This window comes from Mya arenaria, chromosome 2, assembly GCF_026914265.1.
Source record: "Mya arenaria isolate MELC-2E11 chromosome 2, ASM2691426v1".
Classification (NCBI taxonomy): domain Eukaryota; kingdom Metazoa; phylum Mollusca; class Bivalvia; order Myida; family Myidae; genus Mya; species Mya arenaria.
The window spans coordinates 50,750,459-50,822,547 of NC_069123.1; the positions used below are offsets into that span (position 1 = coordinate 50,750,459).

Consider the following 72,089-nt stretch of genomic DNA (forward strand, 5'->3'; position numbering starts at 1 on the left):
AATAAATGTCTCGTGATCTAAGACTTTAGTTCATATATACGAGAAGATCGTAAAAATATGATCAAGGATAAAGTTTAAACGAAACAAGTTTGCCATTCTCAGCTATCATTTCAAGTTATATCTTTCAATATGTCTTTTGTCTTTCAACTTCCAACCATTATGATTATCACAACAAATTAAATGTCCTTTTTATGGACGTCATTTATGGCTGTTAACATCAAGCCATAAATCGAGGATATATTAATGTTTCTGTGGTAACGCTTTATTGAATGGTTAGGCAACTGGATATTTAAGACTGAGATCAATTCGCAGGTCCGTGACATTCGCAGTTCTCGGTCGCGGTACCTTGGTAAGCTTTTGCTCATTAGACTTTATTGATTCTCGAGAATATACATGCATTTATCCTATCTCCCACAGAGATGTTCGCGATCTCGGTGTCTCTTGATCCCTAGTGAGACACAATTATTCCCTCCGTTGGTCTAAAACTGCTAAATATGATTAGTATACTGGTTCAAGCTGCACCTTTTTTGTATACATGTTTAATTGTTAAACTTTTAATATCTCGCCATACTCGAATGTTGATGTTCGAGGGCTGTTTAAGAATGTCTCATTAATAACTTCGATATTGTATGAACTATTTACATATATTGAAAGGGAAAACAACGAGATGTCCTTTATCACCAACAAAGAACCGAACGCTAAAAGAGCACTGGTTATTGGATAAGGCGTATACCTACATAATTATGTTATAAATCATACATGGATGATCATTTCTCTTCCAAATGTTGTTCCCTAAAACCATGCATGGGGTCAAATGTAATTTATTTTAGCGGTAAATTAAGTTTTTTAAAAATCATTTCCCGCCATTTTGTTCCGCATCTAACATTTCCCTCACTTTAATTTCCGCAAAAATAAATTATGTTTCCCCCCCCCCCCCCCTGACCATGGTGATATACCAGTAAAATGACAGAAGGACAGTTATACCTGATGAAAACTTTCTAAGAATAAGTGATTGACGTGTTTATTTATGCTACGAAACTAATGCCGTCAAAATAACCATTTGAATTCAAGTGTTGCGTCTATTTTCTAACAATATCTTATTTCTGCATATAGTTATAATATCTTAAATAAGAAGCATTAATATGCAAGTAGTATTCCAAACGAATTAATTTCATATGAAAAACAAAACAAAACCAGTTACAACATTAAGGGATACCAGTCAGTGGGCCAGGTTATATACTTGCTTTACGACTTTTGTTACAGTGTTTTATCTGTGTGGAGCGGATATGGATTTTTTTCTAAAACCTGAAAGAATTGATGAATTTATTTTTTTTATTAAATATTGATGTTTCAGTTGAACCATAGTCTTTTTTATTCGAAAAAAACACACACAGAAAACGAAAGACACTAACATTACTTAAAAGATCCAAAACTTGTTTTTAAAGTCATCAAACAAATATTATCGCTTGCTACAGCATTTTTGTAAATTGGTAGATATGAAGTTAAACCCATACCACAGGGATGAGAAGAAAATTGCGTACTTCATCAAAAGCTAGATTGAGATTTCTGGTATCCATGGCAACTCACCTTACTTAGGTAAATTGATCACAACGTTTGCGAAAAAGGTGAAGTTTAAATATGATATCACCATAATTATTAAAGACAATTTAGCGTCTATTTTGAAGTATTTGCCATTAGAAGTATCTTAAACACCTCTCATGGTTTCCAGGGTTAGGCAATTCAGAATGTTTTATAGGTGTGATACTACTTATGTTGTATGAGCATATTATACAAAGACCTACCGGATATGACTCGTTTTCTAGCGCTTTGATGATGGAGGCTAATTCCCGGGCTGCCGGCTGGCCGCTCCAGTAGACGGGCGCCTAGCTCTTGGCCTGCATGAGCGACAGCTGCCGCGATGACTCCCCTTCCGGTAGGCAGTGGTCCCGCACCAACACATACTCCCCCTGCGTACATGTGAATAACATAGATCAATGAGTTGCGTTGTTTACTACATATTTTTTATGTTCGTGCCGTTATGCGGAAAATTATGCGTTTCGAGGGAACTGCTTTTTATTTTCGCAGAATCGTGATTGCATTATCAACTTCACAAATATAATTCCCTCAAGCACAAGGGACCTATTCTATAAAGGTTAAATGTGCCATAAGAAAACAAAACAATTTCAACTTCTTTGAAGGAAATGGTAAATATTATTTTGGAGTGCTACTGTATAGATCTTCTTTAAAATACTTTTTTCTCAATTTTCTACGTTTAAAAAGAGTTTTTTCATGCTTCTTTTATGTACAGTACCGTTATGATTTTTAAGACGGCAAAATGTCCTTTGGTCCACACAACCAAATTGTCAGGGGATTGTTATTTGTTCGACAAAATCGTTAACGATACGCTCATGCCACATAGTTTAAACAGCTACTGTGTGGGCTGTCTACAGTAAGACTTTATCCCCAAATGGCTAACTGTCACTTCCTCTCAGGCTTATTAGTTTGTACTAGAGATATGAGGCTTCTTAGATTTGTTCAACCCTGTATGATCAAAGAATGAGGCGAAAGTGTATTTACTTTCTGTTGTTGTTGTTGTTGTTTTTTTGCTTTAAAATAAACAAATAAATAAGGGTTTGAAGATTCTGAGATTAATCTATGATTGGCAGTGGGAAAACGGATGATACTCTAAGGGCTTTTCGATTTTTTTGTTCAATAAATGTCGTTGAATTGATAGAATTAACAAGTTTGTTTTAACCTAAAGTTGTTGTTTGAGGGTATCATCTTTTGATTTTTTTCCTAAAGCAATATATCGTTTATGGACTAGAACATGGTTTGGACCTCATCTGTTATAAATTTGCTGAAATATTGATAGAACATACTCTTAAATAATAAGTTTTTATTGAAAATTAAGTCTTCTTTCGAGTTTGACCAAGGTTAACAATACCAGTTTAACTATGACTTTTTTTAAATAAGACGTCTTAGCAGTAACACACTCAACACCTTTCAAAGAACATTTTCGAACTGTTCTAATTTATACTGATTTAAAAAAGTTCCAAGCGTTACTAAAACAGGGAAACCTCGTACCATAAAGCAGAAGAAGATGGAAGACATGTAGTGAACCTATGCGGTAAAGTTTCGCGCGCTAAACTATTGCCCCCCTGGGCCCCGATTAAATAAAGATCGGAAGGATTAAGATCGTAAATTTTCAGGCGTTAACCTGTTTCTGGAGTGAATTACATTTCAACAAAAAACATATCGTCGTTAGAAAATTTATGCAAAGACTCTGTTCGTAACTCAAAGGATGTCCCCGAGAACTCTTAGCAGAGTAAGGTCTATGAATAAGATATTTTGTCGAATCAGGGCCCTGACCTGTATGAGGAGATGTTTGGGTTGTTTGTCACCAACGCTACCATACACGAGCGGCTCGTTGAAGTCTGGCACGTGCTGGTACTCCTCCATGCACTTCTTGATGATCACCGGACCCACGTGGTCGTCCGAGCGCGTCACATTTGTACCTTCGTAAATGAGGTCCACCTCGTCATCTGCAAAGGGCAGGGAGAACGTTAATTTACTTTATGCATATAGTGCAGACGTTTTCGAGACATGCTTCCTGAAATTAAATATGTTTTTTTTTATAAAAATGGCGCCAGAAATAATCTTAAAGCATTTTTCCCAGACGAAAAACAAACCCAGAATAAATAAACTCGACTGCAGGAAAAGGTCAAGAAAAGCTGTAAACTATACAAAATGACACTAATTGACAAGAGCAGTATTAGTTCGAATTGCAACACACCTGAATGGTAACCTAAGCCTTTACATAACGACACTCCAGCTAGCAGGATTGAGAGCGAACACATGTTCTATCAAAACAAGCAAATCAAGATGACCCTTTTCAACAACTCCCTAATGGTATCCTTGAGGTTACCACACCTCATATAGAGAAAGGTACATGTCTGGAGTTGAACTCCACGTGTACAGAATTGGGATCATATAATGTCCAGAGGCCGTATTCGATTAACATCTTAAATTTAACTTAATCAGTGTGTGCATATCACTTAAACAACTACGTCATAGCTGCATAGGAAGGCATCATTTTGATTCGAAAAATGACTTGAAACAAAGACAACATTTCTTTTTATTCACCATTTTTACTAAAACAAAGGACAGTCTATGTCGCTTAAAAAGCCCCGCCTTCGTTTTATTACCGGAGTTCGATTACGTGATTTGTTTCCTCAAACATTTCGACAAACTGTTTCCAAAAAAATAATTGACAGTGCTCCATCAGGCGGCGGTTTTGTGAAAAGGACTGTCGAAACAACTAATCTTTAAATCAAACTCTAGCAAAATATCAATGGTGTAGCTTTGTTAGCGGCGCAGACTGCGCCATGTTTCATTTCAAGTGGTGAATAAATAGTTAAGTTATCTTTGTTTAAAGTCATCATTTAAAGAAAAATATTGCCTCTCGAAAATTGCATTTATGACGTAAATTATCACGTGGTATACATACACTGTTAATTATCAAATCGAAGTCAGGCTGTTTTGATTGAATTAATTTATCAATGCTTAGACTTTGCTGTTTAGATTAAGAGTAATCTAAAATGCTAATTGAATATGGATAAATGCCGGCTGGAAGAAAGGGGTGATACGGTGGATAGAGACACCACCTAGAAGAAAAGGCGTTCGATGTGGTGGATAGAAACACCGACTTGAAGACCATTGGGCACAGTGACATCCTAAACAAAGCTATTATCATTAGTCGTTGTCATTTTAGCAGCAATACATGCAAAGTATCTATCTGCGGCCAGAACCTCTTAAAATTTATCTGATCTTGATAGTAATTGGCCGGATACTGAAGAACCCCCCCCCCCCACCCCGCCAAGTAGACCAGGAGGAAAATGTTGTGCTTAAAAAAAACAGCTAGAAGATCTCGACTATCCAGTTGACATAGGAATCATGACCACAACTACTCTTACATTCAATAAAGTTTGACTAAGCATTTATATATATTTACACCTCCATTACTTACTTCCACTCCTTAAATGAGCTGCCTTTGGGCAATTGTGGTAATCATCCGATGAACGCAATATCTTCGGATATTTTCAGATCGCAATCCATCGCAAAACAATATACATGCAAATGGTTTATCTTGCTATTGTTTGCTTTGTGTCAGCAGGTCCAGTAAAATATAAATCAAAATTTTAGGAAGTCTTAATTTATGATATGTTATATGTATTGTTGTCATAAGTGTTTCAATATTACGTTTAAAAGTGATTTCAAGTGGCTTATCTTTTTCTGCGTTATTGTGACGTCGTTTGATAAAATGTTTCCGGTTACAGTCGGGTCGTTCTTTTTACAGAGAAAGGATGACTAAAAGGTGTTCTCAAATGATTTTTTTTTAACATTTCTTGAATGAAATAATAATGAACTATTGGTATAAATATAAGTTATGAATTGCGGGATTAATGTCATCATTGGGGATATGAACGCAATTGTGCTGGTCAAAGTACGGGTAGAGTCCTTCGGACTCCACACACTAAGACCAGCACAAATGCGCTCATACCTCGATAATGACATCAATCCCGCAATTCATTCATTAAGACAAAATAACTAAAAACCATTTAGGAAAGGCCCGTTCCTACTGCAATTATGGAAAGCATACACATCCATCAGACCGTTATGTACGCAATTTCGTACTTGGAAACGATTTCTTCATACAAACCAAGAGTTGGAGTGTAAAGCAAAGTATCAACTTATCACAGAGTCTACAGTGCAAAATTGTATATGGATAATCCAAGACTTTGCGAAGAAACCAACCCAACACAGCGGCAGGAGTCCATAGGGAACAGTGAATACAAAGGAACACAAACGGCATCGGTCGGCTGAAAAAATGAGGAAGCAAACCTCATACAATGGAAAGCTGAAAAGGCTGTATATGCTCCAAGAGGAATGAAGATAATTGAGGTAAGGTAAAGATCAGGATGTAAACATTGGTACTATACGTGTAGATGAATTTATGTTGTTAAGAACATTACAACGTGGTCACTCTGGCTGCCTACTAGATCTGTACGGCCTGCGACATTTTGCTTCGCGCCAGTGTAATTTAACTAACTAAACAATGTTAAGTGGGACTTGGTTCTTGTTTGTTGTCTATTTACCAAAGTATCTGTTCGGCCTCATAATTATTTTGTTGCAGTTGTCGTCTGGCTTTTCCCGCTGGCTGAACTTGAACAAAGGTGATGACGCATGCACTGTGACGTCGACAGAGCTGGTTTCTCTCGGGCACTTTGCCTGAGGAGCAGCGAATGCTCATATATCTGTCATGTCCAGTACGGTGTTCAGGTATACCTGTCAGTCTATTTCAAAGAACTTTTTATTTCCCTGTCGCCCTGTTTATGATTCAAAACAAATGAACAAACATATCTCATTAATTACGGCAACACGTCGTCAAACATCGTTGAGCTTACGAGCTGTGACGAGATTCAAATGACGGCCGCCACTAACCAGGCCATTACAGCTTTCGACGCCCTCTCTACATGGGACGATCCTGTAATTTCCACTGTTGGCAACATGATCGGCGGCCTCTCCGACAGTGAGCTGTCAACCCTCACTGATGCCAAATTGCGACTATGTCACCGGAAGCTGTTTCACTTATCCCCGCATCTTCGTTTGTCGGTTTCACATCGGATCAGCTGTCGGGATTCAGCGTCGCACAGGCACAGTCGACGACAAGCGCCCAGCATGCGGGGCTTTCACAGGCTCAGCTCAGACAGTCTCCCTAATTACTCGGGTTGTTTTTCATTGCATGTTCCCTTTAGTGAAGTTTTGTTATAAAGCAGGTATTTCAGACCTTTGGTATGGAATGCTGATGTTGCAACTCGTTCCTTTAAAATAGAACAGTGAGCATTGCATATTAATCACTGGCAGCAGGTATTAGCATCTTTGATAATAGACACACAAGATGGCTTAATGAGTCTTTAACAAGAGAGGTAATTGCAATGTGACGACCATTAAAAAGGAGTTCCATACGGGCATTTTATCTTCGCCCATGGGCAAGATAAGAATTTCTAGCATGGTTAAATTTTTGGATCTACTTATCTGAGGTGGGAGAAATTGACTTCAGCTTGAGTTTACAGTATCAAAAACGCTAAAAATGCTTGCCTTGTGATTGAAATAGCATGACCACATACGTGAAATCGCTCCCGTGTACACCAATATATTTTATTTTATGTCGATTGCACGAAAAAAGAGCTGATAGTTTCACTAATTTAATAATAAAATACACTGAATAAACCCCGTAAAATTTTACAATACATCCGAAACTCTGAACAAAATACAAAATAAGACATAATTATAACTTTCAAAAAGAAAATACAAATTTCTTAGAATCAAACGTGACGATATGCCACTCCAGTATGTCCTTTCATTTGTCAAAATGGCAAATTAGAAATCAATATTAGTTCTGGAAATAGCAAGACACGACTTGATGGTAAACATAATATACATATGCGATTTAATGTTTCAGAATAAACAAATAACTGTTCTCGCGTGGAACTCTTTTGCTCCTTTGATGTTGAAAACATTACGTCAGACGATCGGACATACACTCGTATATCTGGGAAAACACCGGGTCGATTAGCGGAACTCTCCCTGCCATGTCACGTTTGGCACAGGGTATCGCCAGCGGACCGACATCTTACGGTAGGCTGTCAACGTCACATCGAAGTCGTAAAATCCAAGGTTGTCCAACACGTCATACACTCCTGCTCTGGCCCCCACCTGCAAAAGCGATATTTACAAATAGAAGAAAAGGAAGTATGTGAATGAAAGATAAATATTAGTTACTTATGTAGAGGTCTTGCTATATTGCATTTTTCTTGGAGACATTTTTCTAATATTTGATGAATATTGGGTAGAAGTTGTGGATACTAGAGTGCTATCAAAGATCTTCAAATATTTGACCAAAAAAAACATTTCTGACCAAGTTTAATTGAATTTGGACGAAGCACTTGAGTTTTATCGTAAACTGTATTTAGCTTATTTGCCATACATAATGGTATGTGAAACTTAACGCTGTTGACTTTGACATTAGTTAAACAAGAGTCTTAATTTTGTATTATTTGACCTAGTTGTCTATTGAATTCACATGACCAAGTTTCGAAGATGCGCTAGATTTTATGGAGAAAATCATTGGGACCATGATTCATTGATTTTGAACCAACATCGTGGCGGGTAGAGTGTTGACAAAGCCTCTATTCTAGTTGGCCCTGTGACATTGTTTTGACTCCACATAAAGTATTATTAAACATAACCTAGATTAAATAGAGACAAACATTCAGACCAATTAAACTAATTTGGACAAAACAGTTTTTGAACTAAGAGTGTTTCCCTTAATTTGACCTTGTACCTATTTTTTGACTACACATGTAAAAATTACAAACATTCTGACAAAGTTTCATATTTGTTTTGGACTAACTTTATTGCCTTCAGAGTTTGGAAAAAGTTGATGGCCTCATTCAAAAATGCAAAAGCTACAAAATCATATTTTTGTAACAACTTTTTTTGTAACTTAAAATGACGAAGTTACATTTTTTAGGAAACAATTTCTGAAGGTCTGTCATTTCACTTTCTCTGAAAGATGTCCAATCAGTTTTCGACACTATGATAATTAAATACAACACCATATTGTAATTTGACTATGTATTTGGCATTTTGCAACTACAAGCAGCTCGGTTTTATAATATGTTACGTCAAAATTCCGAAATCAGAAAAAGTGCAGCTTCTGTACTTTGAAACGAGGCCATCGCAATGTTTTTCTTTGATGTGACCTTATGATCTGGGCTTTGAACGCACATAACCCAGTATCGAACTTAACCTTAACTTAATGAAGACAAACTTTCTGACCAAGTTATAATGATTTTGAGACAAAATTATGACCTTTATATCATTAACCAGATTTTTCTTTTATTTGAAATAGTGTCAAATTCTTTTAACACACAAGACTGCTAAACTTACCTTTATTTTACAGAGACAAACATTAAGATCAAGTTTCATTGATTTAATTACTAAATATGTGCCTTTTAAAGTGTTAAAATGTTTTTTTTTTCATTTTATCTTGTGACCTAGTTTTCGAGCACAGATAACCCAGTATAAAACTTGACCTAGATTATATTTAGCCAAAGATTCTGACCAAGTTTCATTGAAATTGGGCAAACTGTTGCCATCTAGAATATAAGCAAAATGTTTCCTTGTTACCTAATGACCAACAGTTTGACCTCACTTGACGCTGAATCGAATACTATCTATATAATTAAGGGGCAAACGTTCAAACTAAATTCATGGCCCGTAATGGTAGCAAACCGATTCTGAATTACAGACGACGGACAGACGACGTACATCTAAAGTTTACCCTCAACACTTAATGCTCACGTTGGTGACGCGTTTTAATAGAATTTATATGCAAGAGAACATTGCAGTTACATGTAAGTCGTACCTCTTTCATCCATGTGGAGAACGGCCTCTTCCATCCCGCCTGGCGATCGTGATACAGGTACGCGTTAAACAGTATCAGATGGACGTACCGCTCCAAGTATAGGATCGACTGGCACAGCAGGGTCTCACGTAACTCTGCATCTCTGCCAACCTTCCGCGACTGCAGGGGAACAAAACGTTAATAACATGAAATATTTCAACAGAATCACGTGTACTAACAGCTCAATGTACTGCATCGAGGGAGACGGACTCATTTTGACCGGTATACACCGAACGAATCGTGGAGCAGATCGCCGACCACCGACAACCCCCACCTCTCGAAACGCAAGTCAACATGTTCCGTCAACAAACCAAGGCGAAAATAGCATAATACGGAAGGTTGGAATAAACACACAGGCCGGGAAACCGTCACATGATATTGAAATAGGGCAAAATATCACTTGTAACAAAACAAGATCGTTAAAGTGACATTTATAACCATATTCATAATTAAATGTCTTTTACAAGTCATATTTTCCGGAATTTTCACGCAAACGTATTATTTTTTCAGCAATACTGCGATAACTATTTCAAATCAACTTGGGTAGGTCGGACGTGGCTCTAAAATCATGCACGAAAATTAGAAATGACAACAATATGATAAAACACATCTCAAAAGTTACGCCTTGCATGTCGAGAAAGAAGAGGAGGTCGTTCCCCGTATGGAACATCGTGTGAATAAAGTCATTATGAAAACGGCAGTGTCACGATACATATTGTTCGGTCTGGCAAGCTGTTTTTGAGAAGACATCACACAGACTGTAATTGGTATTTGGAAATTTGCATGTTAAGTTCTACATTCGACACGAATGAACATGAAGTTGTTTGGAAATGATCCGATATATTTTACATACAATGGTTCACTTTATTTATCTGAACTTTACATAGCATTTATTAATTTTATCCATGTAGCATTGTTCTTATTAATTTTAGTATTGCTTGAGTGAGAAATGATGTATGATACAGAGACTTATAGTTATATATGACGGTGCCTGTACCTTATTATAGGTGACGAATATGATTTCTCGCATGTGAAACATGGTCGGCGTCATTGTGTTGAAGATCTCATCGAGGATGAAGTCCACTTCTCGCTTCACCTGGTGACCGTTAGGCAGCATCCGCACAAGTTTCTGCACGATCTGGGAACAAAAGGCACATCACAGATATCATACCTAGATAACATTTAATTCTTTGGTGACAACACATTTGTGATTGCGCAAAACAGGTATACCCTGCTTGGCCTCGAGCCTTACTCCATAAGCTTATTATATCTGTAAGAAGCTTTGCCATACTCGTACTACTTATAATTGAGTTCTGTTCTTTATAAACATGTTATCAATAATATATTTGGATTTTATTACGTATCTTAATATAATCATTTCCCATTAGCAATGCTTCTTTGATTCTAATACAGTATTATGTTATATTCTTGTTAAAGATAGCAAGCCATGATTTATTTTTTCTCATCACAGAAAGACATCAAAGTCTCCTTAAGTCACCATGGTAAGTTGAACCTACTATAAATTCTCCTTTTGTGTATTGAGCATTTGGTAAGCTTATTCTTTCTTGTTCTCCCTTGAGGGACCCTTTTGGAAAACCCTGTAAGAGAAAATGTATGGCAAGAGGTCAAATATGGTGACGTAAATGGATGTAATATACTTGTACAACTAAATATCATATACAGCAATCAGTAGGGAAATTGCAATCAATAGGGATCCTCATGTTTTTGCACAGCTTTTCGTCGTTATGAATAATGCCTTTGATAATTGTCTTATTAAAATACTCCTTATCGTGATGCACAGACAACTAATTACCTACAAAGGTCTTATAACCTAGATAATATCTCATTAATCCTGAACTTATTTTATTGCGTAATTTGATCCCCACCCCTCACCCCAATGTAAAATGTCATTTTACTTGAAGGTGAAGTATAACTGTATGCACAGGAACGATAAAAGACGGACTGAAACCTTATTGCCGACTTATAGTTATAATTATAGCAAAAGACAGTTATGAAAACATTAAATTGGCGCGGTACTTACCTTCATGTGACACATGATTAGGCCGGCGACGGCCATTGCGAAAGTTGAGCGGCTCTTTCCGGTGCGGCAGAAGAAGACGAACGCCGTATCCGTGTGGTTTTGCAGCTTCTCCAGGCGGCAGTGACTACACACCACGGACATCAGGCAGTCGATGTCCTGCAAATAGGGTGATATTGCTTTTACAGTCAATCTATTATACATGGTTCAATATGATATGTTCGCTAACTTGTGCATCCCCGATGTAAGTGTTACACATCCCAGATTTAAGTGTTACACATCCCTAATGTAACCTGAATACAACCCCGGTAACTGAGGCATACCCAATTTAAGTGAAACACATTCCCGATAACTTGATTATACCCGATGTAAGTTGTACACATCTCCGATAACTTAAGCAAACATGTGTAAGTGATACATATTCCCTGCATGTCTAGCTATCGGATTAGCCACAATAATGTGCGTATAGGGAACCTTTTTTACCATTTGGATATTCATTTTGTTCCCTTAACGTAAAGTCGCCAAAACATAAATCATCAAAGACTCTGAAGCGGCTGTTTATATGTACTAGCGTCCGAATGTAAGTGGTACACATCCCGTTTAACTAAGAGGTATCACTGCGCGAAGTTATGCATACATGTATAATTATGCCTTTTCTACATATTTTATTTTTTCATTCAAGTTAATCAATGGCGATTTTTAACCTTAATTACAACAACAACAACAACAACAACAACAACAACAACAGACATTATCTGTGCTTTTATCTGTCAGTTGTACAAAATAAGAACATGGTTACATACTAACCGTTTCTGTAGGTGACTCCTCGCACAAAAGAGGCACGCGCTGGTAGGTCATGTCAAGCGTCTGGAGTCGCTGATTTTCCGCCAGATCCAGGATCGTGTAGGCGCTGTACACCTCCCGCTGTAGGGGCGGGTCTGACAACTCGTTGTACAACTGATAATAAAAACACATATACACCGACATGTACAGTCAAGGTCGTTTAGATTGTTGTATCTACTAAGCAATGGGCCGATTGTTCAGAATTGATTCTCTATTCAAATCAAAACACACACATGTATAACAAATATACATTTTGAGTGATAAACCCTTAACTACATTGTACGTCCTAAATAATGCATTTATGGAAAATGTTAATTTCTGATAACAAAATTGAAAACGTTTTAATTGCTGAAAAAGTAAATATATAAATAAATTGGTGAGTGCTAAAAGATTTACTGTGATCTACTATCGTCTCAAAAGGTAGATTTCCGTGTTTTCTGCACATTTCATTCAAACTAAACTCTATTTCCTTCATAAGAACCATTGTTTTTTACTTTTATTCATCCTATTTGGTATATTAAAACAATTGTATTAATTGTGATACATCTTATTTGGGAGTAAGAGTGTATCTGTAAGTTAACAACGTTGTTAACGTCACCAATCTGTAATGCTCTTGAAATTTTACAAATGCTCATTGAATTTTGATTGAATGTTGAGTATTCCTAACACAATTTCAGAATACTGTTTTATCTTCACTTGTTTTATTTACATATATGAACACACCATCAACTATTTTGCTTTTAAAGTTAACAAAGATTTCGTAAAACACATTGTTAACTTTAACGTCGCGATAATGTATGTAAACTACTATGTACGATTCTTTAAAGTTAAGTTTACGCGAATTTGATGGACACATGTTACTTAAGGTTTCCAACTTATTTTACTTACTTGGAATGTTTTGTGCTTTCGAATCGTTCTTTTTAATTCTTCTTCTTTATCCTAAAATATGTGGGAAATAAAAAAAAACTAACTTATTTTCGTACGTTACCTGTGACATGTTTTAGATATTCGTCTCATAACACTGTATCAGTCATGTATGGTAAAAACAGTTCTTGACATGATAATAATCATATTAACAAGAAGTAATCAAAGACAGTGTTCTACCCTTGCTATTGCCCAATAAACCTTCTGCATAACAACATTTATTTAAAAAACAATGCTCTTTCTCTAAACAGCCTTTTATCGTGTTCATTTTCACAAGTAGTTTATCAGTATTTATTAATTACATGACACTTAAATGCACAATCCTACCTAAAACTATCTGGAACTATATAATTATGAATTATCAAAGATGAAACTTGCATTATGTATCCACACACATATATATAGTCCACAGTACAAAGCTTGTCTTATTGTAAAGTTACAAAAAACTCGTATCTCTCAAACTCAAATAATGGTAGCTAAGCTGGAAAAAACAAGGTGGAAGACATTTTACTATACCTTTTTATGATAATTAAATTGGATCCGAGAAAAAATTGCAAAAGAAATATGATTTAAAAAATGAGATGATTTAAAAAATACAACTTAATTAATTGAGAACAGGGTATACTGGCACCGGATTTTCAAATCATTTTTCAATAAAATCAAAACTATCTTATAATTTTCAGCTAAATATTATAAAACCGAAAATGTGTATAAATATGCACTTTGTACTGTATTGTACTGTATGTACAGTACAGAGTGCATATTTATAAAACAAACTGTTTTTTAATATTAATGTCTATGCGCCTATTTGCGAAACAAATTGAATGAAGTTCAATTATTGATCTAATATACTGTATCCAACCTCCATAAAAATAATTTTTCATTTGCATCAGTACTATATTACTACTAGTATAACATTACACATAGCTGAATCAAAATTTAACAAACAAACTGAAGCAGTGTAAAGTAAATAACTTACCTCTAAATCTGTTTTGCTATACCCGGGAAATATAATGGGTTCGTCCACCTTCCCAGAATCTCGTACACTGTATGTGGCGTCATCAAGTTCTACCATGACGTCATTTCGAAGGTTTACAACAACCACGTGAGTGTGACGTACTTTCAGGTTAAGCAAATGGTTGACAACTTTGGACAAACCCTGACAAACGACAAGAGATAGACATACATGTATATTATCTATATTTAAAACAATACAGAATCCGCTCGAAATCCGGTGTACATACTTAATAAGAAATAAACAAATGCTGGTCAAGATTACGTTCACGCGTCTAGGTGGTACCAGCGTCTTGTTGTTGGTGATTCTCCCAATGTACAGACAGCACGGTTGGTTAGTACAAATGTTTAGCAAAACTATTCACAAGGTATTCAGATCTAAATAGTAATTATCACTTTAAGCTTAAATTCAAACAGATGGATATTTATCCAGCACAACGCTATGTTTGGACTCACATCGCTGGTAGGTTGAGCCATGCCGTACACGGGGATTGCCTTGATGTTGATCTTGCGAAAGTTGGCGACGCGGACATCAAGCTGGGATCCCAGCAGGTCAAGCCCAACATAGTTGTCCGACACCTGTAATACGGGCATGGTTTTAAGCAATGCACACATTGTAATATCAAATGTAGACAATGTACAAACAAAACTAATCTTTAAACAGGAATACATTTTTGCATTCTCTCTGTCTTCCTCTCTCCCCCTCTCTCTCTCTCTCTCACTGTATATAGACTTGATATCACAAAGAAGAGATTCATTTAACTATTCAATATGTTTGAATCCACACGCTCATGCTAGGTACGTTTACAATTACCAGACAGTGTTTGGCTTGTTTGAGCAGGGATATGGATGTGTTGTAGACGGGCAGACACATAGTACAGCGGATGTGGTTCAGCTCCGGGTGCCGATTCATCCACTTTGTGAAGCCAACCTTGAACTGGTTCTCGTACTGGAAAAATAAACAAAAATATCCATATGAACTATGATCAATGATAAAATGCAAACTACATGGACAAGCCCAAAAGTCAAAATTTAAAAACAAAGGCAATGGTTCAACCGACAATGAACTAGAGACACAGACGTAAAAATACCACATACACAAAAACAAAGACCACAACCAGAACCAAGTCAATGTATTTTCCATATGTTCAGCCGATAACAAACTGACATATGTGTTTTTAAACCATATACGACATAAAATTAATCAAGAATACATTAGACTACGTATGGTGGACAAGTTCTCATACATGATTTATTAGCCTAAATGACAACCGAATTCATACGTCATAATTTCCATTTTGTACGCATCAAAAGCCTATTAACTCTCCATAATCTGCTATACACATTTTCACTAAAAGCTCAGCAATTTCGGTCGGATTTAGTTTCAGGGAAAATCGGCGCTTCGGGAAAAGAAAGATGTAAGCATATTATCTCGACTGATGCTCCTGGTAATGGTTTTCTGACTCAGGGTTGAATTTGTAAGTGACTGGTATAAATATGGCAGAACAATAAGTCAATGGCATTATTGTAGACGCGGATGGTAATAGTGTGGCTTTGGTACATTGATGTAGTACACGAGCAGCATACAGAAAGTATGACAGAACACTATCAAGCAAGACTGTCATCTAAGAAGCTCACAACTAGTGGTTTTGTTAAACCAGAAAGTGAATGCGTTAAAAAACGCATAAGTATCAAGAAATTCTTTTTCGGGACGGCTTCATCCTGTTTCAAGGTCGTTCAGCTATTTGGTTCGATATTTACATTATTTCATGTTGGAGCAACACACTCAAGACCTGTTCTATGGTAATAGATAGATGAACAAGCTAGTGTAAGCTCACCTCATCTGAGACGTACGAGTAGAAGCAGATGAGAAAGAAGTAGCGAGCCAGGTAGTCTCTGCACCGCCCATACTGACTCGCAATGTCAGCTGGCCTCTGGAAAAAAGATACACCTGTTAATGTATTCTTGTCATACAAAAAGCATCATCGAAAAAGCAAATTGTGTAGTATATTTAAAAAGTGCAATTTTTCAATTAAATCCGTTAAGGTGAATGCGTCGGGACCTCCGGAAGAACTTCGAAACTACGAATATTCGACATTACCGAAATACAAAACATGCTGCACCAAACCCCAAACATTCTGTTCTGGCTGAAATTTACATTCGTTCTTGAACCTGTCTTGCGCTCTTGTTCAGTCGTGAAAACTATGTAAATGGTATTGAAGCTTTATTCAATTTAATTAAATCACGCTATCTATCTTCAGGGACAACCAGTGAAAAACGCCAAAATTTATACATCATATATACTTTAAAAACATAAAATTGCTTTGGTTTGATGTTGGATTATACTGCTTGTGAAATCAGATGGTATTCTGAATGCTCATTGCTTACTGTGGCGTGGTCGGCTTGCATATCGCGGAGTGTTTTCTTTGCATTGTAGATTTCTGTGCGCAGGTTGTGGGTCGTGCAGCAGTTGTCTATCGCCATGTCAACCTGGTATTCAGAAATAAATAAACACAGGGAGTGCCCTACAGATATTGCAGAATAATAATAATATTTAAGAAATATGACGTTCTGTTAATATTACTGGAGAACAAAATCATTAACTGTATCACAATACAAAGAGAAAACATTCAAAGGAGTTTCGGTAGAGTTAAATTGGACATTCGAATTGCGAATTCGTTATGATAATTCATTGTTGTATATGTAGTAACGAGTTTCAATTTATCCATGGTTCATCCAACAGGTAGACAAAGCCTATGTATAAGCCCTTCATGCAAAGTGAAGGCCCTTACTGCAAGGTGGAGGCGCTAACTGCAAGGTGAAGGCTCTTACTACAAGGTGAAGGCTCTTACTTCAAGGTGAAGGCTCTTACTACACGGTGAAGGCTCTTACTGTAAGGTGTAGGCCCTTACTGCAAGGTGTAGGCCCTTACTGCAAGGTGGAGGCCCTTACTGCAAGGTGAAAGCTCTTACTGCAAGGTGAAGGCTCTTACTACTAGGTGAAGGCTCTTACTGCAAGGTTTAGGCTCTTACTACAAGGTTGAGGCTATTCCTGCAAGGTGGAGGCCCTTACTGCAAGGTGGAGGCCCTTACTGCAATGTGAAGGCGCTTACTGCGAGGTGAAGGCTCTTACTGCAAGGTGAAGGCTCTTACTGCAAGGCGAAGGCTCTTACTGCAAGGTGTAGGCCCTTACTGCAAGGTGGAGGCTGTTACTGCAAGGTGAAGGCTCTTACTGCAGGGTGAAGGCTCTTACTGCAAGGTGTAGGCTCTTACTGCTAGGTTGAAGCTATTCCTGCAAGGTGTAGGCCCCTACTGCAAGTTGGAGGCCCTTACTGCAAGGTGTAGGCTGTTAGTGCAATGTGAAGGCGCTTACTACTGCGCGGTGAAGGCTCTTACTGCAAGGTGAAGGCTCTTACTGCAAGGCGAAGGCTCTTACTGAAAGATGTAGGCCCTTACTGCAAGGTGGAGGCTGTTACTGCAAGGTGAAGGCTCTTACTGCAGGGTGAAGGCTCTTACTGCAAGGTGTAGGCTCTTACTGCTAGGTTGAAGCTATTCCTGCAAGGTGTAGGCCCCTACTGCAAGTTGGAGGCCCTTACTGCAAGGTGTAGGCTGTTAGTGCAATGTGAAGGCGCTTACTACTGCGCGGTGAAGGCTCTTACTGCAAGGTGTAGGCTATTACTGCAGAGTGTAGGCCCTTATTGCAAGGTATAGGCGCTTACTGCAATGTGAAGACCCTTACGACAAGGTGAAGGCTCTTACTGTAAGATTGAGGCTATACCTGCAAGTAAAGGCTCTTACTGCAAGGTTTAGGCCCTTACTGCAAGGTGTAGGCGCTTACTGCAAGGTGAAGGCTCTTACTGTAATATGAAGACTCTTCCTGCAAGGTGAAGGCTTTTATTGCAAGATGAAGGCTCTTACGAAATGCAACAGGCTATTCCTGTAAGGTGATGGTCCTTACTGCAAGGTGTAGGCGCTTACTGCAATATATAGGCGCTAACTGCAAGTTGAAGGCTCTTACTGCATGATGAAGGCCCTTACTGCAAGGTGTAGGCGCTTCATGCAAGGTGAAGGCTGTTACTGCAAGGTGAAGGCGTTTCCTGCAACGTGAAGGCCCTTACTGCAAGGTGAAGGCTCTTACTGTAAGGTGAAGGCGCTTCCTGCAAGGTAAAGGCTCTTTCTACAAGTTGAAGGCCCTTACTGCAATATGAAGACTCTTCCTGCAAGGTGAAGGCTTTTATTGCAAGATGAAGGCTCTTACGTAATGCAAGGTGAAGGCGCTTCCTGCAAGGTGAAGGCTCTTACTGCAAGATAAAGGCTCGTCCTGCAACTTGAAGGCTCGCCCTCCAAGGTGTAGGGGCTTCGTGAAAGGCGAAGGCCTAGCGCAAGGTGTAGGCTGTTACTGCAAAGTGAAGGATCTTACTGCAAGGTGAAGAAGCGCAATGAAAGGTGTAGGCGTTTTATGCAAGGTTAAGGCTGTTACTGCAAAGTGAAGGCTCTATCTGCAAGATGTAGGCTCTTTGTGAAAGGTGAAGGCCCTTCGATCCGGAGTCATGCTCGGAATATTTTATTAAATAACGCGAACTATTTCCGGGATACGTCTAATATAAGCGTGGATTTAAAGACAATTTTCTTCTCACCCGAGCCTCCATGCCTTTATGGAGCATGAACTTTGACCAATTCCGTACTATTCACAAAGGAACAAAAGGCACACATTTAAATTTCATTACACCTCTCTAAATCAGAGTGCTTCTCCCACATTTCCAGCTTCATCAGCAATGGTAAACACAAATATAACTCAATACACATTAATTTTATGACCTCTGTGGTGTATTGATTAAGCCATCATTTTTCCATAATCCAAGAATTTGTAGGAATGTGAGCTATAATCACTCACTTGTATAGTATTATTGCCGATGCAGAATAAAGAGGTTTGATTTCCCACGAGGAATATTGCTTTCAAAGAAATCAAATAAAGAATGGCGATATTGGGTTTCCGAGAAATTATTATTTTTGCATAGGACACATTTATTATATTCGTAATTTTCATTATAATCATGATTTCTTTGAGCCGCAGGGTAATCAACGGTCTGAAGTCTGGTAAATTTAGTGTGACGTACAGGCAAATCGAAGCTCTTACCCTACGTCTGCCAATGTTAATTTAATTAACACCGCACACGCGACGATATTTAACATATTGCTATTTTTTATCACCGATGTTTTATTATAATACTTTACCAATTGTGTGGCATTGTATACCTTTTTTCATACAAGAAACATTTATCGCGTAATCAATGATTGTATTTTTATGTATTGTTCAAAATTTAATAACATATTCAGGCGTATTTTGCTCTCAAGGAATATAGCGAGAAGCATCAGTGAAAGGCTATATAAAGGTATTTTGATATCCTCATAACTCACCTGGTGTTTAGCGTTAAGTCCCTCGCTGAGGGCGGCCACGAGGCGGTTAATGGCGCAGAAGAAGCCCTGCTCCTGTAGCTGTTCGCTGTCCATCCGGTTGAGACGACACGCTGCCGAACTCGGGCTGCAATCACGAACATACATAATATTACCGTGGAAACTACGATAAATGCGACAAGCAATACTTTGACATACTGTAAGTACATGGATCAAATCATCAAGAAATCTACAGAGCAACAACATAATACATACATACATTAAACAGTAATGTGAACAAGTGCTTTTTTGTTTTACAGTCTGACCTAGTGACCTACCTTCGGTGACCAACTATAAACCTGACATATCGTGTTTATGCGTCAGTGCTTGCGTGCGTGTGTGTGTGCATTTAAAATAATATCAAATGGTGCAAAAACTGATAAAAAAAAATGCCATATTTGCCTTATGCTCCTTGTTACTATCGCCCCCAGTGTATTGTCAATACTCCTTGCTCCTGTCGTTCTCACTCCTAACACTATGTCGATAGGATGATTTTCAACGATGAGGGAGAAGCGGGTGAAAAATGATCCGGTAATGATTCGATGGCAGAGAAAATCAATGTAAACAAAAAAAAACATGCCATCATTTGTCAAAACCATTGTTACTTGTACGGGCATAATTGCCATTGTATTTTTAAAATATCTGAATAATGATTATAAGTAGTTAAGTCATCAATAGCGAATGCCTGACATGATTACAAACATATCTTGTGGACATGAGTGTAAAATGTATCGTTTTGTTTGCACAATTTGATTTCCTGTTCTTACCAGCATAGCATGCACGTAGATCACAGTGCTTCGTATTGTATCTCAACTTGATTCACTTCAAGGTCAACATTGTTACTAAGATGCTGTTTTGGGCTGTATTAAATATGGGTTTAGATTGCAGTTAACAAAAAATGTCGCAAAAAATATTTTGAATGCATTAAAATTTAAGGTATGAAAATAGGATGGATATGAAATGTAATTATTTGTATAAAATAGCAAGGAACAATATTTAAATTTCATCTGACATATATTTTTATTGCTTTAACTTATTAATATGTTCTTTATTGCAACGGTTTCACATACAAGGACGATGTCGATCATTGTAAAAATATGGTGGTAGTTTCTGTGTTAGTCAACGTTCAGAATATCGATAAATTCCGTTTGCTTTAATAACGTCCACATTCAGAAACCGAAAACTTGTTCATGAAAACCAGTACACAAATGATCAGCTCAGGGCATCATTACAGCAGCGACGCGCCTGTTCCACTTAATGCATTTTTTATTCATAAACTGAATAGCTAAATGACATGAAAGTGTGATGACAGTGTACCACTAAAATGCAATATATGTATTTAATTAATCAGTAGGCCTTGAAATATTTGACGAGTGATTAATTTTGTTACTAGACTTGCAAATGAGCACTCAGTTAGAGTGTTAGGAAGCGATTGCAAGATTGCGCTCGCGGGGATCTACAATATCTACTGGAGGCGCTTTACGAACGTATTATTTTTATTCTGCATATTCCAAGAGCAACCACGTTCTGTCAACTGATGATGCGCCCTCCAATTACAATGTCCGAGTTTATATTATCTTTGTTTATCCTGAAACAGAAACCGTGACAACATGATTTTCAGTGTTCAATTGTGTCATTATAGCATTATTGGATTTCTAGACCAGAAAAACAACTATTATCCATCGTTTATATGTATATGATACTTTATATTAGAAAGATGCAAAATGCATTGTTTTAAATGGACTCAAACCGTAAGCAATGTGGCGCCACAGAAACGAATTATCAGGCTCAGCACTTCATCCTTTTAATGGTATTACGTTCATATACTCTTCCTGTTAACTGTTATAATTTGAGGTAACGTAGTTAAATTAAATTTCAACATCAACATCAGCATTCAATGTGAGCTCGGACTTCAGATGAATTGTGGTTGTGAGTTAGAGTTTCGCGCACGAGGTGCTCCGAACAGAGTATTTTCACAGACCCATCTTCTTCTGAAAATTATAAGGGCAGACACCAGCCAATCACGTGCTTTCCATTCATGATTGTCCGGTTTTGTGTTATCTTTGTTCACAGAATACGAAATAAACTTTTTTTCTGTTCTGTTCTGTTCTGTTCTGTTCTATGTGATTCTTGTCTAGTATTGGTACTGATTTCCTTACACAAAGCCGGTTACTCCAGAAATCGTGACGACAATGTATTCGGTATTTAAAAAACAAAAACAATTTTGTTTGAACGATCGCATCAACAAAACAGGAAATGCATTCTATTTCGATCTATCATAGCTTCTATTGGTACTTTTATCTCCTTTTTATAGGAAACGCTACAACACAACTAGGACTTTAAGTGTCAGTGATGTGATATCATCTAAGAGCTTTGCAAAGTTAAGCTTGATTTAAGTAATCTTCTCAACACCACCACTTTAAATGGAACACGTTTATACACGTCTGCTGTATTTAAGGGAAACACGTTCATAAACGTCTGCTGTATCTAAAGGGAGCACGTAAATGTACGTCTTCTGTATTAAAAGGGTACACGTTCATACACGTATGCTGTATCTAAAGGGAGCACGTATATTTACGTCTGTTGTATTAAAAGGGTACACGTTCATATACTCGATGACAGTTATTGTTGCCAATCGTTAAAATATTTGTTTTCTGCTTGTACGAGCATAATTGCTAGTCTCATAAGTCTGTATGAATATTAATCAGATATGCCATTGCACCATAAATGAATTGGAATAAATGTAATTGTTGATGTTGATAGACTATTGTGAAGACTTTAATCTATGAAGAGAACGTGCATTTTGGTCACTCGTGCAAAGAAATAACTATCTTGTATGCATTCAAGATTTTACTAACTTGTTTTAAATACCACAAATACATAAGGTCAGCAACGCCACTTCCATAGCTTACCGGAAATACCCATTTAGTAAGGCTTTAAAATGCAACTATTGACAACACGTCTTGTCCAAGAACTATTGTACATGAATATGGTATGATTAAAGGCATACGCAGATGTTTGCTATAATTTAAAACCATTTATCAATAGAACCAAACGACTGACACGTATTAATTAAATTTGGAGGTTTTCAGTCTAGCGGTCGACTATTTGCCATGAAGTCTTATATTCTGTATTTCATACTTTCATATTTTGGCAACATTCGCTTTATTTGTCAACGAACTATCAGACTAGGCCAAAATAGCCCGCAGTCGTATTCTACATGGCGGAAGGGGATACTGCCCTATACCAAATTCTAAACATCATTCTCGGTATGCCCTTTCTTATCGTATTTACAGTTACATTGTCAACTAGTTTTATTCTAAAAATATATTCAAAGAACTTGTTACTCTAAGTTCCTCAGGGCATCCAAGAAATGATTTGAATATCAGAATATCTTGGTGGCAGCGAGAATTACTGTTAACATAGTTGACCTGCCATCAATTGTTAAATTGCTAGTGCTATGAATAGTAGTGAAACCATAACTTATATATCAGTTTGAAAAACACAAGTGTGGGGGGGGAGGGTACAATGATATCTAAACTTTGATCTTAGTAGTTTCAGAGTGATATTCAAAAGAAAATCAAAGGCCATAACCCGGCAGCAATGAGTCAATGAGTTATAGTTCTTGTGAAGTTCATTCTTCAATAATGTCATCTATTAATATCCTAGTTTCATTGAATTGCATTTAGCAGTTTTTAAATTAGACTTTCAAGTTTCATTCAATTCCTTCCAGAAGTTTCTAAGATATGCTTTAACAAACCATGTTTGAAGGACAAGTGCAGATCATGATCTAACATGTTCATGGTTGCAACTAATTCCTTTGAATTGTTTTCAAATTATCCTCGAGACAAATATTGTTTTCAAAATTTAGCAAGGTTTTATTACTTTGCAACAACTTTGCAGTCGGGAATAATTCCTTCCAGAACTTTCGGATTTAGTTGAAAGAGATGAAAAACAAATAAATACAAATTTTAATAAGAAGAAAAACAAGAAGTTCACATTAACAGTATGTCTCAATTCAATAATCGGAGACACAATTTACCTTACCTAATTGAGATGACTATAAGATAAACCTTAAAAACAGAAACAAGAGCTTTGTGATAGGTTCAACGTGCAAGATGTGTATAATTAAGTTTTTTGAGTTGCCGTGTATTTATTTTTACATACAAGATGGGGATACAAGCTGACATATTCGGTTTGTGACAACATATTACCAGAATATCACAACACTTACTTTCCTTAAGATTCACATTAAGATACAGAAAAGTTGAGAGAAGCAATGACCATTTATATCAATTCAGAGCATTTATTAAAGTACAAGCGCGTCATATCAACGTTATATATTTTCATTAATAAACTGGATCGCTGAATATTTTGACAAAGACGAAATTGTACGGCTACAGTTGCATTAAATAGTAATAAATATTGAAGTATGTGATTGAATTTAGAGGACGAGAAATGAATTTGTAAATAACAAGAACAACAAATGAGCACTCAATGTGCAGCGAATTGCGCTCTGGCAACGTGATAGGACTGCAGATAGAGTGTGATTGATAACGCGCACAGGGAGCTAAGGATTCAACCGATTGGGGCCCTCTCAAATTACCAAGGCAACGCTCATAAGCTCTTCAAGCACATTGTCAACTAGTTTTATTTGAAGAATATTCAAAGGACTCGTTACTCGATGTTTCTCAGAAACGATTCCAGAGATAAAGTTCTCGGTGGCAAGAGTAGTAACTATAAACGTGCCCGACATGCCATCATTTGTTAATACCATTTACTACTTTTACGGCATAATTGCCCGTCCAATATTGCTATCTGATGATATAATTAGATCAAAAGTAGTGGTGCCATTATTGAAGTAGGACATAATGTAAGGGTTGAATCTCTCCGCTCTGAGATGAATGTCTGCCATAAAAACAACTTGCCTAGAGGTCATGAGTATAAACATTGCTTTGCTCGCATTCACTGACTTCCTAAAGTGCAGAATCTCAACTTGATTCACCTTAAGGTCAGCGATGCTACTAAAATGTTGTATGGGAATATATTGACCAGGGCTTTAAGTAGCATCGACGGTTAACAAACGTCTTTCAAAGAAAATACATTTAAAACATTGTGATTGGACTCATTAAAATATGTACTTGAACCATTTAACTTTAGAGCCAGGTTATATATATATATCAAAAGTGTTATTGTTGTTAGTTTTCATTCAAATGTGAACTTGTCATCTTCTGTATTACATGTTGTTCATATAAATGAGCATTGTCGATCCTTGGTGATATGTGAAAGTTCCTGTGTTTGTCATTATATTGTCAGAATATTGAATCTAGAAACGGAAAACTTGTCCAAGGAAACCATTAGCAGTTATATCAGCTCAGGATATTTATTGGAACAGTACGACGCGTCAGTTCTGCGTTATGTATTTTCATTAATAAAAGGAATAATTTGACAAAAAGACGGAATTGTACGGTTACAAATGCATAATATAGTAATAAACATTGTATGATTAAATTTGAAATACGAGAGCTGTAAAGTATGTAACAAGAAGAGCAAATGAGCACTTAATGTGCTGGGTTACGTGAGGGAACTTGAGATATATTGTGATTGATGTCCCCAGCGGGAAGTCCGAGTTTCTAGTACCACTCGAGGCTCCCACCGCCATGTATTTACTCGTCTACCAACCTCCTCCAGCAAATTACCAGAGCAAACACGTTCTGTCAGCTGACGATGCGCCCTCCAATCACAATCAACCGGTTTTATGTTTTCTTTGTTTAGCTTTATTAAGACTGAGTTCCTCAAACAAAGCAGATTAATCGAGAAATCGTGACGTCAATGAATTCGGTTTCATCGTTGTCATTAAAGCTTTATGGTTTCCAGGAAGAAACGCTTTTAGTGAAACAGATTGCATCAAAAATGCAGTACGGAAATGCATTTAGCTTCACTTTCTTTTAGTTTCCTTCGTTTAATGACCGAGTTTTTAGTTTCCATGGTCCTTTAGCTTGAGTGTTTTGAATTCTTGCTTGTCTCTGTCATTTGTTGTGGCTTGTTTAAGGTAACATTCCGGGGGGGGGGGGAGCTGTCGGGTAAGTGGGTCGGACGAATTTGTTTGTAAACTGATATTATCTTCGTGTTATATTTGTTTTTATTTGGCTACATATTTAAGTGAGTTGAACTTTGGCCAATATTAAATATATAAAAGACAAGGTAAATACAAAACATGGGGCTTTTTTGTTGAGATCAAACTGATTTATGTTTTGGTTGTTTATTGGTTTCGGCGGTTTGAAAACCTGTTTCGATGGTAACAAACGCATGATTTTGTGTGTAGTTTCAACAACAAGGTGTAGCTGCTGCATGTAGCTACTACCTCTAAATTTATACAAAACAATGATACCGCATAAGGTCGTTTGCCTATTTGAACTATGTGTTGGATCAATGTCCCTCGTGTTGTTTTTTCAAAGTGCACTTAAGTTTCCGGTGGAACGAACCGACAAACAAACGATAAAACTGGTTTTCGTTTATAATAAACTGTTACAACAAATACACAGTTCTTGAAACCGATTTTAAACCAAAACTAGTTTATTACCAACAAAAACGCCCTCAGTGTGTAACCATTTGTGACATTTATACATATTTAAGTTGATTCAAGTTACGACTAAAATGTTTGTTGAAATGATCCAGAGCTTAACACGGGCCATATACTCTAAGTTGGAAAACCGTTTGTCTGGAAATTGCGAGTAATTTGATTTCAACTCATTCAAATTCGCTTCTCAGCAATGTAATGAGGTGTGCAAAGTGAATTAAAGATGTAATTTGAAATAACAATCATTTTTATTTCACCGAACAATGTGCACTGATAGTTATGCCGTTTAAGGTGTTCGCTTTTAGATAGGTTTTCTATATTATTTCTGGAAGACCTACCGTCTTTGCTTGGCGTCACATTCTTTGTGAGTGAGCAGGAGATAACCCATTACTGCGCCCACGTTGGACCGCCCACTTCCGGTCTGGCATATAAACAACATGGCCGGCTGGCTCCCATCTGCTGACATCAGTGGGGAATCCTGCAAATAATACAGACTTACTGAATAAAGTACTATTAAGACAATGTTATTACATAAAGTACATGTGTTTGCAATAGAATAGATGACGCGACAAATTGTGTATGCTTCATGACAAAGTAATAAACAGAGTTTGCTTTTCTTTGGAATTATTGCTGATTTTCAACAATTAATATTATCATAATATGAATATGCATTGCTCAATAAGTATGAAGTATTCGAATGCACTCTATTTCCATTTCCGTTGTGCGAAAGCATGTTGATTATCGTGTGTTAACCTGTGCTATAGATATGAAGTGGTCCACCTCCAGGTCTGAAGGTGCGGAGTGCAGCGGAAAACACAGGCGGCGGTATCTGTGAATACACGTTATATAAATACGGTTAGTGTAAGTTAACGTTATACAAGTCTGCTACTCGTAACAGACAACGCACGTTATAGGTCTGTGTCATACCAATATATGACATCTATTTTTAATTTTATTTTGATACTCTAAGAGATATAACCTCGGGATGCTGGCAATTTTCGTTGAAGACGCATACATTTGTTTTTGAAATACTTGCCGCTGATGCCTAGAAACGCTGGATCGTTTCCAGCATTTTACATATCTTATATCTATCAGAATAGGAAATCGAACCTTACAAACTACATGACGCTAGTTTAGAGAGTCGTTATTCCCCACTACCTAAGTTTGGGGTTGGAGAATGCGAGTCTGGAGTACACTTCTTCTGCCACAAGCAAGTTGTCCTCGAATTGAACAGGATACACGTGCGGCTCTCCGACCATACCCTCAATGTCGTTGTAGAAGGAAAATGAATTATCATCGTTCCTTATCGCCATGTCGATAACCTGCACGGACAACGATCATTAATTATATATTTTTATTGAATTTCAAACGTCACCAGCATCAAGTTAACAAATTTATTATGCCTTTTCTGACAAAACAAGTCTGTGCATCTGGTTATTGATTGCTCTATTATGTGAAGGTATCATCCAGAATATATACTAGAATTAACCTGTCATGTTTTCATAAAAGGCTCGTTAATGACAGAAGAAATCGTTCTCAAGTTCGCATTTTATACGCATTGTTTTTAAGTCTCTTGTGTCTTCACTTCTCAGAACACTGACTGTTAGCATCCGCCAGAGGACAATGATTGAACCACTGCACCGTGAACACAGTTGATGTTTGCCTTTATCACATACACAGAAAAGAGTGTTATTGACTGAGCGCCAAATATGAACTGTTCCATGTCACAACCTGTGTTCGCGACGTCAAATAGTAATTGTTGTTGTTTTTTAAAGATAAAAGAACTATTACATTTCGGCATGATCTTGTTTACCATTGAACTGTGTAATAGTTACCTCTTTTTTGATAAAGCTATAACTGAGAACGTTTCTTCATATACCGTATGTTTGTTGCATTGGCTAATGACATGGCAAAGTGGGGTCTCTAGGAAGAGAGGGTTCTATGGTGTTGAGGTCAATGTTAATTAAAAACAACGATTTAAATATTTTAAAAGAGGCAATGACCACCAGTAAACAACCATAATAATGCAATTGATAAATGAATGTGTCTGTTTCGAATAGTATTTGCATTATGTCTCGTATAGGACGATGTCAGTAGAAATCAATAAAAATGGCGACGTATATGGTCTTAATTCGGTTGTACTGTTTTGCTGGAATTACAACTTCTCAAAACCCTGATGGTGTATTCTACTCAAATTAAAATATTGAAGTGTATTCAAGTGGTCTTCTTGATAATTACATTTTTCATGGAATCGAAATATATTCAGATCAAGCCCAACACGAACCCTTTTCCGAATGCTTGCTTCGTACAGGTCCGCCTCCTTGACGAGTTTTCCCGTGACAACACACTCTCGCAGTGTCTTGCGGGACTTGATCGTGTACGGGATAAAGTCGTCTGCTATGTTTACAAACAACACGGGCTCTTCTCGCATGCTGAACATTAAAATTTCCTGCAACAAGCCAACAATGAATAATAATTTAATTAAATGGTATCTAAGGGCCTTCCACAGTGCAAACGTCGTTTGAAGGACAAAAACTAAGTTTTATTTAAGATTTGAGATTCAATATTTAGCAAGCATAATTCATCCGTTGCAACATGTGAAGCTGTATTTAGGAGTTGAGCCATTTCTACGAAAGAAGATTTTTTCAGATTTCCAATTAAAAAACATTTTTTTCCGGAAAGGTCTTAATACAAAATAAAAAAAATTGTGTCAAAATTGCCAGAACTACCCAATCAACAAAATCCTGAGGCTTTGTTCTAATAATAGCTATTTCGAAAAAGATATTTGCATTTTCGTAGCCAGAAAATGAAATGCATCCACTATTTCCTTATTTTATTGAATAACTTTCTTATTTGAAAAGTTATCACCAAGAACTCTCAAGACATTGTCGATTAGGTAGGTCTGGGGCATTTTGACACAAATTCAAAGTTATAATGTCGACAGACTTTTACGAAATAAAATGCTTCACGTTTATAGAAATGGAAACACAAACGTTATATAGAAGGAATACACTGAGGAGAAAGCATTCCCAGTCATAATTGAACCATAGACTGTCAACTTAATTTAATTGTCTGTAAAATATTTTCTTTAGAGTTCCTTTATATTTACATGTCGACAATGAATAATTATTTAATTAAATGGTATTTAAGGGCCTCCCACCGTGCAAACGTCTTTTGAAGGACAAAAACTAATCATGTTTAAAAAGATCAGTTTTTATTAAGTTTTGAGGTTAAATATTTAGCAAGCATAATTCGTAAATCCGTTGCAACATGTGAAGCTGTAGTTATTAGGAGCTGAGCCATTTTAACGAAAGCAGATTTTATTAGATAATCTCCAATAAAAAAGCATGACAAGTAACATCTTTCCGGAAAGGTCTTAATACAAAATAAATATGTTTTTGAGTCAAAATTGCCAGAGCTTCCCAATTAACAAAGGTTTGAAGCTATGTGGTAATTGCAGCTATTTTAAAAAGGATATCTGCATTTTTATCAACAGAAAATGAATTTTATCCTCTATATTTTCTTATTTTATTGAATAACTTTCTTATTTGAAAATATGCCATCAAGAACTCTCAAGACTTTGTTGATTAGGAAGTCTGGGGCATTTTGACACAACAACAAAGTTGTAATGTTGACAGATTTTTCCGAAAAAAATGCTTCACGTTTACAGAAATGGAAACGCAAATGTTATATAGAAGGAACACACTGCGGAGATAGCATCCCTAGTCATAATTGAACCGTAGACTGTTTACTTAATGAAATTGTCTGAAAATACTTTCTTTAGAGTTCCATTGTAATCAAAAGAAAAGAAAACATATAATGCAATAAATGTCTCGTGAGCTTAGACTTTAGTTCATATTTACGAGAAGATCGTAGATATATGATCAAGGATAAAGTTTAAACGAAACTAGTTTGCCATTCTCAGCTATCATTTCAAATTATATCGTTCAATAAGTCTTCTATCTTTTAACTTCCAACCATTATGATTATCACCACAAATTAAATGTCCCTTTCTTTATGGTCGTCATATATGGTTTTTCACATCAAGCCATAAATGTGATCGAGGATATATTAATGTTTCTGTGGTAACGCTTTATTGAATGGTTAGGCAACTGGTTATGTAAGACTGAGATCAATTCGCAGGTCCGTGACATTCGCAGGTCCGTGACATTCGCAGGTCCGTGACATTCGCAGTTCTCGGTCGCGGTACCTTGGCAAGCTTTTGCTCATTAGACTTTATTGATTCTCGAGAATATACATGCATTTATCCTATCTCCCACAGAGATGTTCGCGATCTCGGCGTCTCTTGATCCCTAATGAGACACAGTTATTTTCTCCGTTGGTCTTAAAGTGCTAAATATGGTTATTATACTGGTTCAAGCTGCGCTTTTTTGTATACATGTTTAATTGTTAAGCTTTTGATATCTCGCCATACTCGAATGTTCATGTTCGAGGGTTGTTTAAGAATGTCTCATTTATCACTTCAATATTATATGAAATATTTACATGTTTTTGAAAGGGAAACAACGAGATGTCCTTTATCACCTGAAAAAAAACGAATGCTAAAAGAGTACTTATTATGGGATTAGGAGTATACCTACATAATTATGTTATAAATCATACATGGATGATTTATTCTCTTCAATATTTTATCCCCTAATACCATGCAGGGGGGGGGGTCCAACGTAATTTATTTTTTCGGATATTTAAGTGAGGGAAATGTTCGATGCGGAACAAAATGGCTTTCACAACCCGTCATTTTGTTCCGCATCTTTCATTTCCCTCACTTAAATTTCCGAAAAAATAAATTACGTTGGACCCCCTGACCATGGTGATGTACCAGTAAAATGACAGAAGAACAGTTATACCTGTTGAAATCTTTCAAAGAATACGTGATTGACATGTTATCTATGCTACGAAACTAATGACGTCAGAATGAACATTTGAAATCCAGTGTTGCATCTATTTGTTATTGGCAAACTTGTATATATATGGAAGATCGATGTTACTCTCAAAATGATATTACAAATTTGAAGAGCAGATTACCGGATAAATATCACGATACCGGTATTTCGTTCAAATTCCATGTAATGTTATACTAAATATATCCACAAAGTCTTTGAACTACCCTCATACGTGTACGTGAGGGACAGCGTCACCCAGTTGTCCGTGTATTGTACAAGTTAAGAATGCCATGTAGGATAACATGGGGAAATTGATTTGTACGAGCACAAGTTTAAAGATGCACTCTTACTAACAAATAAGATTTACCACAATTAATTCATTTTTAATATACCAAAAAGGATGGATAGATGTCGAAAACAATGGTTCTTATGAAGGATACCCAGTTTAATTGGAAAGAAATGTGCAAAAACACGGTTTTTCTACCTTATGAGACGATGGTATATCCTAGTAAATCTTTAAGCACTCAACAATTATTTAATATTGTTGCGTTTTCAGTTATTAAAAACACGATTACAATCTTGTTATCAGTAATTAATATTTTCCATAAATGTTTTATTCATTAAGTAGTTAGAGGTTTATCACTCAAAATTAATGTGTTTATACATGTGTATGTATTATGTTTTATAAGACTGTCACTTTAAAGTAAAATATCAAATGACTTTTCATGTACGAGGGTTGTTCGGGAATTTCGCTGAGTTTTAACATCAAATTAACATAAAGAGTTGAAAATGTTTGTAAATTGGTAGTAAGATATGAAACCCTTACCTCAGGGATGGGAAGAAATTGGCGTATTTCATCAAACGCTAGATTGAGATTTCTGGTATCCATGGCAACTCACCTTACTTAGGTAAATTGATCACAACGTTTGCGAAAAAAGGCGAAGTTTATATATGATATCACCATAATTATTAAAGACAATTTAGCGTCTATTTTGAAGTATTTACCATTAGAAGTATCTTAAACACCTCTCATGGTTTTCAGGGTTAGGCAATTCAGAATGTTTTATAGGTGTGATACTACTTATGTTGTATGAGCATATTATACAAAGACCTACCGGATATGACTCGTTTTCTAGCGCCTTGATAATGGAGGCTAACTCTCGGGCGGTCGGCTGGCCGCTCCAGTAGACGGGCGCCCAGCTCTTGGCCTGCATGAGCGACAGCTGCCGCGATGACTCCCCTTCCGGTAGGCAGTGGTCCCGCACCAACACATACTCCCCCTGCGTACATGTGCATAACATAAATCAATGACTTGCTTTGTTTACTTTATATTTTTATGTTCGTGCCGTAAACGATGAGAAAATTATACGTTTCGAGGGAACTGCTTTTTATTTTCGCAGAATCGTGATTGCATTATCAACTTCACAAATATAATTCCCTCCAGCACAAGGGACCTATTCTATAAAGGTTAAATGTGCCATAAGAAAAACAAAACAACTTCAACTGCTTTGAAGGACATGGTAAATATTGTTTTCGAGTGAAACTGATCTTCTTTAAAATACGTTGTTTCATCTTTTTCTTCAGTTAAAAAGAGTTCTTTAATGTACAGTACCGTAATGATTTTTAAGACGGCAAAACGTCCTTTGGTCCACACAACCGAATTGTCAGACGATTGTTATTTGTTTGACAAAATCGTTAACGATACGCTCATGTCACATGTTTTATAAAACTACTGCGGGGGCTGTCTAAAGTAAGACTTTATCCCCAAATGGCTTACTGTCACATCATCTCAGACTTTAAAGTTTGTCAAAAGGCACTAGTGATATAAGAGAATTTTTAGATTTGTTCAACCCTGCATGGTCAAAGAATGAGGCGAAAGTGTTTTTAGTTCCTGTTGTTGTTGAGTTTAACTTCCTAAAAAATAAACAAACAAATCAGGGTTTGACGAAATCTGAAAATAATCTATGATTGATAGTGGTAAAACGGGTGATACGCCAGGGGCTTTTCGATTTTCTTAAAAAAAGCAGTTAAATTGATAGAATTTGTTTAAATCTTAAGTTGTGCGTTTTGGTTATCACCTTTTGAGTTTTGTCTTAAAGCATTTTTGTTTATGGTGCCAAAACATGGTTTGGATCGGATCAGATATAAGGTTGCTAAAATATTTATTTATAAACCATATAACGTTTTTTATTGAAAAGTTGGTTTTCTTTCTAGTTTGATCAAGTTTCACTTTCCGTTATTAAACAATACAGGTATAACTATGACTTTTTAACTAAAATGACAGAGCAGTGACACACTAAACGTTTCAAAGTACATTTTCGAACTGTTCTAATTTCTACTGATTACAAAAGTTCCAAGCGTTACCAAAAAGGTAAACCTCGTACCAATATTGAACACATAAAGCAGAAGCAGATGGAAGACGTGTAGTGAACCTATGCGGTAAAGTTCAGCGCGCTAAACTATTGCCCCCCTGGGCCCCGATTACATAAAGATCGGAAGGATTAAGATCGTAAATTTCCAGGCGTTAACCTGTTTCTGGAGTGAATTGCGTTTTAACAAAAAATATATCGTCGTAAGAGAATTGATGCATAGACTCTGCCCGTAACTTTACGGATGTCCCCGAGCACTCTTAAGCAGTGTAAGATTTACGACTTTTGATTATCGAAGCAGGGCCCTGACCTGTATGAGGAGATGTTTGGGTTGTTTGTCACCAACGCTACCATACACGAGCGGCTCGTTGAAGTCTGGCACGTGCTGGTACTCCTCCATGCAGTTCTTGATGATCACCGGACCAACGTGGTTGTCCGTGCGCGTCACATTTGTACCTTCGAAAATGAGGTCCACCTCGTCATCTGCAAAGGGCAAGAAGAACGTTCATTTACTTAAAATGAGATTTATTAGATACCAGAAATGCACTTTTGGATCAGTCACGATTACCAGTTAAACTAGATACTTCATATCCTTCAAAAATGAACTCTAAATGGAAATATTGCACACGTTTTCGAGAAATACTTTCTGAAATTAAATGCTTCTTTGTAACATGGCGCCACAAATAATATTAAAGCATTCTTACATTGAACGCCATTAGCCTCAAAAGAAGCTTGAATTATTATGTTTTAAATGAAGTATTCTGATTTCTTAATGACAATAAGGGACTGTTCGATGTGTCATACGAATAAACGATGGCTGAGTGCTAAAATGGGTAGGCATAAACCATTTCTAGAGTCGATGAAATTGTCTCGGACAATACAATTCTGGTTATAATAGCATTATGTGTCCATAAGAATGTGTACACTAGACCCCATATTTTACCATTACCTGCAGGGCTGCAGTCAAATAGCTATACAAGATATCTTCATCAATTTTGGAAACTCTGAAGATGACACCCTTGAGAAAAAGTGGAACAGAAATGGAAGTAAATTCACATACATCATAGATATCACCAAGAGGACTGACAGCAGAAAAAAATCCCTAAAGAAACTGCTTTAAACTAGAATCATATTCCAGACAAAAGAAGTCCAGACTGAATATACTCGAATGGAGAAAAAAGTCAAGAATAGCTGTAAATTATACAAAATTACACTGATTGACAACAGCAATATTGGCTCAAATTGCAACACACCAGAATGATAACTTAAGCCTTTACATAACAACACGCCATCTAGCGAGACGCAGAGTAAACAAATGTTCTGTGTAAACAAGCAAATCAAGGTCGGCCTTTCATCAAGATTTCCTTAATGGTAACCTGAAGTTAGCCCACCTCCTATAGGAAAAGGTACAGGTCTAAATGTGAACTCCACATGTACAGAATGGGGTAGTCCAAATTAGTCCACAGGATGGGGATCCTACAGTGTCCAGAGGACATATTCGATAATCATCATTAATTTTACTTAAATATGAAATTGAAATCAGGGTGTTTTTATTGAATTATTGATAAATGAAGACACTAAGACTTTGCTCTTAAGATTAAGAGTAATCTAAGATAGATGCTTATTGAATACGGTACAACACCGGCTGAAAGAAAGGGGTGGTATGGTGGATAGAGTCACCACCTAGAAAAAAGGCGCTCAATATTGCTTATAGTAACACCGACTTGTAGACCATGTGGCACAATGGCATCCTAAACAAAGCTATCACCATCGTCTGTGTCATTTTAGCATCAATAAAGGCAAAGATTCTATATGCGACAAGAACCTCTCAAAAGCTGTCTGCTGTTGGTAGTAATTGATCGGATCATGAAGACCACCCGAGATAGACCAGAAGGAAAATGTTGACTTTTAAAAATCAGCCCGAAGATCTCGACTTTCCAGATGACAGTCAGATGAATCCTGTCCCACAACTACTCTAAAATTCAACAAAGGTTAACTCAACACTATTGAGACAAAATAGCTCAAAACATTTCAGGCAATGGATATAACATTTGGAAGACAGAAAACAACAGAGGACGATATGGAAGCACGACTTGGAAAAACCCGTTCCTACCACAAGCACGGAAAAACATACACATCCATTAGACCGTTATGTACGCAATTTCGTACTTGGAAACGATAACTTGAAACAGACCAGACCAAGAATTCTGAACCAAGAGTTAAAGTGTAAAGCAAAGCAACAACTAAACACAGAGTCTATACTGCAGAGTTGTATATGAATTGGCCAAAACTTTGCGAAGAAACCAACGCAACACAGAAAGAAAATCCATCTGCAGTGAAAAGAAGAAATCTCAAAATCGATCTAATGAACAAAATTGGCATTGTCCGGCGCCAAACAAGAAAGGGCAAACCTAATACAATGGAAAGCTGGAAAGGCCGTATGCTCCAAGATGAATGAAGTTGTTTGAGATAAGGTAAAGACCAAGAGATGTATACATGGTAACTACGCGTTTAGATGCATTTATGTTGTTTAGAACATAACAACGTGGTCACCCTGGCTGCCTACTAAATTCGTTCGGCCTGCGACATTTTGCTAGCCGCCGTTGATATTTAATTAACAAAACAATGTTAAGAGAGGCTTGTTTCTCGTTTATTGTCTGTTTGCCTAACGCCTTTAAACAGGATATTGATTACATTTTAGTCTGCTGGGCAGCAGCAGCTTGTGAAGGTCAGTGTGTTATAACTACTTTGGCAACCAAACTTACATCGAATTTGGCATCAGTCATGTATGATCAGATAATTCAAAGTACGAAATCGAAATCATGGTCGTTTGTACATTTCTTCCGGAAATATTACAATGCACTTATGAATGATCTCGCCGTTGGCTGCCATTTGAATTACCAAACACAAATAATTTTTGTATATAAAAGCTTTACTCCGGTATTTCTTTAATACGTAGGCGTTTGACGGTAGCTTCAATTGACATCTTGTTTCTTTTTATAGACATTTTATTGCAGTCATTTTTTCGCATCGTTCTTGCGCCAGTTTCTTGTTTCTTAAGTGCCCATTCAACAAACCGGTCCCCGGGAAATGTCATACAATTAAGATCTCAATATATATGCATAATTTACGACAGATACTATATCAACATGGCAGTATAAATAAATGAATGCTTAATTTTACAGTTATCTCATAGAAATGGGAACGAGGCAATACCAAATGAATTGAGTTTATGTGGAATTTAAATGAAGAAGCAACACCAGAAACTGGAGGGAAAATCACAATTGTACGAAATGTTGAGAAGAATTTTGTTTCAATTGCTTAAGAAGACTCATCCTGGTAGTTTTTTACTACAAGACATGCGTATATTTCACACAAATAGTGTTGATCTGAATTGAGAGTTTTTCTATGTTGGCATTTACACACAATTAAAACGACCACGTACAAGAGTATAACTACCAATACAAAAGTACAATATTGTCGCGGAGAGTCGTAGAAAGTAAAGTTTAATGAATTGAACTGTGCTTTTTCCAAGGGAAAGAGGCAATAATGGTTCATAATGCTTTCTCTCGATTTCTGTGAACACCAGTTTGATCACTCTTGGTGGGGGTTATACCATCTTGTAATGGATCGATTAACACTGATGCGCTTAATTAATAATGGTATCTAATGTTCCTGTGGATGTTTAATTTCATCTTATACATAAGGGACTTGTACCGTGCTGCAATGGAGGCTTGTTGCTTGCAACAATATGTGCTTGTTCCATGCTAGAATAGAGGCTTGTTCCATGCTTCAATATAAACTTGTTCGATGCTACATTAGGGACTTGTACCGTGCTACAATAGATATTTGTTGCTTGCTATAGTATGGGCTTCTTCTTACAAGGTTGGTTCCGTGCTTCAATAGGGGCTTGGTCCATGCTACAATAGGTGCTTGTTCCTTGCTACAATAGGGGCTTGGTCCATGCTACAATGGGTGCTTGTTCCATGCTTCAATAGGGGCTTGGTCCATGCTACAATAGGTGCTTGTTCCTTGCTACAATAGGGGCTTGGTCCATGCTACAATGGGTGCTTGTTCCATGCTTCAATAGGGGCTTGGTCCATGCTACAATAGGTGCTTGTTCCGTGCTTCAATAGGGGCTTGGTCCATGCTACAATAGGTGCTTGTTCCTTGCTACAATAGGGGCTTGGTCCATGCTACAATGGGTGCTTGTTCCATGCTTCAGTAATAGGTGCTTGTTCCATGCTAAAATAGGTGCTTGTTCCATGCTACAGTAATAGGTACTTGTTCCATGTTACAATAGGTGCTTGATCCATGCTACAATAGAGGCTTGTGCCATGCTACAATAGAGGCTTGTTCCATGCTACAATAAAGGCTTGTTCCATGCTGCAATAGAGACTTGTTCCATGCTACAATAGGTGCTTGTTCCATGCTGCAATTGAGGCTTTTTCCATACTACAATAGGTGCTTGTTCCATGCTACAATTGAGGCTTGTTCCATGCTTCAATAGAGGTTTGCCCCATGCTACATTATGGGTTTATTCCGTGCTACAATAGGGGTTGCTCAATAAGGTAATAAGGGCTTGTCCCGTGCATCAATATGGGGTTGTTCCGTGCTACAATAGGGACGTTTTCCATGCTACAAAAGAAGTTTGTTTCCCGTGCTTTAATATGGGGCTTGACCGTTCTACAATAGGGGTTTGACCGTGCTACAATAGGGTCTTGATCGTCATACAATAGGGTCTTGACCGTGCTACAATAGGGGTGTGTTCCGGGCTACAAGTGGGGCTTCCTGTGCTTCAATATGGGGTTTGACCGTGCTACAATAAAGGCGTGTTCCGGGCTACAAGTGGGGCTTCCAGTGCTTCAATAGGGGTTTAACCGTGCTACAATAGGGGTTTGACCGTGCTACAATAGGGGTTTGACCGTGCTACAATAGGGGTTTGACTGTGCTTCATTAGGGGTCTGACCGTGCTACAATAGGGGTTTGACTGTGCTTCATTAGGGTCTTGACCGTGCTACAATAGGGGTGTGTTCCGGGCTACAAGTGGGGCTTCCTGTGCTTCAATAGGGGTTTGACCGTGCTACAATAAAGGCGTGTTCCGGGCTACAAGTGGGGCTTCCAGTGCTTCAATAGGGGTTTAACCGTGCTACAATAGGGGTTTGACCGTGCTACAATAGGGGTTTGACCGTGCTACAATAGGGGTTTGACTGTGCTTCATTAGGGGTCTGACCGTGCTACAATAGGGGTTTGACTGTGCTTCATTAGGGGTTTGACCGTGCTACAATAGGGGCGTGTTCCGGGCTACAAGTGGGGCTTCCCGTGCTTCAATAGGGGTTTGACCGTGCTACAATAGGGGTTTGACTGTGCTTCAATAGGGGTTTGACTGTGCTACAATAGGGGTTTGACCGTGCTACAATAGGGGTTTGACCGTGCTACAATAGGGGTTTGACTGTGCTACAATAGGGGTTTGACTGTGCTTCATTAGGGGTTTGACCGTGCTACAATAGGGGTTTGACTGTGCTTCATTAGGGGTTTGACTGTGCTTCAATAGGGGTTTGACTGTGCTACAATAGGGGTTTGACCGTGCTACAATAGGGGTTTGACCGTGCTACAATAGGGGTTTGACTGTGCTTCATTAGGGGTTTGACCGTGCTACAATAGGGGTTTGACTGTGCTTCAATAGGGGTTTGACTGTGCTACAATAGGGGTTTGACTGTGCTTCAATAGGGGTTTGACTGTGCTACAATAGGGGTTTGACTGTGCTTCAATAGGGGTTTGACTGTGCTTCAATAGGGGTTTGACCGTGCTACAATAGGGGTTTGACCGTGCTACAATAGGGGTTTGACTGTGCTTCAATAGGGGTTTGACTGTGCTTCAATAGGGGTTTGACCGTGCTACAATAGGGGTTTGACCGTGCTACAATAGGGGCGTGTTCCGGGCTACAAGTGGGGCTTCCCGTGCTTCAATAGGAGCTTGACCGTGCTGCAATAGGGTGGTGTTCCAGGCTGCCAGTGGGGCATCCCGTGCTTCAATATGAGCTTGACCGTGCTGTAATAGGGTCGTGTTCCAGGCTGCCAGTGGGGCTTCCCGTGCTTCAATATGGGCTTGACCGTGCTGCAATAGGGTGGTGTTCCAGGCTGCCAGTGGGGCATCCCGTGCTTCAATATTGGCTTGACCGTGCTGCAATAGGGTCGTGTTCCGGGCTACAAGTGGGGCTTCCTGTGCTTCAATATGGGGCTTGACCGGGTTTAAATTTGGCCTTGTTCTGTGCTACAATTGGGACTTGTCTCGCGCTACAATGGATGCTTGTTCCGTGCAACAATAAAAGTTTTTTCTCGAGCTACATTCGTATATGCTTATTCGTGCTATTTTAGGGGTTTATTCCGTATCTACAACAGGGATTGTTCCATGCGACAACGGGCTGAAGAATGTTGATTTGCTAACCTTGTAACAAAAACGTTCAATGCGTTAGCAACGAAAACAGTGTTATTGGTTTTTTTTTCAATTACTGTATAGCATTGTCCATCTATTCCCTGATTAATCAAAGCTTAAATATTCTTGTTTAAGAAATTTCTAGGTTACAGCTGTTTCAAAATGAAAAGAATGGCCTAATAACCTAAAGTAACTGTTTCTTACTTTAAATAGAACCACCATAAACGCTATGCAATGCACTATGTAACAGTCGTTTGTTGTTTTGAAACATTGGATAATGAAGGAGTAGTCATTCAATGCGAATTAAGAAAAGAAGATCATTAAAGGGCCTCGGTCACTGTCCGTATGCATAGGCCTATCTTAAAAATATTTAAAACTTGCGTGTGATCTGCGTCTGTTGTCTTGTGGCGTGTGTTTCTCGTTGTTGTATGTTGGTATATGGACCCCTGAACCTTTCAACTAGGTACCAATGAATTAAGACTGGGTTGGTAACAATGCCACTTTTTCAAGATTTTACAAGATTTTTTTTTTAAATAATCAAACATGACAAATTTTGCTGTTATTTCTGATTGATGTAATTTGGTGTTCATTAATCGTCGTTATTATGCCATGTGGCCATACGTTGAAAAAAATAGACTTGAAAAAAACACAACAGGCATGGGCAAGGTATAGCTTAGGCATAATCTATGAATATAGGGAAATAAAGTCACATACTTTAGTTGTTGATTCGAAATGTCAGACAAGGTTATGTGAAATTCTGGAAAAAAAACAAGATAACTCTTCGGTATAAATCTGCGGGGGGCAATCTATCTTTTTCATGTTTTTGCCTCGCATTAGCTCTTTCATGCGTACACTATGAGTGATAATTTGAAAATATGTTTTTCTTAGGAGAAATTATGAAGCGACAAGAAAACTCTGAAGCAATAATTAAGAAATTATGTCTCCTAGATAACAATAAATTTCAGTTTAGTTTGCATGGGCGATAATAGGCCCCTCCCCGAAACCCGAGAAAGAAAAATAAGAAAAAGGAAAGCAAAAACAACTTTTGCGAAAATCCATGGAAACCTCTTCTATAACTACTGCTGACAAAAATTAGATCGCCGATTTTGTATATTTAAGTTCTAAAAAGGTTGTTTTATGCAATTCTTAAACCGTTAGTAACGGTTTATGCCATAAAACATTAATTTTCGAAAGTAAATACGAAAATGTACGATCTGATTTTTTGTCAGCAATCTTAAATCATTGGTTTGCAGAAATTTATGCAAAAAATTGCTCTTTTCAAGGCAAAAAATTTAAAAAAAGTTGTAAAAATTGTATAACTGTGAGAGTACAGCTTTAAAGCCCAGCAATCAAGCTTTTGTATACAGCCATAATTTCACTAGTTATACATAGGGACAAGTCGTCGATTAATTGTATTAAACCATAACATATTTTTATGAAACTTCACTTAAAGTACAATAAGGATTAAGAAAAGTGCATCTCTAAATTGTAACCTTAGGTATAAAATTCTCAAATATATCAGACCACTTAAATGCAGACACACAAATTCAAAACGTTGCAAGTACCTTTTACAAAATACAAAAATATACATTTTGCTTGATTTCAAAATTAGCTATAAACCTTACACTAGTATTATTAAGATTTCTATATGACAGTATTGTGTGTATGAACATATTAATATGTATATGGTAACTGTGTATACAAAAATAAATGACAAAAAAGTAATTGCTTTCATAAAGCGTTGTTCCTCAAGTAAGTCATATGACGTTTTCAACTGAGACATGATCTAGATAAAAACAGTTCATCATGCGAAACCTGTTTTCATATTCCTTGTTTAAGCATACATACGACTCGCTTATGGTGGCCGCAACACTGAACGCAATGATGTATCCCGCTAATCAACTTTACATCATTTTCAAGCAATTAACATTTCTAAGAAACATCATAAATTGATTCCCTTAACATGATGTTCATTTTTTGTGGAGTACACATCACGCCTCCACGCTCACCATGCACCAACACATAGAGTATCATCCCCGTTCTCCATACCATATATTGTGATAATGTGTAGGTTGTGACATTCAAATAAAACATTTTCCATTACCGTTACACATTTTTGAAATTTTCTACTTAAGGACGTCAGTTTGAAGCCTTCCGTCTAGAAGATGGTCTCGTGCTAATATCTCATTAGACATTTTAGAATTGCAAAACTGAAACTCATTAATAAGACAATCTGAGCATTTCGGATAACGAACACTTTATTTTATTGAACAAAAAGACGACATATGAGACACTGCAGACAACAAGGCCTCAATAATTTTAGGAAAATCACGTTCACATTTTTTAAAAGGAAGTGAAAAGCGCAGTGTTTATTGTTACTCGAAGAAAAAACATTGGCATTTTAGCACATGTTTACAACAAAGACGTCATTATATTGTATAATAAATATCCCAAGTCATTGAAGTACCTTAGTTGCAAAGCAATGGTTCTTCTTTTGTGTTAAATTTAGAGTTTTGTCTAAGTGATACTTCTCCTAGCAGATGTAGTTACCTCGGTACTTATACAAGATTCTTGATAGTAATGACTTTTGTTGTCATTTGTTGATCATAATGTTTAGTACTAAAACTGTATAGGTCTGTTACTGATATTCTCCAGTTTAAATTGTATCAGATCCAGCTGCACTATCAGCTAAGAATGTAAGGCAAAGTATGTGAGTTAAATAGCGTGTTCAATACATGAATTCAAAGAACGCATTCATATTTAACAACACCCATTTCTATAAATTATCATTAAATAACCCGAGGTTATGCATTAACAATCCCATACTTATTCACACATATATGGAAACAGTAAAACTACATGACAATGCGTATATTACGTATAGCAGCAAGAAGCAAATACGATAACGTCCGAAGACCCTATTGTGCGAAAAAAAACGCCAGTTAATCGCAACGCCCAAAGGCCCTAACACCCAAACACCTTAACATTCAGTTGCCAACACCAGATTACAGCAACGAGACACCAACAACCTGACACTATCAACTAGACTTCAAGAACAAGACACCAACAGCCAGATACCAAAATATCAGATCACAACATCCAAAACCAGACACCCAGACTCCAATAACATGACTTCGACAACCAGAAACCAACAACTAGACACCAATTGCCATATACCAACAACCAGGCACGATCACCAGACCACAACGACCAGGCACCATCACCAGGCCACAAAGACCAGGCACCATCACCAGGCCACAACGACCAGGCACCAACACCAGACCACAACAACTAGGCACCATCACCAGATCACAACGACCAGGCACCATCACCAGACCACAACGAAAAGGCACCATCGCCAGAACACAACGACCAGGCACCATCAACAGGCCACAACGACCAGGCACGATCACCAGGCACCAACACCAGGCACCAACACCAGACCACAACGACCAGGCACCATCACCAGACCACAACAACTAGGCACCATCACCAGATCACAACGACCAGGCACCATCACCAGACCACAACGACAAGGCACCATCGCCAGATCACAACGTCCAAGCACCATCACCAGACCACAACGACCAGGCACCATCACCAGACCACAAAAACTAGGCACCATCACCAGACCACAACAACTAGGCACCATCACCAGATCACAACGACCAGGCACCATCACCAGACCACAACGACCAGGCACCATCACCAGACCACAACGACCAGGCACCATCACCAGACCACAACGACCAGGCACCATCACCAGACCACAACGACCAGGCACCATCACCAGACCACAACGACCAGGCACGATCACCAGACCACAACGACCAGGCACCATCACCAGACCACAACGACCAGGCACCATCACCAGTCCACAACGACCAGGCACCATCACAGGACCACAACGACCAAGCACCATCACCAGGCCAAAACAACCAGGCACGATCACCAGGCACCAACGACCAGGCACCATCACCAGACCACAACGACCAAGCACCATCACCAGGCCACAACGACCAGGCACGATCACCAGGCACCAACGACCAGGCACCATCACCAGACCACAACGACCAGGCACCATCACCAGACCACAACGACCAGGCACCATCACCAGACCACAACGACCAGGCACCATCACCAGACCACAACGACCAGGCACCATCACCAGACCACAACGACCAGGCACCATCACCAGACCACAACGACCAGGCACCATCACCAGACCACAACAACTAGGCACCATCACCAGACCACAACGACCAAGCACCATCACCAGACCACAACGATCAGACACCATCGCCAGACCACAACAACTAGGTACCATCACCAGACCACAACGACCAGGCACCATCACCAGGCACCATCACCAGACCACAACGACCAGGCACCATCACCAGACCACAACGACCAGGCACCATCACCAGACCACAACGACCAGGCACCATCACCAGACCACAACGACCAGGCACCATCACCAGACCACAACGACCAGGCACCAGACCACAACGACCAAGCACCATCACCAGACCACAACGACCAGACAACATCGCCAGACCACAACAACTAGGCACCATCACCAGACCACAACAACCAGGCACCATCACCAGGCACCATCACCAGACCACAACGACCAGGCACCATCACCAGACCACAAAGACCACAACGACCAGGCACCATCACCAGACCACAACGACCAGGCACCAACACCAGGCACCAACAATCACACAAAAAACAACAACCAGATATCATCAACCAAACAAGAAGCAGATATCGACAACAAGGACCATCAATTACAAACCAAGTACTAGCCACCTTTAACCAGACAAAATCAGCCATACACCAACACGAAGACCACATCAATCAAGCCACAACAACCAGAAACCAACAACCAGACACCACCATCTAGCCACCAACAGCCGGACACGTTACAACATGCCAAACATAAATGTTTCCACTTGTTCTCTTCGTAGAAGCAACTTGCTTAGCACTTCTTAAACATTTTGCTGAATTAAAAATAGTAAAATGTACATATATTCATAAACCATTTTCTCTAAACTACTGTCGAACTTATATCAACTGATCATGATTTATAGTCTCACTTCTCGAACCTAAAGTCTCCCTCCTCGAACCTATGTTTTCGTATTGAGAGTCTCACATTACGAAATTATTTGATCTGATTGAACGTCTCACATTGCGAAACTAATCATCTGATTGAAGGTCTCACATTTCGAAATTATGTCGTCTGATTGATGGTCTCACATTTCGAAATTATGTCATCTGATTGAAGGTCTCACATTGCGAAACTAACCATCTGATTAAATGGCTCACATTTCGAAATTATGTCATCTGATTGAAGGTCTTACATTGCGAAACTAATCATCTGATTGAATGTTTCACATTTCGAAATTGTGTCATCGTATTGAGAGTCTCACATTTCGAAATTGTGTCATCTGATTGAAGGTCTCACATTTCGAAATTATGTCATGTGATTGATCGTCCCACATTTCAAATTTATGTCATCTGATTGAAGGCCTCACATTGCGAAACTAATCATCTGATTGAAGGGCTCACATTTCGAAATTGTGTCATCTGATTGAACGTCTCACATTGCTAAAATAATCATCTGATTGAAGGTCTCATATTTCGAAATTGTGTCATCTGATTGAAGGTCTCACCTTTCGAAATTATGTCATCTGATTGATGGTCTCACATTTCGAAATTATGTCATCTGATTGAAGGTATCACATTTCGAAATTATGTCATCTGATAAATGGTCTCACATTTCGAAATTATTTCATCTGATTGAAGGTCTCATATTTCGAAATTATGTCATCTGATTGATGGTCTCACATTTCGAAATTATGTCATCTGATTGAAGGTCTCACATTTCGAAATTATGCCATCTGATTGAATGTCTCACATTTCGAAATTATGTCATCTGATTGAAGGTCTCACATTTCGAAATTATGCCATCTGATTGAATGTCTCATATTTCGAACCTTTGTGGTCGGATTGAAAGTCTCCCTTTTCGTACCTTTTTCATCTTATTGAGAGTCTCACATTTCGATCCTACATTATCTGATTTGAAGTCTCACTTCTAATGCTGAAAACGCTGATGTAAAAATAATAGGGATACATAAATGATCATCGGAACTTTTCATTAATATGAACACGAGAGATTATGTCCATACAGGTGTGAATATACGTTGTTATTAATACAGAAACAGAATGTGTAAACGATACCAACGTACCAGAGTATGGTACAGAAAGGTTTATAAAAGAAATCCGCCCTGTACCTGTGGCGCGTCCCTGCCGGAAAGAGGTCCTTAGAGGCGTAGGTGGGGGAGTGTAGGAGCTGACCCCCGTCCCCATTTTGACTGCCGCGAATACGCCAAGCTATACGAATATCAGGGCCTCGATGGAGGATCCTGGAAGAAAGGTCAACATTGATGAAACACTTTGATATGAAAAACATTAAGGGAGAACCTTATGACATCTTAATCAATAATTTTATTACTGTCCAAAAACAATCATCTTCTAAAATAGGTGACATGATTTGAGTTGCTAGAGGCTAAAAAAAGACGAACTGAAGGACAACCAACCAATAACCAGATCGTATATCAGCTTTTGCCTTCTTCAATGACGTTGATTAAATGATAAACCCACCATGCCAGCATCTGTCTGACGTTTATGGTCATTGGCATCTTGTGTTGCCATTAGCTTTGACATACGCGCCTTAAGAAAATATTCAGAGAAAGACCCATGGGCAATTACTTAAATTAGTGGTATCATACAATTTGGGCGAAAGCTCCTGGCTCCCACATTATTTTAAATTCGGTTATGCTGGTTATTGTGGTTAACTGTTGTGGTCATGTAAGCAAAAAAGTACTTTATAGTATACGATCAAGAAATGGGTATTTTTCTCATACATTTAGTTCAATACAATGAATCCATTTTTCATTCGAAAACATTCTGAATAAATCATCACTGACGTTTGATACACATCGTTGTTGGCAGAGTGATGTTTCAAACCTCGATGGCGGAGATAACAGGATGGTTTAATAGATTTTCTCAAAATATTGCTTTAATATGACTGACGTGTAACAACTCCGCCCAGGGTTCCCATTTCCTTCTACGGAAATTGAATAATTCCTCTCATTACTCTCCGTCAAGGGTTTTCCCCGGGCTTCGTGTTCCGACATGTTTTTCCTATTTCAATTTAATCTGTGTCTGAAAGCATCTCTGATTTTATTTTAGAAATGTCGTATACTATAAACACAATTTGATTAACTGTTTGTGAACAAATTCTCTTTTCTCATCTGCAAGATATTTATTCAGCAAGTCATACGTTTATTTTTCATTTTGTACGATTTTCGTATTTATAATGAAGTTTAATTTGAAAACAGTCGTACATTTTCCGATCTTAAGATGAAAGCGTACTATTTCCAGAAAAAAATACTTTTAAAGACGGTCTTAATTTAATTGAAAGTGAACATGACATCAAGAACATATAACAAATTATGGCGTCATGTTACCTGATATGACGTAACACTTAATAATATGTTTCCTGAACTAAAATTGTGTATAACATGGCGACTCGTGACAGATCCTTTAAGATCAAATCCACCAACCGCTTAAAGCACCTGTTGGTAAACTGTTGTTCTTTATAATAGTGTTAACTGAGCGTGGTGTCTTAAGTATCGTACTGCTGTTGGTATTGGTTTGAAGTCTGCTGTACATAGATGTTGTGAAATGTGCGGGGTGCCTTGATTAACGTTCCTCTGACATTATGTTCATATTGGTGCGAACAATCTTGAGTATCATACTGCTGCTGACATTGGTGTAAAAATGCGAGTGTCTTGGGTATCATACTGCTGTTCATATTGGTGTAAACAATGCGAGGTGTATTGGGTATCATACTGCTGTTCATATTGGTGTAAACAATGCGAGGTGTCTTGAGTATGACACTTTGTTTATATTGTTGTGTACTTTGGGAGTTGAATTTATTATCATACTTATGTTTGTATTGGTGTAAACAATGCGACGTGTCTTGAGAATCATACTTATGTTGATATTGGTGTAAACAATGCGACGTGTCTTGAGAATCATACTTAATATGTTGATATTGGTGTAAACAATGCGACGTATCTTGAGAATCATACTTATGTTGATATCGGTGTAAACAATGCGACGTAACTTGAGAATCATAGTTATGTTGATATCGGTGTAAACAATGCGACGTGTCTTGAGAATCATACTTATGTTGATATTGGTGTAAACAATGCGACGTGTCTTGAGAATCATATTTATGTTGATATTGGTGTAAACAATGCGACGTGTCTTGAGAATCATACTTATGTTGATATTGGTGTAAACAATGCGACGTGTCTTGAGAATCATACTTATGTTGATATTTGGTGTAAACAATGCGACGTGTCTTGAGAATCATATTTATGTTGATATTGGTGTAAACAATGCGACGTGTCTTGAGAATCATACTTATGTTGATATTTGGTGTAAACAACGCGACCTGTCTTGAGAATCATATTTATGTTGATATTGGTGTAAACAATGCGACGTGTCTTGAGAATCATATTTATGTTGATATTTGGTGTAAACAATGCGACGTGTCTTGAGAATCATATTTATGTTGATATTGGTGTAAACAATGCGACGTGTCTTGAGAATCATACTTATGTTGATATTGGTGTAAACAATGCGACGTGTCTTGAGAATCATACTTATGTTGATATCGGTGTAAACAATGCGACGTGTCTTGAGAATCATACTTATGTTGATATTGGTGTAAACAATGCGACCTGTCTTGAGAATCATATTTATGTTGATATTGGTGTAAACAATGCGACGTGTCTTGAGAATCATACTTAATATGTTGATATTGGTGTAAACAATGCGACGTGTCTTGAGAATCATATTTATGTTGATATTGGTGTAAACAATGCGACGTGTCTTGAGAATCATACTTATGTTGATATTGGTGTAAACAATGCGACGTGTCTTGAGAATCATACTTATGTTGATATTGGTGTAAACAATGCGACGTGTCTTGAGAATCATACTTATGTTGATATCGGTGTAAACAATGCGACGTGTCTTGAGAATCATACTTATGTTGATATTGGTGTAAACAACGCGACCTGTCTTGAGAATCATATTTATGTTGATATTGGTGTAAACAATGCGACGTGTCTTGAGAATCATACTTATGTTGATATTGGTGTAAACAATGCGACGTGTCTTGAGAATCATACTTATGTTGATATTGGTGTAAACAATGCGACGTGTCTTGAGAATCATACTTATGTTGATATTTGGTGTAAACAACGCGACGTGTCTTGAGATTTATACTTATGTTGATATTGATGTAAACTGTATTGAGTTTCATACTGCTGTTCATTTTGGTGTAATTTGCGCGGGGTATCTTCAATATCATACTGCTTTTGATATTGGTGTCAACTGTGCGAGGTGTATCGAGTATCATACTTCTGTTTATATGTGTGCAAACTTTGCAAGGCATATTGGGTATTAAACTGCTGTTGATATTGATGTAAACTGTGCGGTTTTTCTTGAGAATCATACTGCTGTACTCCTTGTTTTTTTTGTATTTTTTTGGATTTTTGTCCTTGTGTTTTCAATTACAATCAGATTTATGCTACTCGAAAAAGATATATTACGCATCATGAATAATTTTATACTTAAAATAAAAGATGCCTACTATGAAAGGACAACACGCTTCGCCTTTGTCATTGTTAATATAAATTAGTTTAAATAAAAAAAATACATGTTATGTCTGGTTATATTGCGTTAATGAACATATTATCCTTGCTCAAAATTCAAAACATTAAATTGCCATGGCAAGTCACACGCTATGGATATTGTCCGCAAAAGTTCGCAGGAATGAGAGCCAATCCTCAAGAGACAGTTAAAGCTAAGATCCATTCATTTACTTAAAGTGTATAGAGTGCTGCCTATGTTTGGTATAATAATTATAGAAACTTGAAGAAGGTGTATTCTGTTAACGTTAATTGCCTTTATCGGCGGATGAATTCGCGAAGTAAAAATCCCGTATCGACAATGCATAACCAATGTTTTAAATAACATTTTAAATGTTCGTTAAACTGAGGGTTCGAGTGAATAATGATCTGAGAATGTCATTGATTATCACATTTGTTGACGACCTCTCTTATACATGTGTGTTTTTTGTCGACAAGTTTTATTAAGGTCTTACTGTCTGAAATATTCAATTAATATTATTACACAGTGGTAGGTGCTGATATTGTCAGGACGGTGGCCGGACAGGGATTTGGATGGTTCACTGTTGGTAGGGAATGATCCAATCATGGGAGTAACCATGCCTTTGTACACTACCGTTTCTGATAACATCAGCAAATTCTAGTAGACAATTACATGATAAATTAAGTATCCTCTTAGCAAGCTTCAAAAGTTTTTTTTTTTTTTTTTTTTTTTAACTTTATAAAGCATTGTGTTTACCAACTACACATTAAAATACCATGCTGTTATTCCCATGTACTTAATGCTTCTTAAAACTTTTTTTGCTGTTTAAAAACTAAACTATTATTTAAATTGATATGTCAACTAGCGGAACCGTGCGATTGCGGACTGGCCGTACAGCCGGGAAAACTAGTTGGTGTTATCATTGTATACAGTGCTCTAATCCATCTTACTTTTGGAAATTGACTGTATTGATATCATTAGAAATGTTTTCTTCAAAATACTTTTTTCCAATATGTAACCTATTAAAAACTATATGCTTTTATTTCCAGGTCACTAGTTCATTGCTTTGTTATGGTATGTATGTTTTGTTAACCATTTCGGAAAATAGTTCATGTTTCTCGTTATAATACTCCCGACTTTAATTAAAGATTTAGGTATCTTGTATCTTGAAATTATAAAAAAACACATCAACTGCATACAAAGGTCTGGCATTCAGAATCTTATTAATTTCTCCTGACAAAAATCACAGGCTCTGTACAACAGAATGGTAAAGGTTTTTGAAAAAGCAGAGTAAAATCGTATACTTAATGATTTGACGATCGATATAAGTCGAAGGCTTTTCAGAAAATAAGTGCTGTTCAAGAATTGCTATTTGCTTAAAAAGAATCAATATACACTTGATTTGTATACAGGCTTTGCTAAAATCATACAGCATAGAAAGAAAGAGTCACGTATTTCCTGTAAACTAATCTAGTGCGCAGTTAAATATTAGCATCATTGACATTTCATTTGAAATGCTGCGAATAAATGGCCATCATATTACGGCAGCTGTGGAATGGTTCCAATTTCATTACATTAGCTGGTGTTATGAGGTTTGAACTGTAATTATGACTGCAAATGTAGCGCTAGTCAACTTCGATGTTCATGGAAACAATCATTAGGAAAGATTTTGCATTAATATACAAGTTCTACAAGATATGTTTGCAAGAGTTTTGTGTTTTCGGGTGACAATTCCTCCAATATAATAAACGGTAACTTTAAGGTTACATAAATATAGAACTGAATTATTATTGAAAAGAATATTACATATTAGACATTCCAACTCACATATCAGGCATTCCAACTTACGTATTAGACATTCCTAGTTACATATAAGGCATTCCATCTTACATACTAGACATTCCAACCTATATACTAGACATTCCATTTTTGTTTCTGTCAAAAACCTATCAGAACAAACAATTCCCACAAAATCTTATTTTGCTTGATAGTTGTGTGTACTTCACCATGTCTTGATAATGAAAAAATGTAAAGGAATTATTGCTTGATTTCTACACAAAATTTTGTATCAGTTACTAGGTCAGCTTCGGTAAAAAAATGTATTGTATTTGTGTTCATTGCTTTAAAAACGAGTATAAAATAAATGATTTTGAATGCTGTTGGAAAGCCTAAAATTCCAAGATAATTGCGCCGTCATAAATAGTTCCGTCATTACGGGATTGAAACTATACCATTACAGTCGTAGCCGTTGTGGATTTTAGATATAGTTATAACTTTTGTTGTTTTATGTTACAACAACGTCCAATCATATAACGAGGACGCATGTTTTGTATAATAGATAACTAAGTGCGCACTAATTAATTGTTCGTTGATATCGCCTCAGCCCGCTTAAGTGCTAATAGTTATGCAATATAATGCTGTAATGGCAGTTATAAATGGCTACGAACACTTAAGCTGCATTGATTTATTTCCACTTCCTTGCGAAAACATCAAAGAGCGTGCTGACTTTATGTATTCATCATATTTGAAATGTGCGGCATTGACGCAAACACATTTTTTTACAAAACAACAATGACCTACTTTATAGCAGCAGCAAAGTCGGAGACACATGCTGACCGGATATCAGTGCTGTTGTGGCTTTGTCGCTTTTTGAAAAGACTACATGGGATTTAAAGCAGGCCGAAGATGCGTCAATACTCATCTGAGCTCATGTTTAAAGCCGACCAAAAGGTGTGTTCATAAATTAAGGTTGTACATTTAAATATCAACACCAGTTTTTGCCATCAATAAATGTTGAATGTTGCTTATTATTCCCCAATATTAATGTACAAGGTTTGCACAAACAAAAATGAAGATATCATTCAATGCCTTTATGAAAAGCCAAATAATTGCTTAAGGAAAAGTGATTTGTGATTCCTCACGAAAAGTAGTTTTTAAATTATACGTTATCGAAATATGCATTGTTCAATAGTTATGTGTGTACTAATGTTCTAATTGAAACAATTCGTCAAATTCAATACATTTTGTTGTGAAGATGACATGTACATGCTCTATACTGAAATTTTCAAAATGTTCAGATCTAGTTGCTTGCGGAGGAATACTTTTTCGAAATATGTGATCAAGAGAATCAGGGTACCAGTCTACTGTGACTTCAGAGTTATTTGTCTACAATTTGAGGTCAGATAGTGTACTTTTTTCCATCACCTGTCAAAGTTAGGGAGCGGCTATCATGCATTTAAGAAAAACTAAACAAGCATTTGACATAAAAGAACCTTAATTTTAATGTTGTATTTCATTGATAAAACTTCATCGAAAAGCATGAAATATAACTTTTTTCTAAATAGTTTTAAAATAAATACTAAGTCACTCTTATTGACACGATTTTGCGCGAGAGTGTGTGGTCTTGTTTTGTGGGCGAAACCGAAAAAACTTCACTTCACTTCACTTTCTGGGGTCCCTTGTGGTCCAAGTTTTTCTATAAACTTATAAAGTAATATTTTAAAAATCTTCTCTAAATTCACATGCCCAATTGCTATTTCGCACGTAATCCTCATGTAGTGGCTCTTAACTAAAATTCAAATAATCCTTCTGGAATAAAAGTTGCCCCTTGGCTACAATGCAATATAAATATCTTAGGTCATTTCTTAACTTATGTCGATGTCCTTAATGTTCACAGAAAAAATAATTAAAAAATCGATGTTTTTTACATGAAGGTTTGCAAATGAAAATAAAATTTCTAAAATAGTATTTAGTCAAGTTAATATATTATATGACCAGTGACATACTTAACTAAGGAAAATGAGTTAAGTTACAAAATGTCTTGAGCTGTTTAATAAATACATGCCCAGGTTTTCTAAACACTTATATACTAAAATGTTTGAAAATCATGTGTAAATCCGAAAGGCCAAGGCCCCTGATATTTGGTATGTCGCCTCATGTAGTGCTTAGTAACTACCTACATCCTAAGCAAGCAAGAACTTTCTGAGCAACCAATGACTTTCTGTGCAACCATATTCGTTTTCAGCAACTATCGACCTCTTAAGCATTCAATGACTTCCTCAGCAATCACTTTCTTCTTCAGCAACTTGCGATCTCCTTAGCAACCAGTCACTTTCTTAACAACCATTCACTTCCTGATCAAACACCTACCTGCTAAGCAAGAATGATATCCTAAACAACCAATTCTTTCCTCAGCAACCACTTTAGTCCATTGCAGCTAATTAACTCCTTAGCAATCAGTGAATTCATTAGAAACCACTTACTTCCTTGGCTAACATTATCTTTCTTAGCGACCACTTACTTTCTTAACAACCAATGACTTCCTAATCAACTACTTACTTCCTTAGCATCTACATACAGTCATATCAACCAATCACTTTTTATTTGAAATGATAACTTTAGCAACTACCTACATTTATAGCAAGAAATGAGTTCCTTAAAAACCAATAACTGCCTTAGTCACCACATAAGTACCGAACATTACTTAATTTCTAAGTAGCCAATGATAGTTTTAGTGAATGACATTCTTAGCAGCCCCTTACTTCACTATCAACCAATGACTAACTTTCAAACCATAAATCTTCATTCATAGTAACAAATGACGTCCTTTAGAAATCAATTACTTTCTCCGTGTTTTTCTTATCGACTTAGTCTTAATTGCAAGAATTCCTACTTGTCCAGAATGACTAAGTTACTTATATACCCATCCTCTTAAGTAAGGCTAGGACTAAAGCTCATGTCAACTTCACACTTCACAGTTTTTTTAAACTCAACGTCTACAACACTTTGAGACCAATCATCATTCACAGACGATTCAACTTTAAATAATGGTTAGCCAACGGTGGTGTGCCTGCTTGGATCGGATGGGTTTTCAGTATGAATACCAACCCGGTTGGCTAGTTTACCCGTATCATTGTCTTAATAATATTTTCATCCAATCAAAGCATTGCCACATTCAGTACTGTGAGTGCTTTGATGGTCACATGCAACGTAAATAAGGCTGTGAATACCGCATTTGCCTTTGAAAAGCGCTTTCATTGAATATAGTAATATAATGTTGGATTTGGCAGACTTGTCTTTCTTTGGTATTTGCATGGCTGAAATTTGTTTACAAACATCAACTGTTTGTGGTATGGTATTTCTAAAACACTTTAGTGCTAGCTAAAGAATTGCAGCGAACACGTTATAGATTACCTTTATATATGTCAATTGGTTTTACATGCATTAACATTATTGAAGCTAGAATTACTGCATTATAGTATCAGTTTCATACTTATTGATATATTTACTCCACGTTAAATTCTCAACAAAGGATTGGAATACAATAAAATCATGTACTTGGTGTGAAGACATTCGTGTTAGTATAGATTAGCCCATATACAACCTGATTATATGTATATATCTATATAATGTCAGTCGTGTCAGTCTTATCGCAAACTGTATGTACAATGTTATAGAAGTGTTAATAGCTCTTCTAGGAGACGGCCATTTTAAGCGACTTAAATCATGTCAAGTCCTATTAAGTATTTGCTTCACATGATAATATTCGATGTTTTTAACGCTGTGAATGCAGCATTCAACTTCAAAATGTTAATTACATTGCCATGTTTAAAACATATACCAGCCTCTCCACCTAGAGTTCCATCCGATATACCATTACGAAAAACATCGAAATTCATCGCATAATTTCTGGATTTTGACGCTCTATAAACCCTACTTTGTGTGCATGTTTTAGCATACTGGGTTGACAAAATCTAAGAACCCCTACACATTTTATAACAGCTAAATACATTTTGACATAGTCTAGTACACTAGTCTGCTGAAAACTGACTTTTTCCACAAATTAAATGAAGTTTGAAACAATATTAAATCTCTTAAATGTAAATGCGTAGCTATTATTTCTGATAAAATGAATATTTATATGAACTGTTGTAAGATTAGACTTCAACATTAAGTAGTTGAAAATAATTTGTTTGTTCATTACACATTTTGACTGCCAATCAAATCAATTTAATATATGCATACTTTAATACGCATAAATTCAACATATTTCAACATATTGCTATTAAAAATTGTTTTTTCTGTGATAAAAACGTTCCATGTTAGCCTCAAAATTGAGACATACACTTAAAATGTTACTAAAAAACACAACGCAAAAAGGCAAGCCCTTATTATTAATATTCATGATTAATTACGAAAACTTAAAACACTCGCAGCTTCCTTATTTTTTTATGGACTTTATTTCTAAGAACAGCTTTGTCTCGTCCGGTGGCGTTCTATGAAATGCACACCAAGTTGCGCGCTCTTGTAGATGATTTATAATACGGAAAAAAATGCTATGACGTCCGAGCGCTAAATGATCATCCCATTAATTTTAAATTACACAACATAACACATCAATGCTTTCAATTTAGTCTTATAACTTTACTCACAATAAAAAAAAAACTCAATTGCTTTAAAAACTGACGAAAATTCTATTGTTTCTTTCAGCGTTAGCAACGCGTTTTGCCATTAAACAATAACAATCGAACGTAGATATGAAAAACTGCGATCTGATCTTTTGTCAGTAGTCTTGTTTTACTGGTGTACAGACATTTACGCAAAAAAATGGCTCATTCCAAGACAAAAAAGAAAAAAAAAACAGTTGTTAGAACAGTCAATCGGTGAGAGTGCAGCTTTCAATTAATCTTGGCTATTACAATGAACAATGACACACTTTACGCAATTTCTGGTTTTCACATTGCCTGAACCGAAGTCGACTGAATTCCCATCAACAGCGATACTACTAAGTAAAAGTTAATTGTGAAAGTGTACCTATAAAAAAGCTACTTCAGTTCATGTTACCATGGAATGATACGATTACTTAAGTGCTTATAGTCTAGACGCAAACATTACATAACGAAGAAAATGAAAAATTAAGATGCCATTTAGCTTTTCAAAATGCACCATAAGTCATCAATAACTTGTATGATATGAGGTACATATAAATTCAACGTATTGTACATATCTCATCAATTTTCATTACAATGTTCTATTAAATAATACATAAACGTTGTTGTTGTTTGTTTATCATTTTTATTTAACAAATTTTAAAAACAACAACTGTGTTTAATGCCACAGATAAGTATAATTATACTACACAAGACATACAATATGAAACTAAATACTCCGACAACGTCAAGTGACATACTTTGCGGGGGTTTTGTTTTCACTTTATCCAAAGAATGCTTCTATCAGAAACCAATTTGCACTTATTCTACTTTGTAAACCAACGGAACACTGTTGTGATTGTTGCTGTATCCAGAGTATCACGCACGGCTTCAGTCAATAACTGCGGCCGTGAACATGGAGAAATAAGAGCTAACTAAATATCGAGGTTGCTGAGCTGTATTGGCGACCGATAGCAGCGTCAACGGTGAAATCAACTCTCAGGGCCAATACAGGATTCTTTCTAGTGTGTGTCTGCCGTCTGCATATGATAGACTTAATGCCTTTAATTGTGTCTTTATATTAGCTCATTCCAAGAGCATATGTCTTTAATTGAAGAAATCGAAGACGGCTGTATGTTTGACGATCACTGGCCGATGCATTTCTCTGAGAAGATCGAGTTCGAACGCGTAATTATAACTGAATGGGCTCGTGAGCTTACCTGGCGATTCTCACACTTTGTTCTCCGTACATGGGGTGAAGGCAATATTATTGTATCAATCTATTGCTGCAAATACCGTCACACAATGGGCCAAATGTTCAGAACTTTGTAAACATCGTTATAAACGTAATTATTTTTACCTTTTAAATCTTTACTGCACTGAAAGTTTGATGAACACCATTGGGAACCGTACCCAATTTTATGAAACCAGATAACATTTAATTTGATCAAATTTAACCGAATTGTTCATTGACTTGCCAATATTTATCCCACTCAATCAAATCATATAAAAGTGTGAACTAGCCAAAATACGACCCGTGGACAAGTCATCCTAGACAAGATGTGGACAAGTCATCCGAAAGAACCTGTGGACAAGTCATTCGAGAGAACCTGTGGACAAGTTATCCTAGACAAGATGTGGACAAGTCATCCGAAAGAACCTGTGGACAAGTCATTCGAGAGAACCTGTGGACAAGTCATCCGAGAAAACATGTGGACAAGTGATCCGAAACAACTTTTGGACCAGTCATTCGAGGCAACCTTTGGACCAGTCATTCGAGACAACCTGAAGACCAGTCATCCGAGACAACCTCGGACAGGTCATCCGAGAAAACCTGTGGACAAGTGATCCGAGACAACCTTTTGACCAGTGATCCGAGACAACCTGTGGAAAGGTCATCCAAGACAACCTGTGGACCAGTCATTCGAGAAAACCTGTGGACAAGTCATTCAAGACAACCTTAAGACCTGTCATCCAAGACAACCTGTGGACCAGTCATTCAAGATAACATGTGGACAAGTAATTCGATACAACTTTTGGACAAGTGATTCGAGACAACCTTTGGACCAGTCATTCGAGACAACCTTAAGACTAGTCATCCGAGACAACGTTGGACAAGTGATCCGAGACACCCTGTGGAAAAGTCATCCGAGAAAACCTGTGGACAAGTCTTCCGATATAACCTCGGACAAGTCATCCGAAAAAAACCTGTGGACAAGTGATCTGAGACAACCTTTTGACCAGTGATCCGAGACACCCTGTAGAAAAGTCATCCGAGAAAACCTGTCGACGAGTGATGCGAGACAACCCTTGGACAAATCATCCGAAAAGACCTGTGAACAAGTGGTGCGAGAAACCTTCGGACAGTTTTTCCGAGAAAACCTATGGACAAGTAATCCGAGACAACCCTCGGAATTATGACGGCTATCTTGTGGCAAAATGATTAAATTTTGACAAGTCAATGCGTTATATCTGCATGTAGATGTGTGCATGTCTAACGAAGCCATCCAAATTGATGAAAAGTCCCACACAAATACAACACTCGATAACAAGTCAGTCCTATACAAAGACGATACTTTATTCTTGAATACGTGTGTTTTCGGTCATATCAGAGCAGTGCTGGAAAAACCATCTTACATACCCCATGTAAGATGAGTCACGCGCAACAACGCGCCACTTCTTATTTCATTTATTGTATGGTTTATGTAAAATATATTATGCCATTTCAATAAAACGCAATCAAATATATATGTTTGCAAGACTTTTAATAAAAATTGAACATAAATAATCGTTAAAAAACGCTATTTCTAGTTATTCAAAATTACTGCGCTCAATGACGTCGGTAAACAACGTCGCACGCGCTTTTTGGTGTAATTGTACAATAGTTCGTTTTCAACGTCATTTTTTCCACAAATTGATGATATCAGATATGCATGAAAAAATATCAATCCTGTTTTTCCGGTCCGGATTGAAAAATCCGACCCTCGGGCACGCTGCGTGGCCGGTAACTCGGCAAGCCTCGTTACCGGCTTACGCGCGTGCCCTCGGGTCAGATTTTTCAATCCGTACCGGAAACACATGATAGATACTTATAGTCTTGCTTCTATTTGTTCTTTTAAAAAAATGACGGAAAGTTTATACATATCTTACTGTACTTTAAACAGAAACATATTTGCTTTCATACCTTCAATTTTGTAAATGTTTGCATACATAGTGTCAGATTAGACATTGTCTACTGAGTATTTTTTGTTCTTCAATGAAGTTGAATAACCAATTTTAATGGAACATGCTGGACACTGTGTGTGTATGTGCGTGCGCGGTGTGCGTGTGTGTTTGTGGATACCGTATTCATAAATATCTTACATAATGCTCATTTGAAAGATATGCCAATTCCAACAAATAAACTACATTTACTTACATAATTAAATTATGAAGCTCCTTGAGATTATCACTATCTCAATATACTCAATAAATATTTCATGCATATAGAATTGACAAAATAAACTGTTCTTTCAACTCAGATATATCGTATTGTAATTCGCGCACCAAGGTGGTCTCATCTAACTATAATTAGCCCTCGTAGAAGTGCAGTAAAACATATTTGGGTGTGTACAGATATTGGTCACTGTCTTACCACAGTGTACTGGACCGGTCTGACCTGGCAACTTTCTTAACTTAAGTTCCGTTAAGTCATCCACTTATTTAGTCTTGCATCACTCCCTACCTTACCAATTCTCACTAAGTTATCAATCATATAAGGCCCAGTTAGGTGCTTGAATGCCCACAACGAAATACTTCCGAGTCATTGTATTTCTTCAAGTAGTTCTTAAAAACAATGTTTTTTTCCCACTTAGGTAGCATTTGATGATGTTTAAATTGCATTTTTGTAAGTATGTTCAAGATTACACATGATTTATATCATATTTGAAGACATATATGTGGTTTTCAATGATATTTTGTAGGACCTCGTTCTTGGTGGATGGATTAAGAGATGACCCCAGAGATGCGACCATGACTGTGTCACATAGACATTATTCTGTAAAGAAATAATTATAGCAGAAAAAAGAAACTATCTTGATATGGCTTTCTGGTGTTAAAACAACAAACAAAGTGTTTATAATTTGTGAGAAAATAGTGTCAAAGCTGAAATCTTTTCTGCAAAATCATAATTAAGTGGTGAACTGGAGTAATTTCACATAAAAGAAAGAAGAGAATTTCGTTGTGGGCCGAGACCAATGGTCAGAAATGCGGAACTGACCATCAAGTGATACGGAATGCGATTCCTCACACGAACATTATATTCTAGTTCTTTTGGCATCCATGTGCTCATATCTATTGACAAAATATAATCCTTTCACTGATCAATTGAACAATCGAACGTCAAACAGTATCGCGTTACCTTTAGAAGCGCATGGCGTTTTCCCGATTTCTTATTAGTATGTACCACTGGTAGCATACAGGTTAGTCGGTTTTATGCAACTTTGTGCATTTTTGGCCAAGTAATATTCCTATGCGTCCAGCAGACCTTGTAAAGTCAATTACAAAATTTGCCCTGTTGCGGAAGCTTCTTACTCAAGAAATTGAATTATCTTTTACATTGCTCTTCTGATTCCCTTGCGGCGCTTCCAGCCGCGTTAACCCGTCGAAAACAAAGCTTAGATTTATTTTTCGTTTACTTTTTATTAACCTCTACTGTGCAATCAGACATCGTTGTGAGAGTGTGTGTAATTTCCTCAGACTTCCTTTTTATTTTCCATATAACAATGCAATTGATGTCTTTTCCCGATAATTCAATGAAGTCCACAGGGACAAGCCCAGTAGGTAAAACATTGACAGAACAGATGTGTTGATAGAATGCTTAAACACAACCGGACTGTGTACAGTGGGCAAAGGGTGTAACAGATGCGTTGATGGAATGCTAAAACACACCCGGACTGTGTACAGTGGGCAAAGAGTGTAACAGATGCGTTGGTGGAATGCTTAAACACACCCGGACTGTGTATAGTGGGCAAAGACTGTAACAGATGTGTTGATGGAATGCTTAAAGATACCCGGACTGTGTACAGTGTGCAAAGACTGTAGCAGAGGTGTTGATGGAATGCTTAAACAAACCCGGACTGTGTACAGTGGGCAAAGACTGTAGCAGAGGTGTTGATGGAATGCTAAAACACACCCGGATTGTGTTCAGCGGACAAAGACTGTAGCAGAGGTGTTGATGGAATGCTTAAACAAACCCGGACTGTGTACAATGGACAACGACTGTAACAGATGTGTTGATGGAATGCTTAAACATACCCGGACTGTGTACAGTGGGCAAAGACTGTAACAGATGTGTTGATGCAATGCTTAAACATACCCGGACTGTGTACAGTGGACAAAGATTGTAAAAGATGTGTTGATGGAATGCTTAAACAAACCCGGACTGTGTACAGTGGACAAAGACTGTAGCAGATGTGTTGATGGAATGCTTAAACATACCCGGACTGTGTACAGTGGGCAAAGACTGTAACAGAGATGTGTTGATGGAATGCTTAAACATACCCGGACTGTGTACAGTGGGCAAAGACAATAACAGATGTGTTGATGCAATGCTTGAACACACCCGGATTGTATTCAGCGGACAAAGACTGTAAAAGTGGTGTTGATGCACTGCTTTAACACTACCGGACTGTGTTCAGTGGACATAGACTGTAGCAGAGGTGTTAATGCACTGCTTTAACACACCCGGACTGTGTTCAGCGGACATAGACTGTAAAAGTGGTGTTAATGCACTGCTGTATCACCCAGGACTGTGTATAGTAGACATAGATTGTAACAAAGGTGTTGGTGCACTGCCGAAACACCCAGGACAGTGTACAGTGGACATAATGTAGCGAGGCGTTGAAGGAATGCCTAAACACACTCGGACTGTGTACAGTTGACATAGACTTTAACAGTGGTGATAATTCACTGCTGAAACACCTCGGACTGGGTTCAGTGAGCTTTGAAGGTAACAGAGGTGTTGATGCGCTGCTGAAAATATTTCCTAATGGTGTACGCCTACGACTGCCTGTTGTGAAGTGAGACAGGGAAAGGGCTCAAAGACCATCTCGACATGGTATCACAGTACTGTGATGGATGGGAACTACATGTATATGTTGTGAAAATAAAAAGAGTCGTTTTCCAGAACACAAGGCCGGTTTTGACATTTTTAAATTGGACTTGCAATGATGGTCCACTGTGGAATATTTCAATTATCACGTTTTTGTGTTTAATTCGAATTGACCTATCAAAAACGAAATAGAAACCCTAGCTTCTTAAGCATAACAATCATTACAATTAATATATACAAAGGATATTGAAGTGCCATTTAACATCATGATACACTAAATCCACTCTATACTGTCCATATTGTGCAAGAGCTGTGAAGTGTGGGGGTTTTCGGCAGCCAAAAAGGTGGAAATAGTGCACCTGAAATTCTGAAAACTTTTCTCGGCGTTTAATCGGCAACATACAACGCAACTGTCTTTCAAGAGTGTGGTTAATACCTCTAGTATAATGAGAATGTTGTTAAGATATCAATTGCGTATCTCAAATATGTCATGTTAAACTTGTAATACCCAATTTTCAATACCAATTTTATACTGCATATGCGCCTGTTTTTACAATAAGCTAATTATAGGATTGCCGTTATAATTTGACACGAGCCTAAATCAGATATTAATCTTTCTGCATTGTCTAGAAACAACAAGCAGGTATTAACCGCAATCTTTAAAGACCGTTGCGATGCGTTGCCATTCTTTCTTTTAATTACAAAAAGGTTACCTAAGAAGTTAAGCTTACTTATTTTAGTTGTCTGCCTATTCGTCAGTCATTTTGAACAAATAACCAGCTCAATGGCACAAGCTTGATGCATAACTGGCACTAAACTGGAAACACACAACGTTCTAACACCACAGACAGACTGCCCGTGCATTAAAATAGTTGATCAAAAAATGCTGCGGTCACCGCCTTGAAACGATCAGTAAAACAGAAGTCTAATCAAGTTGTAAACTATAGATATCCAACCTTCCACTTATCCCACACGTCTTAAGGAGAATGATGAATATGAATATTATTTTCTCAGTGATATGTTGTCTAAGACAAATTATTGAATAGTATCAATTAAACATGATATTACCATGTCATTAATGCATAAATAACTTCAACAATTGTGTGTCATAGAACATTTAATCTTAATCGTCAACGATCTTTTCCTATAAGTTATCTTGATAAACATACGTCCAGACTTTTACCTGCTCTATCATTTGTTCTGAATATCGAGTTGCCCATGGCGATACATTTCATATTGTCAGCATTGTGTGGAGTGGTCTGCCAGTGTCGAGTACATCGGTCAATAAACAAAGATGTCTGATGACCAGGAACCAAGCCTTTAATTGGACCACAGCTGTGCACGGAATTTATTTCAGTGCTCCTTTGTTTGTTGAAATTTACGGAAAGACAACCATTCTAGGCGTTCTGCATGACCGTATGATATTTCAAAGTCCGTTCAAAAAGTAGAAGGATATGTGATGACAATGTTTGAATTATGTCTATCGAAACAGCAAACAAGTGACAATGCAAAAGTCAATACAGTTAGATCTTTGAAGCGTAACAAACAGACATCGATAACTTTTTATATAGAAAAGAAAGCCAAATGTCGGTAATAACTTTCTTGGTAATTCTCCATAATGGAGAATGTCTGCTAATAATGAGCAGGATAAATAGGCTTATTTTCTACGCGGGTCAAGCCAATGAAATTAAGATTATTGTGAGTAGTTTTGTGCAATTAAACACGGGAGCAGTAGTCTTGGATTACTGTGTTTGTGTTACGTTTGTAGTTTGTATTGCATTTGTGAAAACTCCGATTTGAAATACAGTTGAATAAAAAATCAGTGCGACGTAAACTTTATCTAACCTTAACCTTTTACCAACAATCTATTCATTGAGAGACATTCTATAAAACGGCAACAACTTAAGGTCAACCCACGTGGTTGAGAGTGGCCGCGCTATATGCTTTAAACGAAAATTTACTTTTTCAGTCAGAAACTGTGCCCATGCTTTAAATTTTCGCAACTCACTGTCTGAAGCCGTCTGAAATAGTGCTATCCTTTTGTAAAATTTACAAAAATGAATGATATTTTTTCTTGAAAATAGCCTTCACAGTCTCAAGCCACAAGCAAACTGATTGACTTTCTTTAGTCGAACATTAAAAATGTCTTAAGAAATATTCTCAAGAACTCAGTTCCTTTTGTTCATATATATTGACGCCCTACAATAAATCTAATAATACAGCACATGGCGTTTCGTAACCTTGTTGGGGTTGAAGACATTTCTGTACTGAAGAATGACACGTTTTTGGTCAAACATTGCACTACTCTGGGATACTGTGCATGGTTATGATATTCATTTAAATAGCTTAACTGACAAAGTCCTGAAAGTATCCGCCAACAATTAAACCAAAAACAAAATTTCTAGTATTACTCGAACATTCAAACAAATCATTTTAAAGATACTTCTTGTTTTTATAAATGACCAAATGTAACCCTGTATACAAGTGAGGCGTTCTTTCCCTCTTCATGGCTTAAACAAAGTGAGGTTTGTGCACGTTTACTGGTTTAAACCCCTAGTAAATTAAAGTTTACTGACCGTTCCAAGGCGGTACCTAACACTCCTTGATAAACATACCTAGTTCGCTTCTATAGTATATATGTACTGTGTTGTTTTAAGGAGTTTTGTGTTGTTGCTCTATGTTTCGTGTTTGTGATTTTTTGTGTACTATGTCTTTGGCGTTTATCAAGTGTCATTAAACGGGGTTTATGTTTAAACTTTTTGCTACTGAGCTTGTTTCTGTAGTTTTTCACATATATATTAAATAAAAAAATATATTCTTGTCGCGAACCAAAGGCCAAACTCCTTATAATTGCACAATAATTTTACTAAGAAGGCTCTGTTTCATACTCAAAATTATTTAGCAGTTATTTAATGCCTACATTGGTGCCATCTTAAATTTAAGAAGCAGAGGTTTTGGGGTATACCAAATCCACAGAACAAATTCATTTAATCTTTTGTAAACGATTACTAAAAGTAAATACAAATCCATGCAATACCTGTGTATCCTTTATATATAGGATATAAAAGAAGTAGAAAAATATATTCCACAAAAGTGAAGTGTTAAAAGTAATAGCATTTAATGATGGTCTTTGCTCTTATATAGATTCCCTTGAAAAGATAAAATTACAAAGGAATTCACTGTGGGCTAAAACCGCTTTGCGAGCGCTCAGCCTCACGATTGCCATAACATTTATCAATATGTGCATAATTAAACATACAGGCTATATCAAGTACTTCATGGTACTAGAAGGATTTACGTTTGACGCTCATAACACCGGCTTTGAAAGCGGCGTTTAATCATAACAATACCCACACTATATGTGTGAAATTACATGGCAAAGGCGACGTTCAATGCTTACAATTTATCACCCCATCACCCCCACCCCCTTGGATTCGCTGCAAACTGCAAACAGAACCAAGATATCTTGCATTAAACCTGGTCATACGCTCTATATATGTTTCCACTGTCTTAATGTTGTTGATTATTTTAGATGCCATTCATCACTGTTACACAACAACCATTTGGTATCATTGAATGTTAAGGCTTAAGCCGGTGCTATTGGGAAATGGCAGTGTTGGATCTACCATTGTTGTCAATTACCATTCTCCTTTAAACAGAGACTCGTGCTACCGAAGGATCTCCTTTTCAGAAAATCTGGGTTTTTTTAATTGTTAATCTTTGGCTGTTCCCCCCTGGTGAGGTTGAGTCACCGCAACGGCCTTCAAACTCGTCTGTAAAAACGCAAGAAGAATGTGTTGGGGGTAAATCATAAAGCAACCAATGGGAGCGACTATTGAAAGAGGTAGAAGGGTTTTATAACTTTATGGTCGAATTGATTACTTAACAGAACTATTCTAAAGCTGTGTATAAAACAGCAGTCGAACAAATAGGTTTAAGACAAAATGCGTTCAGAAATATCAAAGGCGCACAACTTTGAGATTTTCGACAGAAATATTTACAAACGTGATACCCCCCTTTTGAAATACGTTATGTCTTTTTACTAATTCAGTGTATCTCCATTATTTTTATTATTTTTTTAAAAAAAACACACCTTAAGATAAGAGTTATTGTCTGATCTGGCATGCCTGATCACCATTCTCCAAACGAGATGCCTTGTTCAAATGATAAGGTCTGAAATAAGTAGATTGACGTTTACATTTTCGTTCTAAAATAACACTCGCTGCGTAATTTTTGTCAGTGGAATTACCATATCTCCAGATGCTGAGTGGCAATTAGGAACCTTATTTCATTGTAGTTAATTTTCATGTCATGTCTTATATCTAAAGTGCCAAATATATCTGTAAAACTTTTGATCGTGTCGTTATTTTGGTATGACTTTGATGTCATTAACATTCCTTTGGTAACTAATTATGTGAAATGTCATTTCAAAAGAATTCCGATGTTGACTTTAAAAAAAACGTTGTTTTACACTTTAAATCAAAAGTTAAACATATAACTGTTGGAATAATGGCGATGGTTTTTGTATTCACAGCAAAAATATGTGCTGGCGTAGAGGTTCAACTCTACCATAGGCTGTTAGTAACGTCAATTGTTGTAGAGCATTGACATCTTTATCTTATATTGTGAAATGTACTGTGCTAATTAGTTTGCAACATTTGGAAAATACAGGCTTGTCATTTTAAGAAATATAAAGATGTTTTTGCCGAGAAATAATGCAAGAGTAATTCTGCAGCAGCAATACCATCCCTTGTGTCTTATAACCATTCTAGCAGGTTCTGTAATGTCAATTAAATTAATTGCCCTGTGGCGGAAGCTTCCCACTCAGGAAAATAAGTTATGTTTTTCGTTACTGTCTGATCCTCTCGTGGGGATTACAGCCGCATAAAAACCTCTCAACAACACGGCTAAGATTGCAATTGCGTTCAGTTCTTATTAACTAGCTTGTGCTGTGCAATCAGACAGCTTGTTAAGTCTATTTGTACCTTTCATCAGACTTTGTGTTGTTGTTTTCATCCAAGGTTACAACAAGACGAATTTTAATACAATACATCTTCAGGTTAAAGTGTGATTATATAATTTTTCGAATGAGGGTAAACATTAGTTTAAACATGCTAATAAGTGATTGAAATAAGCAGGGTTGTCGTTTAAGATTATGTAAAATATGTATCCGCCCACCACAGGAATCGTAGTCATTTTGCAGTAATTGTCTGCGGGACAATTTTGGTAAACATGTTCCCTCTCCCTATAATGGCTGAACCATGGCCTAGAATTGATCGTCTATTTAAGTAATAAAAAACAGACACGTATGCTGTCCAATCAATTTGAGCGAGGTTTCAAAGCGCAGTGCGTTCCCATGCAAATGGAAATAACCACTGCTATTATAACCAGTGATCAGTCTTAATAAACACACAGCGTTTTATCGTTATAGCCGTTTTGCTAACATACTTTAAAAAATGTCCTGCTGTGATCCTCTACCAAAGTCGCTATCATTCAAACACATGCACGCAGGGGAGGCGCTGGCTTCTCATGCGTATGAAATAAAAATTCTTCCTTTCGAAAACGGAAGGCCCGATTTAATATAAGTTGACAGGAATACTAATTATACACTAAAACTACAAGGAGAGGCCCAGTAATCAAACAGTCCAATAAAAGCCCTGTGAAGAGGCACAGAGTAAGAGCAGCCCAAACGATGCTGAACTAGGGACACACATGTACAGACACCACAAACATACCACATATGCATCAAAATATCTCGATTAATAGTATACATACATGATGGGATGACCAGATATAAAAAAGGTTATTGGCATAGTTGTCGCATTATTTCTTTTACTTAAAACAAATATTAACCAGTATTTTAACGTACAATTCTACGCTGTTTAGATAGCTGGCATTATTCTTTGACTAGAATCAAGTTAAACACCCTGATATGGGATTTAGTGTCTTATTGGCGAATGACCGTCTTAATTACATGTTTCATGTTTAAACGACTGAAACCTTTATACAAAGCTGTAACGAGGTGAACTAAATAAAAGCGGCATGCATGTATTTCGTTAGAATCTGGATAAAATGTTTCTTATTGCACTAGCCAGGAACTGAGCAGCTCAATAAAAGAATGCCATACAGCTGTGAATAAAAGGATGTCATACAGGTGGTCAAACATCGAAAACAATCAATTGGGTGGGAAATAACCGTCCAGGAACTAAAAGGCTTAAAACCTGTTATAGTGTCTTTATATTTGTTCGTGCCAATAGCTTATGCTTTTAGTTCAAGAAAACAAAGATGGCTCTAAGAACATCGGGTCACGAATGCAGAATTATAAGTTATAACTTCAAATTGGTTCGATAGTTACCAACGTTGTAAACGTCATTATTGTCAACTTTAAAATCATTAATCCCCTGATAGTTTTATTGATACCCTTGAGCTCTTCAGTATTGTAACCATGATTTGTGATATCTGTTTCATTCTGGTATGATTCGATATATATGTTTCAATTGTACTGTGTAAATTTCAAGATATGAGCACACCATCAATATATTTCACGTTTAAAAGTTTACAATGCCGTTAATCGTATTACTAATTTTAGTAAAGTTCTGAACAATTAACCCAAATGCAACTCTTCTTAAACAAACAAAACAAACTCCCAAAGATTAAACACAAAAATGTAACCAAAAATATGTTTTGATTTGTGTACATATTTGATTACATGGCTTTATCGAAACTGTTGGCATTAAGAGAGAGAGAGAGAGTTCTTCAGGTTCGAGCTATTGTTCAGTCTTGGTTTAAACAAGCTTATGGCTTTAAACACCAATTCAATAAAACACATTTTTAGTTGTGATCTGATATCTATAGACGAAATAATAACATTTTGACGAAGTCGCTGAGTTCATTGACACATTTTGTCTATATGTGGCATTTTCGCGGATGTCATTGTATTGATTACTCTTGCGCTTGCCAATGACCATCATTATATTCCTGTTGATGTGCGAATATCTAACGAAGCCAACCAAATTGCTTTACCAACCACGACGTGTTAGTCAGTCTCCAACAAATACAATACTTGATTCTTGCAATAGTAACATATATGCATTTGTGTTGATTCCTTTAGATTTAAATGTATGTACATTTCATAATTGTTTGCATTCATAGTGTAAAATTTGACACTGTTTTCTGGTTATTAAAACTTTACATCTTATTTAAATATCAGTCCAAACATGTTTAATACATGTTCATTTTAATCCTATTTTAATATTGTAACCATCACTTCAGCGCCATTTATCAGTGGAGATTAGTTTACTAAAATACACTTAACCACACTTGGTTCTTATTCATTAAGGTCAATTATCGTTTTCCTGTTAAATGGAGCATGCTGGATATTAAATATATACATATAAATATATATTAATGCCTTTCTAACATAATGTTTATTTAAAAAATACAAACATTTTAACAAATAAATTACCATTTTTACTTACAGGGATTAAATTTCCAAGCTCCTTGCGATTATCACTATCTCAATATACTATTATAAATATTCCATGCATATATAAAATTGGCAAAATAAACTGCTGTTTCAACTCAGTGATATCTTATTGTTAGTCACGCACCGAGATGGTCGCATCTTACTATAAAAGTAAAACATGTTTGTATTTATACAGATATTGGTTGTCTTACCACATTGTACTGGGCTGGTCTGATCTGGCAACTTTGATAATGATAGTTCTCGTAAAGCCATCCGTTTATTTTGTCTTCCATCACACAATTTCCATGCTTATTAAATTATCAACCATATAAGGCCCAGTTAGGTGCTTGTATGATAAACGGACTTGTCAGAAATGCGGCACTGACAATCGAGTCTTACGAAATGCTATCCCCAAATAAAAGCATTAAAATTTAGAATTATATTGCATTTTGCTCAAATGAATTGTAGTGCAAATAAAATGAGGAAATGTTACTGTTGTTTACCATTTTTCAAAATTCGCCAGGTCTTACGGCCAAATATATTTGGAATACTTTTGGTTTTTGCTGTACAATCTTCGCGCCATTTAACTAGCTTTGTTGACTACTAGCTCAAGTCAAGTCAACAAGTTTATTTTCTCAAACTCATGTACGAAGTGTCCTTGGACGTTATGAAAAACTAAAGTGAAAATGGTGAACCGGAAGTTCCTCAAACCTCCTCCCGGCGTAAAGTCGTCAATCCAAAGGTCAATGGAAAGTATGGTCTTACCGAATCTCACATTAGACTAAGAAATTATGATTATAATTTTCAGCTCTCTTCCTACCTGTCAGTTATATAGGATAAAGGTCCAGTTCAAAGGTGCAATAAGTGTCCGCTTCTCACCCAGGAGACTATGGGTTTGTTATGAAAATATCACTACAAGTCCGTAACAAAAGCCATATAACTGCTTTAGGAAAAGTGAATTATGAATTATGAATCCTCCCGGAAATGAGTTTCAAAATAATACATTGTCAAAATAATATCAAACGTTATTGGTGTAATGATGTTCGGTTTTTAAACAAATTGACAAACTTAACACAATTTTTGCTAACATGACATGTAGATGACCATTATTCAAGTTACCAAAATATTCAGATCGTGTTACAAACAAATACAGGTCAATTCATGTATTATTTTTAACACACCGGTCAGTAGTAAAAAGAAGCCATGTTATATTTCCTGGAAACAAATAAACGGGCATTTAATTGACATACAAATGAGAACAAGCCTAGCAATATGCGTGACCTTGATGTTTATAATAGTAATCGGTGTTATGCTGTAACATAACTGGTTAATCAAGTTAATCGAGATGGGCAATGTTCAGTTAAACAATTAAGAATTGGTTATTACGCTAAAACAGGATTTTCATACAAGTTCCACACGACAAGTTAGATAGCAGTTACTGGCCGTCCATCATCATGTGGATTAATTTACCTCCAACCGTGAGTAACATGGAATAACTGAAACGAAATAATACATGCAATACGAATTCGTGGCTTCAGTATCAAATCCAAGACATTGAATAATCACAAACGGAATGAAACAAGAAATATATAACAGAAAATATGCACATTGTTATTCATATGGTTTCTTACTGACTGAAGTCAAATGTATAAAGATGTACAAAAGCATCTGGAAAAAATGGAAAAGTTTAAATGATTCCGTAATATTCCTAAATATTTATAGGATAAGTACATACTTACTATATACACTACAGCACGGTCTAGTTCTGTGACTACAGTACTAACATATTATCTCCAAACATATTCTGGATGATCTCGAACCTAACAAAATTCTGACTACACTTGACTCCGCCTTTCGTTCGGGCTTTTCATGCGAATCACAATTACTAACTATAACCAACGATCTATTAAAGCATTACGCCATTTTTGCCCAAATAGACATGATGATTCTTGAGTTTCGAAAAACGCACCATAATGTGCCACAATAGAGGTTACTTACCAAAATGAAATCCTATAGCGTTAGCAGCAACATCAACGATCGACGCCGTGACTTCTTAATTGATAGAAAAATGCATATTGTAGTCGATGGCAATACACCAGGACCAGCCAATGTGGACTCCGGCGTCCAAGAGAAACGGTACTAGGTCAACTTCTTGCCACCTAAATGACATGCTGGACCATGTTAAGTCAACTATGAGCCTATTTGCGAACGACTATCTCCTGTACAGCTGCATCGAAATCCGTTCTTGATCATATCC

The 72,089-nt window shown here is 37.1% G+C and overlaps 1 protein-coding gene across 1 annotated transcript; it reads right to left on the reverse strand.

Annotated features, from left to right (window-relative positions):
- Window positions 1-7,300: 7,300 nt before the first annotated feature.
- Window positions 7,301-57,148, reverse strand: LOC128224219 (paladin-like). The gene is made up of 21 exons (XM_052934004.1): window positions 57,038-57,148; window positions 46,389-46,520; window positions 33,965-34,137; window positions 32,401-32,565; window positions 28,666-28,830; window positions 27,540-27,703; window positions 27,135-27,210; window positions 26,720-26,859; window positions 19,766-19,889; window positions 16,737-16,838; window positions 16,187-16,282; window positions 15,163-15,297; window positions 14,805-14,927; window positions 14,314-14,493; window positions 13,299-13,349; window positions 12,375-12,524; window positions 11,571-11,726; window positions 11,047-11,127; window positions 10,527-10,667; window positions 9,491-9,649; window positions 7,301-7,776 (listed from the first exon to the last, which is right to left on the reverse strand). The coding sequence occupies exons 2-21, from the start codon at window positions 46,462-46,464 to the stop codon at window positions 7,633-7,635; spliced, it is 2,601 nt and encodes an 866-aa protein (XP_052789964.1). The 5' UTR covers window positions 46,465-46,520; window positions 57,038-57,148; the 3' UTR covers window positions 7,301-7,632.
- Window positions 57,149-72,089: the final 14,941 nt, after the last annotated feature.

Coding starts and splice junctions, on each gene's coding strand:
- LOC128224219 (XM_052934004.1), bottom strand. CDS start 46,464: ATGGGGACGGGGGTCAGCTCCTACACTCCCCCACCTACGCCTCTAAGG. Junction 27,211..27,539: donor TTCTCCAACCCCAAACTTAG/GTAGTGGGGAAT, acceptor GTGTATTCACAG/ATACCGCCGCCTGTGTTTTC. Junction 15,298..16,186: donor ACTCGTACGTCTCAGATGAG/GTGAGCTTACAC, acceptor TTATTTTTCCAG/TACGAGAACCAGTTCAAGGT.